The 72,089-nt window shown below is 38.5% G+C and overlaps 1 pseudogene; it reads left to right on the top strand.

The window, feature by feature from the left end:
- The first annotated feature begins 44,559 nt into the window (after positions 1-44,559).
- LOC100349609 (nucleophosmin pseudogene) lies at positions 44,560-45,332 on the top strand (annotated as a pseudogene).
- The last annotated feature ends 26,757 nt before the right edge of the window (positions 45,333-72,089 follow it).

Raw genomic sequence — 72,089 nt, 5'->3', positions numbered from 1 at the left:
TTACTCTTCAGACAAAACAAGAATTCAAAATTGTTTTGTAGTTTCATAGACTTTAGAATATGTTCCAAATATTGAAAATAAATACATACTTCAAAAGAACTCCAGTCACTATATTGGACATGTCAGCATAGTGCTTAGTTTTAAATGTACTTTTACATTTCTGGGTAAAGATAGTTATCTTACCAAACAAGCGTATCTTTTCTGTTATCTGAAGTGAAAATTAAATGGCAGCAAAGATAAAAGAAGAAAGCCATAGTAACTAAGAAAACAAAAGGGGTTTTGGTAGACAACATGTTTCAACACAGCTATAAAGATGCAAAGCAGATGGGTTTCTGCTCAGGATGGAGAAAACCAAAGAAATAATCACTCCCACACTTATAACAACAACAGCACATTATATAACCTGGAAAGGCAAAATTTTTCTTGAACCTATCATACATCTGAGGTCTCACAGTAACTAATCCAAAGTATCTTTAAAATCGTGCACATCTAAAGAAAGATGAGACACAAATTCTTGCCTGAAGCAGATGCCACCAAACATGATAGAATCCTATAAGAAAAATTCAGCTAGAATTTTTAATGAGTTGCTAAAAGCAAATTTTGGCTGCCATGCAAATATAGAACCACTATGAGGCATAGGCGTAAGGGAACTTGTACCACCCTCAGCCTTCAACAGATGCTCACTGTTAGTAAAATGGCACAGTCTTTGTGGCATGATCTATGCCCCAGACACCATCCTATGCTCTAGCCTCCAGCTGCCATTGCTGGCAGCCAGGTGACCACAGGGCCCAACTGCAGGTGTCAGCTCCACTCCCACTCTACTGGGATCCAAAGCTCCTACTTCCTAGCACCCACTCCCCGCCAGGGTTTAACAGGAGCTGTTCCAGAACACATGCACTCTCTCTCTTACCCTCTCTTACTCTCTTGCCCTCTCCCACCAGCCTGTCAGGCTTCTTCCACCTGACAATAAAACTTTCCTCTAACTCTGGTGTTTGGTGTCTTAGTGGTGTCCTTATACTCACAAGGAATATATGGTACAGGGAGAGAGTATTGAGAAATCCTTGTTTGGTACTGGCTTAGGAGAGGAGTACTAAAGCCACTAATGGAAAGAAATGAAAATCTCCCATATTTTTACCTATATCCCTCATACAGAACAAGCAGCCTCATATGATTGGGAAATAGTAACACTTTTGTCAAAAAAGAAACTAAGAAAGACCAACACAGGTGAATGGACTGAAAAGTAAAGGAATTCATTACCTGTGGAGGAGGTACAGTAATGAGTAATTGGAACCAGATGATTAGAGAATACATATAGTATGGGACAGGACAGAATCCCTGAGATGATCTCACTGTGAGACTCAGAGATACTCAAAGTACATAAGAAACAAAACTAGATGAAAACAAAAGGGAATGACCTATGACACCCTCCCCATCACATCCAGGCTCTTCAGTCCAGAGCACTTCATGTTGGTAGTGTGACAGTCAGATGGGCTAATAGGCAGTCAGGTTGGTCTGGGTTGGAACGAGGAGAAGGGAGTCCCTCTAAGAAGGTACAAAATGTTTGTTTCCCCAAAGAGCCATATTTAGCAAGAAGAATGTGCTGGAATCACACTGCATGCCTCTTCCCAAAAGCTGCCTTTAGTAAGACAAAAGTGCCTGTCCTACTCCTTTGGAGCTTCCATCATGAGAATAGCAAGAAAGTGTTGATTCCACCCATCTGAATTTACTGATTCCCCCACCCTTTTTTTTGTTTTTGTTTGTTTGTTTGTTTTGTTTTTGTTTTATGAGCAAGCTATACAGGACAGGCAAGCTCAGAATTCTGGCCTTTTGATGTGTTTTGTCTAGACCCTCTGATTCTTGGCTGCTGTTCCGGTTCCAAAGCTTGGTTCTCCAATATAAAACTTACTCAATTTATACCTTGGGTTTATAGTATTGCCTTGAGACGTCAATGAGTGCACCCTAAAAAATACTGGATTACTTATTTGAAAATTGAGTTCTATAGAAATCACTTACTAGGGATAGTATATTTTACCTTTTCTCTTGCAAATACTGATGTAGGAATTTAGGGGTACATGTGTGTGAAAATTTCAAAGCACTTTGCCTAAATGAATTTACATACGTTTTAATTAACTAATTAATTAATTTGAAAGGCCAGATTAAAGAGACAGAGAGAGACAGAGAGAATCCTCCATTGAAATGGCCATAATGGCCAAGGCTGGGCCAGATTAGAGCCAGAAGCCAGGAGATTCTTTCTGGTCTATGTGGGTACAGGGGCCCTGTGGGGAGCAACTCGGACTAGACTAAGTTACTGGAATTAAGACTTATTCTATGCATCTGCTCTCCCACAATATGGCGCTGAGAAGGGAGAAACAGCTTCTACACAGCTGCCTCCAGTTCAACCAATAAACTGTAGGACTTACTCCTGATTGGAGGAGAGCAGCGTACTCGGCGTGTGGGTAGCAGAGTTGGGATTGGTGGAAGAGGACTATAAAGGAGGAGAGAGACAACATGCACCAGGAACATCTATCTGAAGGAACACCTGTGCAGCCCCCGAGAGAGCCGGCCGGCGGTGTGCTGCTCCCCTGCGGAAGTGGGGAAAGTGGCCAGGGGGAACCGCCCTTCCACGGAGGTGGAAGGGTCGGCAGCCAACCCGGGAAGAACCAGCAGCAAACCCGGGGAGGGCTGAGCAGACAAAAGAACAGCGCAGGGTCCTGTGTCATTCCTCCGCGAAGAGGGGGAGCGACAAGGCCCAAGCACTTGGACCATCTTCTGCTGCTTTCCTGGTAGATTAGCAGAGAGCTGGATAGTTATCAAGGCAGTGCGTTAACAACCATGGTCATAAGGCATGACAGGGAGAGAACAGTATAGCAGTGACAGGGGAGAGTGTGAGTATCACAAGATCCAAGAGTGTGGAAGAAGAAACAATCAGTTGAGGAGCAGTCAAGGAAAGCAACATCCTTGGAGGACAGCCAGATTTTAGAGGAAGAAGATAAACAAGGCAATGCTAAATGCATGTTCATGTTGACTGTTCAGGGGCATCTCATCTTACAATGCAGCAATTTCCATAGTTTTGGTGAATTTCTTCAGTTTGGTTACAATATTTCAAAAGGAATTATCCTTAGTTGAGATGCAGAAATGGATAACATGAGGTTTTGAGTTTCATTTTCTAACTTTTGGTGGATATGGCCAATACCATTGCTCATTTAAAATTATGAAGCATTTGAAATACAGAAAATTAGTAGGTAGCAATGATTTTATTACATTGATAGAAATATAATAAAGCATAAATTAGCTAGTATCCAAAAATATTTGTAATATATAATGGTTATTATTATAGAGCATAATGGAAAATGCATAGTAGGAAATCCTGGCCTCATAATATATAGATTTTTTAAACATCATATTTTTGAACTTATCCTTTTTTACAAATAAGAATGAAGAAATTTTGACTTTAGTGTTTATACTTCTCTTTGTAGCTAGCTTTTAAAAATATTTTCAGCTTTGTGTAAAATAACAGTGATACAATAAAATCCATAGACTTAAAGCATGTGCTATGATGTTTCATTACATACACACTCCCATGAGAATATACTTCTCTATTGCTTATCAGCCTTTTTGGGTAAGATCAAGTGGGGAAGTTTCCTGCTGCAACCTTGTGACCCTCTCTCCTGTTACTCCCTGCTATAATCCTCCCATGTCATTCCAGTAGACAGTGAGATGATTTCTCTCATAAGAGATCAGTTTGCAGGGGCTGGCACTGTGGAGAAGGAGGTTAAAGTCCTGGCCTGCAGTGCCAACTTCCCATATGGGCACTGGTTCAAGTCCTAGCTGCTCCACTTTTGATCCAGCTCTCTGTTAATCCAACTGAGAAAACAGTAGAGGATGACCCAGGGCCTTGGGCCTCTGAACCCATGTGGGAGACAAGGAGGAGGCTTATGATTTCTGATTGGCTCTGCTCTGGTTTGTGGCCATTTAGAGAAGGAACCAATGGATTCAAGACCTCTTCTCTCTCTCTCTCTCTCTCTCTCTCTCTCTCTCTCTCTCCCCATCTCTACCTCTCTCTGTAACTCTGTCCTTCAATTGAATAAAACAAATTTTAGAAAAATGACATCAGTTTGCAGTTTCTGGAAATTTACATAGATTGAATCATGTAATATGTGTGCTTATTTTGCCTGTTGTTCAGAATAATTTTGGAAGTAATCCATGTTATTGTCTATACTAATAGCTTACTCATTATATTATCTGAATAGTAATATTCTATTATATGGTTATATAAAAATTTTGTTTATTCATAATCTTGTTGGCATACATTCCAGTTATTTCTAGTTTTCCACCATTATGACTGAAGCTGGTATGTATATTTGTGTAAAAGTAACTGTATCACATGTGCTTTCTTGGGCCTTGAATGAATATCTCGAGAGTAATGAATGTATCATTTAACAGTGTATTTCACTTTTTTAAATTTTCCAAACTATTTTCCAAAATGGTTTTTCACATTTACATTCTGACCAGCAGTCAAGGAAAATCCCATCCTCTTGATATAGTCAGTAGTTTCCACTTTAGAATTTATTAGAATTTTCAGTTCTAATTGGTACATGGTGTTATCACAATGAAACTTTGCAATTCCATAATAACTAATTAATAATCATCTTTTAGTGTGCTTATTTGTTAATCCTATATAATCTTTAATGAAGTCTTTAATAAAATATTTTCTCCATTTTTTCTGGGTTGTCTGATTACTTATTATTGAGGATTCTTTCTATTTGAATATTTTATTGTATTTATTACTTTTTCAAAACTAATAATTTTCACAATGCTTTCTTTAACTTTAAGGTGGCTGAGACAGTAAGTCCTAACAGTCCTCACTAACTCTACACACAATGATAGCTATATTTGTGGATTGCTGTAATCATTTTACAATGTATATGCATATCAAAGCATCACATCATATGCCTTGAATACATAACATTTGGCAAATGAATATTTTTTCTTCTTTGAGAACAAGTTTTACTGTTAACTTTCATATAAAAACTCTTTGAGGACATAGATCATGCATGGGAAGATCGTGTAGAGTGACTCCTGTTGTTAATTTGATAATTAACACTCTTATATTTGACATCAGTGGTCACCCAAGGCTCTGAAAATGAGTTGCCTAGGCTATGGGAGCCTTTTGGCTCCACAAACTCTGTCAGTATTTAGACAAGGCCATAAGCAAAGTGAAAATTCTCTCCTGCCTTCAGAGAAAAGTACCTCCTTTGTTCATGACCACTTCTTTCTACTGGGGTCTCACCCACCGAGGTCCTTCATGTAGGATACTTACTGCCATAGTGTCTTGGCTTTCCATGCCTGAAATGCTCCCATAGGATTTTCAGCTAGACCAGAATTCAAAAAGGGCTGTTTCTGAGGTCAGGATACTATTTAAGGTGAATGTCATTCTATGAGTCTGCTGTGTGGACTGCTTGCCATGTTGTAACATTCACTCTTTTTTAATTCTATTATTATTACCAGACACTTAATCCCATTTATATGATCACTTTAAAAATAATCATATCTGTATGATCACTTTAACACTTAAACATATCCATATGATCACTTTAACACTTAAGATTGTATTTTTACCACCCAGCTCTAGGAAAGGGGTCCAATGGCAAGTTTTTTTTTTTTTTAAACTGTACCCTTAGAAGTACATCCATAGGAATGTATGCAGAACTACACACCTTTACAGTTAGAAACTTCATAGACTTCAAAATTACAACTTTAGGAACATGGTGATTCCTCCCACTGAGCCCACCATCCCACCACTTCTCCTCCTCCCTCTCATATTCCAATTCTTATTTTTTTTACTAAGAAATATTTTCAATAGATTTTATACACATATGTTTATTTCTATGTAAGGAGTTGAACAAATAATATAAAGAAAATTAAAACACTGTTCCTCAATAGTCAAGGAAAGGGCTCTTCAAGTTATTGCTTCTCAAAGTGTCAATTTCATTTCTACAGCATTTTGGGTGGTCAATTAGTTGTCACAGGTCATGGAGAACATATGGTATTTGTCCCTTCAGAACTAACTCATTTCATTAAGTATGATGTTTTCCAGATTCATCCATTATGTTGCAAATGACAGGATCTCATTTTTACTGCCGTATAGTATTCCATGGTGTACATATCCCATGTTATCTTTAACCACTCTTAAGTTGAAAGGCATTTTGGTTGATTCCATATCTTAGCTATTGAGAACTGGGCTGAAATAAACATGAGGGTGTAGACAAATATTTCATATGCTGATTTCATTTACCTTGAGTAAATACCCAGGAGTGGGATGGCTGAGTCAATATGGAAGGTTTATACTCAGATTTGTGAGCTATCTCCATACTGTCTTCCATATGGCTTTACCAGTTTACATTCCCACCAACAGTGGATTTGGGTACCTTTCCCCCACATGCTGATCAGCATTTGTTGTTTGTTAATCTCTGTATGAAATCCATTCTAGCTGGGGTGAAGTGAAACCTCATTGTGGTTTTGATTTGCATTTCCCTGATAGCTAGTGATCCTGCGCATTTTTTCATGCGTCTGATGGCCATTTGGATTTCCCCTTTTGAAAAATGTCTCTTAAATCCTTGGCTCATATCTTAACAGATTGACTGTTGTTATGGAGTTTCTTGATCTCTTTATTTATTCTGGTTATTAATCCTTTATCAGTTGCATGGTTTCCAAATAATTTCTCCCATTGTGTCAGTTAGTTGCTTCAGTTTCCTCAGTGTTCCTTTTGCAGTACAGAAGCTGCTCAATTTGATGTAATCCCATTTGCCTATTTTGGCTTTTACTGCTTGTGCTTGTGGGGTCTTTTCCAAGAAATCTTTGTCTGTGACAATATCTTGCAGGGTTTCCCTGATGTTCTCTCATAATTTGATTGTATTGGGTTGCAGATTTAGGTCTTTAAACTTTTGAGTGGATTTTTGTGTAAGGTGTAATGTATGCGTCTTGTTCATACTTGGGCATGTGGAAATTCAGTTTTACCAGCACCAATTATTGAGGAGACTGTCCTTGCTTCAGGGATTGATTTAAGCTCCCTTGTCAAATATAAGTTGGTTGTAGATGTTTGGATTTATTTCTGGCATTTCTATTCTGTTCCATTGGTCTATCCATCTGTTTTTGTACCAGTACTAGGTTGTTTTTATTGTAACTGCCCTGTAGTATATCTTGAGATCTGGTATTGTGATCCCTCAGATTTGTTTTTGTTGTATATGATTACTTTAGCTATTCAGATTCTCCTGTGTTTCCATATGAATTTCAGCATCAGTTTTTCTATATCTGAGAAGAATGTCCTTGGCATTTTGATTGCTATCACATTGAATCTGAAATTGCTTTCAGAAGCATGGACATTTTGGTGATACTGATTCTCCCAATCCTTGAACATGGAAGCTTTTTTTTTCATTTTTTTGTATCTTCTATTTCATTATTTAATGTTTTGTAGTTCTCATTGTAGGGATTTTTGACATCATTGGATAAACTTATTCAAAGGTATTGCATTTTTATAGCTCGTGAATGGGATTGATCTTAGAAGTTCTTTGTCAGCCGTGGCACTGTCTGTGTATACAAGGACTGTTGATTTTGTATATTGATTTTATAGCCTGCTACTTTATCAAACTCTTCTAAGACTTCCAATATTCTCTTGGTGGAGTCTTTTGGAATATATATATATATATATATTCATGCCATCTGCAAATAGGGATAGTTTGGCCTCTTCTTTCTCCATTTGTATCCCTTTGATTTATTTTTCTTGCCTAATAGCTCTGTCTTAAACTTCCAGGACTTTATTGAAAAGCAATGGTGAAAGTGGGCATCCTTGCCTGCATAGAAATCTCAGTGAGAATGCTTCCATCTTTTCCCCATTCAATAGGATGCTGACCAGGGATTCATCAAAAATTACTTTGATTGTGTTGAGGAATGTCCCTTCTCTACCCAATTTGCTTAGAATTTTCATTATTAAAGGGTGTTTTATTCTATCAAATGCTTTCCCTGCATCTATTAAGATAATCATAACATTTTGTTCTTCAGTTTGTTAATGTGATATATCACATTGATTTGTGAGTTTGAACCATCTCTGCATACCAGGGAAAAATCCCACTTGGTCTGTTTGAATGATTTTTCTGATGTTTTGTTGGATTCTATTGGCTACAATTTTGTTGAGGATTTTTATGTTTATGCTTGTCAGTGAAAGTGGTCTGTAGTTCTCTTTCTCTGTTGCATCTCTTTTAGAGTTAGGAATTAAGGTGATGCTGGCTTCATAAAAAGAATTTGGCGAAATCCAGTCATTTGCAACAAAATGGAGGAATCTGGAACACATCATGCTGAGTGAAGTAAGCCAGTCCCAAAGGGACAAATACCATATGTTCTCCCTGATCGGTGACAACTGACTCAACACCAAAAAGGAAACCTCCTGAAGTGAAATGGACACTATGAGAAATGGTGACTTGATCAGCATAGCCCTGACTGCTAATGGACAACTTAATACATTATCCCTCATAGTATTTTTTTTTGTCTGTTCTACTTAATATGACTGGTTTAATTCTGTAATTATCACACAGTTAATCTTAAGTGTTGAAAATTAACTGAAATGTGATCCCTGTTAAACATAAGAGTGGGAATAAGAGAGGGAAGAGATGTATAATTTGGGGCATGCTCGGGCTGACTTGCCCCAATTGGTAGAGTTGGAAACATACCAGGGGATTCCAATTCAATCCCATCAAGGTGGCATGTGCCAATGCCATCTCACTACTGCAAGTGATCAATTTCAGTTCACAATTGATCATAATGAAAGGACTAAGAGTCAAAGGGAGCACATAAACAAGTCTAGTATCTGCTAACACCAACCGATAGAATAAATAAAGGGGAGAGTGATCCAACATGGGAAGTGAGATACTCAGCAGACTCATAGAATGGCGGATGTCCTAAATAGCACTCTGGCCTCAGAATCAGCCCTAAAGGCACTCGGATCTGGCTGAAAAGCCCATGAGAGTATTTCAGGCATGGAAAGCCAAGACACTCTGGCAAAAAGATCTCTGTGAGTGAGATCCCAGTGGAAAGAACAGGTCTTCAAAGAGGGAGGTGCCTTTCTCTGAAGGGAGGAGAGAACCTCCACTTTGACTATGACCATGTCTAAACAAGATAAGAGTCGGAGAACTCAAGGGGCTTCCATAGCCTTGGAAACTCATAACTGGTGCATAGGGAGATTACTGATGCCATAAACAGGAGTGTCAATTGGTAAAGTCAACAACAGGAGTCACTGTGCACTTACTCCTCATGTAGGATCTCTGTCCTTAACGTGCTGTACACTGAGGCTTAATGCTATAACGAGTACTCAAACAGTATATTTCACTTTGTGTTTCTATGGGGGTGCAAACGACTGAAATCTTTACTTAATGTACACTAAACTGATCTTCTGTAAAAAAAAAAAAAAAAAAAAAAAGAAATTATCAATTCCCAACTTGACTCTCACTGGGATTAAACATGACAATAGGTCTGATCTGATTTCATCATCATTTAAAAAAAATCATCTATTATTTTTCACTTTATGTTTCTGTGTGGGAGCAAACTGTTGAAATACTTACTTAAGGTATACTAAGCTGATCTTCTGTATATTAAGATAATCGAAAATGAATCTTGATGTGAATGGAAGGGGAGAGGGAGTGGGAAAGGGGAGGGTTGTGGGTGGGAGGGACGGCATGGGGGGGAAGCCATTGTAACACATGAGTCGTACTTTGGAAATTTATATTCATTAAATAAAAGATTAAAAAAAAAGAATTTGGAAGGATTCCCTCTCTTTCAATTGTTTTGAATAATTTGAGGAGAATTTGAATTAGATATTCTATAATATCTGGTAGAATGCTTCAATGCTGGTAGAATCCAGCTGATCTTTTCTATTGTGTTTTTGGTTTTAATTTTGTTGATTTCTTCTCTAGTTTAAATCATTCCTTTTCTCCTACTAGTTTTGGGTTTGGTTTGTTGTTTTTCTAGATCACTAAGGTGCATTGAAATTTCATTTATTTGGTCCCTTTCCAATTTATTGATGTAGGTGCTGATTGCTATAAACTTAGCTCTTAAAACTGCTTTTTGTATCCCATAAGTTTTGATATGTTGTATTGTTGTCTTCATTTGTTTCCAGATAAGTTTTTGATTTCTTCTATGAACTACTGTTCATTCAGGAACATGTTGTTCAATCTCCATGTTTTCGCATGTTTTCCTAGATTCCTGATTTGCTGATTCCCAATTTCATTGCATTGTGGTCCAATAAGATGCATGGTATGATTTCATTTTTTTTTTAAATTTACTGAGACTGTTTTATGGCCTGGCACATGGTCGATCCTAGAGAAAGTTCCATGCACTGGTGAGAAAAATGTGTATTCTTTGGCTGTAGGGTTGAAGGCTCTGTATATATCTGCACAGTCTATTTGGACTATAGTGTCGATTAACTCTGTTGTTTCCTTGCTGATTTTCTTTCTGGTTGATCTACCATTGTTGACAATGAGGTATTGAAGTCCCCCATTACTATTGTATTTGGGTCTATCTCTCAATTTCAATCTATTAACTTTTTCTTAGATATCTATGTGCCCTGTAATTAGGGGTATATACCTTTATAATAGTCACATCTTCCTCTTGAATTGATCCTTTAATCATTATATAGTGTCCTTGTTTGTCTCTTTAAAGAATTTTTTTGTCAAAGTTTATTTTGTCTGATATTAGGATGGCTACAGCAGCTCATTTTTGTTTTCTGTTAGCATGGGTTATCTTTTTCCATCCTTTTTCTTTCAGCCTGTGTGCATGTTTGTTGATGACATATATTTCTTTAGGCAGCAGATAGATGGATTTTCTTTTTTAATCCATTCAGCCAGTCTGTGTCTTTTTACTAGGTAGTTGAGACCACTTACATTCAGGGTGACTATTGTTAAGTACCGACTTAACACTGTCATGTTTCTATCAATAGTTTTAAATACGAATTTTGGGTTTCCTTTGTCCTTTTGCTGGGTCCTTTGCTGTGTTCATCTTCTTTCATAGTGATGTTTCTATCCCTGTATTTCTATGTGTAGCACATCCTTGAGCATCTTTTGTAGGGCTGGGTGGGTAGTTATAAATTTTTTCAATTTCCATTTGTTGTGGAAGATCTTTATTTTGCCATTTATAAATGAGAGCTTTGCAGGTACAGTGTTCTGGGTCTACAGTATTTTTCTCTTAGGACTTGGAATGTATCTCCCCATTCTCTCATTGCTGTAGGGTTTCTGCTGAGAAGTTGGAGTGAGAGTGAGTCTAATTGGTTTTCCTCTGAATGTTATTTGGTGTTTCTCTCATACACATTTTAAGACCATTTCTTTATGTTTTGCTGTGTGGAATTTTACTATGATGGGTCCTAGTGAACGTAATTTCTGGTCATGTCTTTCAGGAGTTCTGTGTTATTTCTGTACTTGAATGTCTATTTTTTTCTCTAGATTGGGGAAAATTTCTGTTATTGTTTCCTTATGCCTTCTAATCCTTTCTCTCTTTCCATGCCTTCCTGGATTCCTATAATCTGTAAGTTTGGTTTCTTAATAGTGTCTTGTAAATCTGCAATGATGTTTTTCAGTTTTCCTATTTTTTCTTATTTTTTTGACAGGAAGAGTGGACAGTGAGAGAGAGAGAAAGGTCTTCCTTTTTCTGATGGTTCACCTTCTCAATGGCCGCTGCAGCCAGTGCACTGTGGCTGGTGCACCACACTGATCCGAAGCCAGGAGCCAGGTGTTTCTCCTGGTCTCCCATGCAGGTGAAGGACCCAAGAACCTGGGCCATCCTCCACTGCACTCCTGGGCCACAGCAGAGAGCTGGACTGGAAGAGGAGAAACCGGGGCAGAATCCAGTACCCCGACTGGGACTAGAACCCAGGGTGCCGGTGCTGCAGGCAGAGGATTAGCCTATTGAGCCGTGGCACCAGTGATTTCTTCTTCTTTTTTCTGTTCTCACTGTTATATTTCCAGAAATTGTCTTCCAGTTTTGATATTCTTTCTTCTGTCTCACTTATTCTGTAGTTAAAGGTTTTCATTGAATTTTTTTAATTTAGTTTATTGCATTCTTCATTTCTAGTATTTCATTCTGACTTCCCTTTAATATCTCAGTTTCTTGGGAGCATTTTTCTTTTAGCTCATGAATTTGCTTCTGATTGCTTCTAAGTAATCTGACAATTAGTTTTCTAAATTCCGTTTCTGGCATATGCTCAATCTCTTCATCTTTATCTTCTATTATTGAGAAGTTGTATTGCTCTTTTGGGAGGCTCAAAGTGTCTTCCCTATTCTTATTTAGGATTTTTCCTTTGTGTTTTAGTATTTGTATGTGTATTTGTATGTGTATGTGTGTGTGTGTGTGTGTGTATATATATATATATATATAGTCTGAGAAAATTATCTTGTGAGTCTTCTATGTTATGATCTGTTGTGCTTGTGTGTTTCAAGTGGAAGCACAGAGCACCATCTACTAGAGCCCTGCTCATTTGCCAATCATAGTGGAAGCAGGTACGAGTTCTGATTTACTCAGCCTTGCCTATTGGGATCTGGCTAACTTCTCAATGGTTGATGGAATGGGTTTGAATTTTTTATATTCAGGACTTTTCCATATTGTTCAGTTTGCATGGTGGAGATGAAATTCTTCTGAAAGGTTGTAGACCTCATTCCTAGGTGCATGGTGTGGTGGGGTGGCCCCACAATTGATGAATGTCTGCTCAGGAGACTAATACTTATGTTTGGATATATAAACAGTCACGATGGCTTCCCCAAGCTGGCTCAGCTCGCTATAGGTCCAGGTGGGGAGGCTGGGGGAGAGAGATGGTCTGCAATGTGCCCAACCTCTCTGTTGGATTTCCTGTACCGTCTCTCACCCCCACCCCCGCATGGAATTTAAAAAGCAGCGTGCCAATCTCCCACTCCCACTGCTATTCAGAGCTCCATGGGCCCACAATTTTCCAACTAACCTGGACCACTGGGAGCTGGGGCCAACCATCCTGGACAGCACCTCTGCCGCATCATCACTACTTCCCTTTCTTATTTGCTCTTTCAGTGTGGACCTGCCCAGTTTGTGTTGCCCTTCTGGGCTTCCTGTTATGAATTTCCCAGAGCTCTATCTCTGGCATGTATCTTCTCTCCTTTTTCTACTATCTATTTTTACCCTGGGTAACTTGGATTGTCCTGTTGTGATACTACCATCTTGAAGCCCGCCCCCATGTTTTTTAAAATAAAAATAAAGTCCAATGCAATTCTAAAATTTAAATGGAAATACAAAAAAAAAACACTTAGAATGACTAAAACAAATTTGAAAAGGAAATAAAATATGGAGAATTTTTATGACCAGATTTCAAGGTCAATTAACATTTTTTAGACTTTCCTGATTGATTTTATTTTTTTACCCAGAAATCTTTTATTTAAACTATAGAAACTTCATGCATTTCATAAACATAACTTTAGGAACAGAGTGATTCTTCCCACCTGCATTCCTGTCCTTCTTCTTCCCCCTCTCCTATTCCCGTTTTTATAATCCAAATAAGGTGATACTGATATAAAAGTAGAAAAATAAAGCTATGGAAACTATTACCGTATTCAAAAATTTACTCACACTTGTTGTTGACTTATTTCAATAAAGGAACCAAAGCAATTACATGGTGCTGGAATTCTAAGATTTTATAAGCCAGAAAAAAACACACGAAACTTATGTTTACATCAAACAACATACAATAATAGCTTGAAGTGGATCACAGACCTAAATGTACAAGTTAGAACTACAAAATTTCTAGAAGGAAATATAGGAATATACTTCAGTGACCTTGGCTTTGGCAAATATTTCTGACACTCAATACAAAAAGCATGACTACAAAATTTTAGTAAAATAAAAAAATAAAGTACACAAAATATTTAAACGTTACTCTTCAAAATATATTGACACAAAAGTAAAATGAAAATCAGCCTCTGGAAGAAAATTTTTACAAAGTATATATTCAGATGTCAGAGTAAATATTTCATAAATCCACTCTTTCATACAAGCAATAAAAGCAGCAGCAAAAATATCAAAATTAATTTTTTCTAGAAAACTGGAAGATAACCAAAGGCTTAGAACAATCTGATGCATGTTACTCAATCAAAACTAAGACCTTATTAGGAAACTCAGAGTTTTCTGGTGGTTCAACCTGACATACTCTCATTCTGGTCTTCTCATCTCTACAGGAATCATGAAAACTAGCACCTCATAATCATCGCCTTTGTGAAAAACAGTAACATTGCAGTGAGCAACACAAAGAATCGGATTGCAATACATTTAAAACATCGCATCCCTAAAATATTATCACTATTTGACTTTTATCCCAGCACCTTGAAAAAGGCTAATTTATAGAACATTTACAAATTACTTGACTCTGAGGTCACTACTTAGGAAAAGTTTTACCTGAGAGGTGTTTGTAAATAACAGCAAGATACAATTGTGCTTCTTGAGTCTACAGTACTAACTGAAGGGAAACAGATCCAGGTGAAAAAATTACATGGGGAATTTGAGGACCAAATAAAAAATATATCAATTTGGTTTATATAAGGATATTTTAGAAGGTTTATGGAAAATAGATGTAAAAGTGCTTATTTGGCACATTTTTTAAATCTATAAATGCATGGGGTCTTCTAAAAGCTCATTAAAAGTGCATATTATGAAAAACTACACTGTTCTTCTTTTAATACTTATTTGGGGATAGATCACGCCTATTTCCCTGTCCTTAGTATGTCACTTTCCATTGCAACTTTCTAAGCCAGAAGAAAGTGGTTAAGTCAGCCTGGGTTTGTGGCATCTGTATCAGTTTCCTAGTGTTACTGTAGCAGATTACCACAAAATTTAAAACAAAACAAATTTTCTATTTTTCAGTTCTGAAGAACAGGTGCCTGACAGATTTGCTGGACAAAAATCAAGGTTTTACCAGACTCACATTCCTCCTGTAGGATGTAGGAAATAATCCATGCATGACTTTTTCAGTTTCCAGAAGCCACCTGAAATCCTGGGCTCAGAGCCATTTCTTCTTCAAAGCCAGCAGCACAGCATCCTCAAATTTCTGACTCTGACCTGTTTCCTTCTTTAATATTTAGAGAAATCTTATGATTACATTGGTTGCATCTGGGAGACCCAAGAGCTCTCCTATTCCAAAGTCAGTTCATCACCAATATTAAGTTTATCTAAAGCCTTATTTTCCTTTGCTATGCAATGTAACTTTAGGAAATAAGTTCACATGAGATCACCTACCCACAAAAGGATGGTCTCAGAAACATGAAAGAAGCAGACAGTGAGGCATTTGTTGATTTCCAGTCTTGAGAGCCAGTGGAAAGAGGTGTTACTCTGAGAAGTTTAGTTCCTTTTACACATAGCACAAAATGTTCTGTTCCACCAGTTTGAGCAACTTCAGAATGCACAATCTAAATACCACACAGTGCAAAGGTAGGGGGAGGCAACAGGAGTTGGGTGTTGTTGGGCAGATAGGATGGCAGGGGAGGTTACACTGTGGTTAAATAGTGGAAACTGTTAGGTAATTAGACATCAGTCTATGTGTGAGTGAGGGTCTGAAACAAAAGTGACTTCGAAAAGGAAGGAATAGCCTTGGAAGCATACTTTAGAAGCATCCCAGTATTTTACACTACAAAGTCCTGCTCATACCCTATTAGCTCTGCAGATGGCCTCAGCCTTCCACCAAATGGATTCCCTTCTACCAGGCACCAGCTAGGCTGGCTACTCAGCCCTATAACATCGGCAACAAAACCTTTGCACCCTTTCCTCAAGGAAGGCACCCCAGGGAATCGCTTCTGTCTGGCACCAGGTAGGGCTACTTGGTCTGATAACACTGGGTAGTAAAACCTTGGGAGGAACTTTACCTAATCCAAACTCAGCAAACTCTTTGTCCTGGAGAAGATGGAGGAGGGAAAGGAGAAATGGCAGCAAGAACTGGACCCCATTCCCCTAGAGACCCCAGCCTAAATGTAAGCTATGTGTTCTCTCTCTGAGCCTGCCCAGGGCTGCCCATCTGATCTGATGGATACACTACCCCTTTAAAGCTTGCCACCCTGCCTACCACTCCCATCTGTCTCACATCTGAATTGTTTCTTCTGCAAAGTCAAGAATCTATTCTACTCATCCTCTAAGTGAGCTAATCAGGTTGTTGTTGTTGTTGTTGAGGTTTTAAGTTAGTCCAATTTGCAGTTGTGGACTAGGTCCTGGCATCATGGCTGTACTTAGGCTAAGCTAAGTTCTTATGGAAATATATTGTTGGTTCACTTCTAACAGTAAAATAAATTTTAGAGATTAACTAGTTAACATCATGTAGGGGGGCATCAGTCAAACTACCAGAGTCTCAAAACATCATTAGTTCAGTCTTCAGATGTGCAGTTAGTATTTTAGGGTGAAGGTTTTTGTCTCATGGCCTTTAGTTGCTTATGACATTGAGTGTTGTGCAGCACCACCACCATGAGGCATATAACTAGGAGGTAATTCCTTCATTTCCTCCTTCTTGAGAAATAGCATAACCATCCCATATACTTCACATTTCTCTCTGTCTGGGTTCCGGCAATCTATTTGCTAATGTTCACACATACATGCACACATAAAGAAAACACTAAACCTATTTTCTCCTCTCCTGTGATAAAGTGTTGATGGACATTTTTCTTCAATGTTCATTACCTACCCAATGCTTGTATTCTGAATCTTTGTGTCTGGTTTATGATAGACTTGCTCATCTAACCTCCTAGCTTGCAGAATCCCACCTCCCCCTGCTGTCATCTTTACCATCAGAAAACTCATAGAGATATAAACATATTTTCCTGGAAGTAGATAGAGTAACATGTTGAATGAATTTAAAAAGAATTATGCTGAATGAAGAAGAGAATCATTGAAGATTATATACCATATGATTACATTTATTAACACTTTTGAGATGACAAAATTATACAGATGACAATGTAGCTCTGGGGGCCTGATGGAAGTGGTGTCAATAAGAAAGGACAACATGACGTATCCTAGTGATGATGGCACTCTTCTGTGTGTTGACTGTAGTAGTCAGCACTCAAATCTACACATATGCTAAAAGTGAATAAAAGTTATATACACACACAGAAATGAGTACATGTAAAACCAATGGGTATGTTAATTTCCTGAGGGTAATAGAGAATATTTCTCAAGATTTTTCTATATTGAGGGAAACTGAGTAAAGGATTCACTAAGTTCTCTCTATTATTACTTGCAATTGCAAGTGACTCTGCAATTATCCAAAAACTAAAAATTTTGCTTTACAAAATCAAATGCACTTCAATTTACCAACAATGTTCATGAGGAAATCAAAATTAAACATATTATTATTTCTAGTCACTCCAAAGAAAATAAAATACTTAGGTATAAATGAAAGTGGAGCAGGTATGAAAATATTAAGTTTTCCAATATCTTCATAAATTTTACAAAGCAAAAGTGTAGTCCATTGAAACTCTTACTGTATTTAAATTCTGCTTTCATAGAAAACTTTCAATCATTTTGTCATTTTTAGAATTGATAAAGATAATGTCAGTATCCTTAATCTAAGTCATCATGAGTTTGTCAGAAAAAGAGGCCTGAGAATATACAAGTGGCAAATAAGCACATGAAAATGATGTTCAACATCACTGGCCGTTAAGCTAATTCAAATTAATACCACTGTTAGATGCCCTTTTATACCTACTGGAAAGGGTAAAATTACTACATGACAAAACCAAATGCTGGTGAAGATACTAAGACGTCAAATCATTAATGTATTGTTGGTGAGAATGAAAAATGATATAGCCATGATAGGAGGTTTAGAATTTTCTTTTAAAACTAAGTAGTGCAATTACCATACTAATCACATATTACAAGCCGGGTAACCATTCCAGAGAGATTTATTCATATGTTCACATAAAATTCTGTGAAATGATATTAGCAGTTTTATTTGTAACAGCTCAAAAAAGCCCAGATGTCCTTCAACAGGCAGACTAGTTAAGCAACCTTTCAAATATCTACACCATAGAATACTACACTTAGGAATAAAAATGGACTACTGACACATGTAACAATCTCAGTGAATCCTGTGAGACTTGAAAATTGAGAAGAAGCCATTTCCAAAAGGTCACATATTAAAAGAAGTCCAGTTACATATAGTATTTTCCAAATATCAAAAATATAGACTTAAGAATATTGGTTGTGGCTAATTTAAGAGAAACATTGAGATCCTTGTGTTGATGGATCGATTCTGGATACTTACTACAATGGTTTCACAAGAATCTATAAATATGTTGCAATTGAATGTAGCAAAACATACACAGACATAAAACAACATATGTCAAACTGGTGAAATCTTAATAAATTAGATTGCATCAGTGCCAATTTGCTTGCTGTGATGTTGTACTATACTCTTAGAAGATGTTACCATTAGGGGAAACTGAGTAAAGGATACATGAAGATCAACTGCATATGAACTTGCAATTATATCAACATAAAATGTTCAATTAAAATTAGTCATGTTTCTACACACTAAAATGAACATGTGGAACACAAAATTAAACACACGATACTATTTAGCATTACTTCAAATAAAAAGAAATATAAGATATAAATAAAATAAGTACTAGGAAATGAGGTCCAACATTAGAATCAAATAACAATTTGAAATGAGGTAAATCTTTAAGAGTATAAAAACTGAATAAATTCACAAACTAATATAGCAAAGAAATAATATATAATTTAAATGATCTCTAAAATTAGTAAACCACTATCTTAAAAATTAATTGAAAATTCAAATATCTTTCTAAAATTTACCAAGTCAAAAGAGTGTTTCTGACATAACAATTTACAAGGAAGTAATAGATTAGACATGCAGAAATATAAGTGGGTTGTAATAAGAGGGCTAATTGAAACCTTTAATAACATATACATATATTAAAATCAAATACTCACAAATAGGAATATACATTTTATTAACACTAATGCAAAGAAAAGTGTATGCATCAACTGCATTAGAATAACTGCGTGTGAAGAGAAGGGGGATGAAATGTTAGAGTGAAAATAAAAGGGAATGAATGAGTAAATAAACAGTGGATTGGTCTGAACAATTAATTCAAGGACTACGATTAACCTAACCCTCTACACTTAATGACAAAACCACTCCACCATATCCATCCTCTCTCAAAGAAACAAATTTTTTTTCCAGGAAAGAATACTTACTCACCGACCTTATTCAGAAATTTTAAAGTATGGAGGTAATATTTAAATGGCTGATTTTTAGTGTTTTATTTTGTAATAAGAATCTCAGTAGACAACGTTCCCTTATATTGCCTGCATTGGAAGTAGATCACTCCTGCTTCCCTGTCCTTGTTAAGCCACTGCTCCACACCAAGTTTCTTAACAATAAAGTGCCACAAATTAGTTTCAGGATTGTAGCCTACAACCACCACTGTTTTAGTGCATGTTGGTGTTAGCAGTGACTTTCTGTAGGTGAATTGTTGGTTCTTGTGATGGCCTTCAGTTACTAACAGCCCTGTGTTGTGGTATTACATTCACCTTGAGGAAGTGGGAAACCAAAAGATGATTTGTTATCTGTCAGGGAAGAGTGCCATTCCTAACTTCCACATGCTACAAATGTCCCCATCGTTCTCTTTGTACATACACACAGAGTCCAAAAAACACCAAGACCTTTGCCTATTCGTTAGTGAAATGAAATTTATAAAAGGAATTTTTCTTTGTTGCTCAGTCCTACTCCAGTCCTCAGACTGTCTGGTTGACTATCAACCTGTTGGTCTGTCACGAACCCCTGTAAGACACCTGGTCTCTCCGTTCTAAACCACCTGTGGTATCACTTCCGTCCCACTCCACCCTCAGAGGCAAAGATACACACAGATGTCTCCCTCTAAAGTTGGTTTATTTTATTGTGTCCACAATCTACTCTGCATGTTAGAGCTCATGGCTGTATGCAGACAAACTCCCCACAGACATTCATGGACTAAGTCATTGGCTGCTGCCATTATCAGGGAGTTTTTGATCTGTGGGAGCTCATCGTAGATCATTTGCTTACTTGCTGGAAGCTTCAGATTTCTTCTTATTTCTATAGTAAAATACTAATATTGTTGATTTTTTGGTTCTGTTGGCGGCTTGAGGATTTTGTTGAATAGCTAACTTCACCTTCGAGAGTATCTTCTGAATCTGGCATGGGACACAGGGAACACGGAGAGAACAGAAGATCATTAGTTTAGGGGAAGATAATAGAAACAGGATGGCAACTCCAAGATGAAGCAATAGGGAGGGAGCTTACTGCTCTAATCTAGGGGAACATAGTTAGAAATAAAAGAGGAGAGACTGCAGTCTCAGGGAAGAATTGGGGAGGAAACTGGAGAGGAAACTACTCACAAATTAGAAGGACACTATGGATCAATGTGGAGGATATAGATGCATGGCCAGCGCCGTGGCTCACTTGGCTGATGCTCTGCCTGCAGCGCCGGCACCCCAGATTCTAGTCCCGGTTGGGGTGCCGGATTCTATCCCGGTTGCTCCTCTTCCAGTCCAGCTCTCTGCTGTAGCCCGGGAGGGCAACAGAGGATGGCCCAAGTGCTTGGGTCCCTGCACCCGCATGGGAGACCAGGAGGAAGCACCAGGCTCCTGGCTTTGGATTGGCACAGGGCTGGCCATGGCGGCCATTAGGGGAGTGAACCAACAGAAGGAAGACCTTTCTGTCTCTCTCTCACTGTCTATAACTCTCTCTGTCTCTCTCTCTCTAACTCTGCCTGGCAAAAAATAAATAAATAAATAAATAAGGATGTGGATGCCCACAACTCAGACTCCAGCAGCTGAGATCCTCAGCACCAGCTTTGGAGAGGGAGGTCAGACCAGACAGCAGCAGCCCAAGCCACTGGGAATAAAGCTGCAGGAAGAGCCTGGAGATCGTTTGATACAGAGCCCAGTGGGGGATAGTGTACCTGCCAACCTTTATTTGAAAAGAAGGGAGGGGGCCTGCTTCTCTCTCCCCACCACCCAGCCCTGGCATCTTGGTAATAGATGAGAGAAGGCGGAGCCACACTGAACGCACATGACAGCTGTGGCAGTTTGTGTCCACATGCCCAGCTACCAACTGAGAGGAGACGCCCAAGTCTTGTTGGGAGAGTTGACGACGGGGATGGGCAGTTGTCACTGTGGGAGCCTTGTGTGCTGGGATGGACTACGAAAACACTGGTGTTGTGTGGGAGGGCACAGGGTGTGGCTGGGTCTCTGAGCAGTCACTGAATACCTGGTGAGAGTCATTGTTGTGGGACCCATGCTCGCACTGAGGACTGCACACATCCTTTGTGTGGTTCTTGCGGTGGCATGGATGAATATTGCACCCACTGAAGCACTGGTCAAGGCATTGGACTCCATGGAGGAGAGGCGGTGAGTATGAGATTATACCAACAGAGCTGATCACACCCTCCCCTCTGATTAAAAAAAAAAAAGAGAGATTTACCATGCCTGTGGGGGAGGCCTAGGGAATCTTCCTGAGCCTGCCTCGAATTTGAAAACCTGTCTTTAAGTTTCAAATCCCTGGTGGCAAACACCCCAGCCCCAGGGCGCTTTTGCCCAAGGATCCTTAAGGTGGTATAATAGGAGTGGCTAACACCCTTTTGCATCACAACACCCCACCCCTTGCCTGCATCTGCTCATCTACTCTGTACCATCCCCTCTGTACCTCAGCTATATATACACCTCCTTTTTACAATAAAGTGAGAACCTGCTTTGACAGGGCTCCACACCATGCCTGATTGTCCCCCGGGTTTGGGGAAGGCTGAGTGGCGGTGGCGCACTTCCCCTCCTCAGTCAAGGCACGCTGCGGACAGCCTGCCTAATTCTCCCGCAGTGGCGAGGAACAGTCACCTCACCACGCCCAAACTGAGTGTTACCCTGGACAATCCCCTCAGCCTGGAGCACTGAACACAGCTCCCTGGTCACACCCAGTACACGCCTCTGGATAGTCACTGAAAGAGCAGACACTGCACTAAGCCACATAGGCATAGTCCAAAGATAAAAGACATCACAGGAAAAAAAAGTATCTCCATGAATGCCTAAAACTAACCGCAAAAATTCAAGAAATAAGAATAAGGAAGAAAACATGCTGCCCCCAAAGGAACACAACACTTCAAACTTCAATACTAGAATGTGAGATTAAGAGATTGAGGAAATGTCAGAAACAGAATTCAAAAAATTGATCATAGGATTACTTAGAAGTAATCAGAAGAAAACTGATGAATTAAAGAAAACCATACATGACATGAATAACAATTTTAGCCATGAAATTAAGATTTTAATAAAAATCAAAATGAAATATTAGAAATGAAGAATTCAATAGATCAAATGAAAAACCAGTGGAAAGCCTTCAAAATAGACTTGGTGAGGCAGAAGAAAAAATATCTGAATTAGAAAGCAAATCTCTATAAATTTTACAGTCCGACTAAAAAAAAGGAGAGGAAATTAAAAAAGTAAAAAAAAAAGTTGGAGATTTATGGGATACTATCAAACAATTTAACAAACAGATCTTAAGAGTTCCTGAAAATGTATAAAGATAATTGGTCAGAAGGGCCTTTTAGTGAAATAATTACAGAAAATTTCTCTAACTTAGAGAAAGAGACACCAATTACAAGAAATACATAGAATTCCTAATAGACATGACAAGGAAAGATATTTTTAAAGAATTATTTTATTTATTTGAAAGACATACTTACAGAGAGAAGTAGAGCCAGAGAGAGAGAGAGAGACAAAGGTCTTCCATTCCACTGGTTCACCCCACAAATGACCGCAATGATCAGCCAAAGCTGATCTGATCTAAATCCAGGTTTCCCACACAGGTGCAGGGGCCCAAGGACATGGGCCATCTTCCACTGCTTTCCCAGGCTATAGCAGAGAACTGGATCAGAAGAGGCGAAGCCGGGACTAGAACCAGTGACCATATGGGATGTCGGCGCTGCAGGCTGGAGCTTTAACCCGCTGTGCCACAGTGCCAGCCCCCAGAAAAGATCTTCACCACAACACATTTTAGTCAAAATCTCCAGAGTAAAATATAAAAGATTAAAATATGCACGAAAAAAGTGCCAGATTACTTTCAGAAGATCTCCAACTAAGCTCACAGCTGAGTTCTCATCAGATACCATACAGGCTAGAAGGGAATGGCGAGTTTTAAAGTTTTAAAGAAAAAAACTGCCCAACCCAGAAAACTGTTCCCAGCAAAGCTCTTGTTTATGAATGAAGGTGAAATAATGATCATACATAACAAACAGAACAAAGACTTTGGCACCACACGTGCAAACCTACAAAAGATGTATAAGAATGTGCTACACATAGGAACACAGAAACACACTGTCACTACTAAAGAAGGTGAAGGTGGGAAATCTCCCAGCAAAAGTGCAAAAGAAATCCAAAGAAAACAATAGGAATATTTATGGATCAATGACATAGCCAAGTTGTTACTTATCAATAGGTACCTTGAATGTAAATGTCCTCAAACCTGCAGTTAAAACATACAGGCTGACTGATTCGATTAAAAAACAAGACTCATCTATTCTCTGTCTACAAGAAACACATCTCAACAACAAATATATACTCTGACTGAAAGTGAAATTTAGAAAGACAATCCAAGCTAATGGAAAGCAAAAAAAAGGGCAAGTGTTGCCATTCAAATAGCAGACAAAACAGACTTTAACACAAAAACAGTTAAAAGGGAAAAGAAAAGGACAATATGTAATGATTAAGGGTCAATTCAACAGGAAGAGGTGATTATACTAAATGTATAAACACCCAAATACAGGGTGCCTGGCTATTTAAAAGAAAAGCTAATGGATCTAAAGGGAGACATACACTCCAATATAATAGCAAAAGGGGACTTCAACACCTCACTTTCATCAATGGACAGATCAACTAGACAGAAAATCAACAAAGAAGCAACAAAGTACATTGACACTGTAGGACAAATGGTCCTAACTGATATGCACAGAAATTTTCACCCCACAGTTGCAGAATGCACATTCTTCTCACAAATGCGTGGAACCTTCTCTAGGACAGGTCACATTCAAGGCCATAAAGCAAGTCTCAGCAAATTCAAAAAAATTGAAATCATGAAAGATCTCCACGAGTGAGATCCCAGTGGAAAGAATGGGTCATCAAAGAAGGAGGTACCTTTACTCTGAAGGGAGGAGAGAACTTCCACTTTGACCATGGCCTTCTCTAAATATGATCAGAGTCAGTGAACTCAGGGGGCTTCCATAGCCTTGGCAGCTCATGACAAGAGCCTAGGGTGATTACTGAGGCCATAAACAAGAGTGTCAATTTGTTCAGTCAACAACAGGAGTCACTGTGCACTTACTCCTCATGTAGGATCTTTGTCCTTAGTGTGCTGTACATTGAGATTTAATGCTATAACTAGTACTCAAACAGTATTTTTCACTTTATGTTTCTGTGTGGCAGCAAACTGTTGAAATCTTTACTTAATGTATGCTAAACTGATCTTCTGTATATAAAGAGAATCAAAAATGAATCTTGATATGAATGGAAGGTGAGAGGGAGTGGATAAGGGGAGGGTTGTGGGTTGGAGGGATGTTATGGGGGGGAAGCCATTGTAATCCATATTCTGTACTTTGGAAATTTATATTCATTAAATAAAAGTAAAAAAAAAAATTGAAATCATACCATGCATCTTATCTGACCACAATGGAATGAAGCTGGAAATCAACAACTCAAGCATCTCTAGAGCATATGCAAACACATGGAGACTGAACAACATGTTCCTAAATGAATACTGGGTCGTAGAAGAAGTCAAAAGAGAAATCAAAAAATTCTCAAAAATGAATGAAGATGACAAAACCTCATATCAAAACTCATGGGATACAGCAAAAATAGTGTTAAGAGAAAGTTTAGAATAATTGGTGCCTACCTAAATTAGAAATTGGAGAGGCACCAAAAAAGTGAGCTACTAATGCATCTCAAGGACTTAGAAAAACAACAGTAATCCAAACCCAAAATTAGTAGGAGAAGAGAAATAATTAAAATTAGAAAATAAATAAATAAAATTGATATAGAAAAGGATATACAATGTCAATGCAACAAAGAGCTATTTGAAAATCAACAAAATTGACATACCATTGGCCCAACTAAGGAGAAAACAGAGGGAGAATATCCAAATAAATTAAATCAGAGATAAAAAGGGAATGTAAGAATAGATACCACAGAAATAAAAAGAATCACACAAAATTACTAAAAAAAGATGCATTTCAACATATAGAGAAACCTAGACAAAATTTATAGAATCTTAGATCTGCCAAAACTGAGTCATGAAGAAATTGAATCAGCAATAAAGACCATCCCAGCAAAGGAAAGTCCCAGATCTGACAATTTCACTGCTGCACTCTACCATACATTCAAAGAAGAACTAATTCCAATTCTTTTCAAGCTATTCAAAACAATTGAAATGGAGGGAATCCTCCCAAACTCCTTCTATGAAGGCTCTATCACCTTAATTTCTAAGAAAGAAAAAGGTACCACAGAGAAAAGGAATTATATTCCAATAGCCTTGATGAAGTTAGATACAAAGATCATCAACAAAATGTTACCAGTTCCAACAGCACATCAGAAAGATCATTAACCCAGAGTAAATGGCATTTATCCCTGGAATGAAGGGATGTTTCAACATTTGCAAATCAATAAATGTGATCCATCACATTAACAAACTGAAGAATAAAAATAATATGGTGATCTCAATAGATGCAGAGAAAGCATTTGATAAAATAAAATATCCTTTCATGATGAAAATCTTAAGCAAATGGGGTATAGATAGAGCATTGCTCAACACAATCAAGGCAATTTATGACAAACCCTCAACCAGAATCCTATTAAATGGGGAAAAGCAGAAAGCACACCCCCTAAGAGCCAGAACCAGACAAGGAAGCTCACACTCACCATTGTAATTTAACATAGTGCCAGAAGTTTTAGTCAGAGCTATTAGGCAAGAAAAAGAAATCAAAAGGATACAAATTGGGAAGGAGGAAATCAGACTATCCCTATTTGAGATGGTGTGATTCTATATATAGGGGATCCAAAAGACTCTACTGAGACTATTGGAGCTCATAAAAGGGTTTGGTAAATTGGAAGGCTATAAAATCAACACAGATAAATCATTAGTCTTTGTATGCACAGATAATGTCATGGCTGAGATAGAACTTTTAAGATCAGTTCCACTCACAATAGCTCCAAAAGTAATTAAATATATTGTAATAAATAAAAACTTAGGATGTCAAAAGTCTCTATGAAGAAAATTACAAAATGCTAAAGAAAGAAATAGAAGAAGACATTTAAAATGGAAAAACAATTCCATGCTCATGGATTAAAAGAATCAATACAATCAAAATTTCCATGCTAGTAAAAGCAGTTTACAGATTGAATGCTATCAGTATCAAAATACCAATGACAGTGGAAACACAAGAGAACCAGTGTAGCTAAAGTGATTTTCAGCAACAGACAAAAGCCAAAGACATCACAAAATGTGATTTCAAGATATACTACAGAGCAGTTAGAATCAAACAGCCTGGTACTGGCACAAAAACAGACATGTAGACCAATGGAACAGAACAGAAAATCCGGAAATCAATTCAGGCATCTACAACTATTGCATCTTTAACAAAGGAGCTAAAATCAATCCCTGGAGCAACAACTGTCTATAAGAAATGGTGCTGAGGAAACTGTATCTCCATCTGCAGAAGTTTTCAACTATACCCATACCTATCTAACACCTTACACAAAAATCCACTCAAAATGCATCAAAGACCTAAACCTATGACCTGATATCACAATTTACATTGGGGAAACACTGAACAAAGTTGGCATAGCAATGTTTTCTTGAAAAAAAAAAAAAGACCCACAGGCAATCAAAGCCAAAATAGACAAATTGGATTACATCAAATTGAGAAGCTTCTGCACTGCAAAAGACACATTCAGCAAAGCAAAGAGGCAACCAACAGAAAGGGAGAAATTATTCGCAAGCCATGCAATTGCTAAAGTATTAATGTCCAGAATATGTAAAGAGCTCAATAAACTCAACACGAACGAAACAAGCAATCCATTTATGAAATGGACAAAGGACTTGAACAGCCATTTTTCCAAAAGAGGAAACCTAAATGGCCAACAGACACATGAAAAAAAGGTTCAGGATCACTAGCTCTCAGGGAAATGCAAATCAAAACCACATTGAGGTTTCATCCCACTCAAGTTGGAATGGTTCGCATACAGAAAACAACAAAGAACAAACCCCAGGGAGGATGTGGGGAATAAGGTACCCTGGTCCACTGTTGGTGGGAATGTAGTGGTGGGAATGCAGTGGTGGAGTGTTGTTGGGAATGTAGTTGGTGGGAATGTAGTGGTGGGAATGTAGTGTTGCAGCTACTATGGAAAACAGTATGGAGGCACCTCAGAAATGTGAGTGTAGGCCTGTCCTATGATCCAGCCATCCCACCTGTGGGAATTTACCCAAAGCAAAAGAAATTGGCATATGAAAAGTTATCTGTACCCTCATGCTGACTGTAGAACAATGCACAATAGTGAAAATACAGAATCAACCCAGGTGTCCATCAACTGCTGATTGGATAAAGAAATTATGGTATATATACACCATGGAGTACTATTCAGCTGCTAAAAAATGAAATCTTGTCTTTTGCAACAAAATGGATGGAACTGGAAATGATTGTACTTAGTAAAATAAGCCAGATCCAAAAGACAGATAGCATATATTTTCCCTGATCTGAGGTAACTAATGGAATAGCTGAAATGTAATGTATTGGAGTGAAAAATAATTTTGAGATTTGATGTCTTTTTATAGTCCTTGTCTTTCCATTGAGGAACAGTGCTTTTTTTCTTCATACTATTTTTGAAATCTTTTAATTAGTTTAGGGTTAACTGTATGGTCATTAAGTAAACTGAAAATAGAGCTATGTAAAAATTAAGAGTGGGATTGTGAGAGGGAAGAGGAAGAAGGGTTGGAGTGTGGTCTGTTGGGAGAGTAGGAGGAAAATGTCACTATGTTCCTAAATCTGTATATATGAAATACACAAAAGGTATACAACATAAATAACATTTGAATAAAATCCAAGCCAATCAAATCCAACAACACATAAACAAGATAATTTACCCAGACCAAGTAGGATTTATGTCTGGTATGCAAGGATGGTTCACATTTGCAAATCAATAAATGACACGACATTAACAAACTAAAGAAAAAATACCATATGATTATGATAATAGAAGCAGAGAAAGCTTTTTGATTAAATTTGATTAAATATAGCATCTTTTTATGGATGTAAACATTAAGGAATTTACTTATAGAAGAAACATTCCTCAACAAAATCAAGGTAATTTATGACAAACTCACAGCCAGTATCCTACTGAATGTGGAAAATCTAGAAATATTCCCATTAACATCGTAACCAGACAGGCATCCCACTCTCACCTATGCTCTTCAAAATATTCCTGGAAGATTTATCCAGATCCATTCAAAACACACACACACACACACACACACACACACAAAAACACACACAAAATTATAGGGATAGAAATTGGGAAGGAGAAAGTCAAACTATCCCTATTTGTGGATGACATGATCCTGTATTTAGGGGATTCAAAAGACTCCACTCAGTGGTTATTGGAACTCATACCATAGTGTGGTTAAATGGAAGGATACAAAATGAACACTCAAACATCAATAGCTTTTGTATACATACAAAATGCCATGGCTGAGACAGAACTTTCAAGATCAATCCCATCTACAAATTGGGAAGGTGGTACTCAAAATATACCTATTTGCAGATGACACAATTCTATATATAGGGGATCCAAAAGACTCCACTAAGTGACTATTGGAACTCACAGAATATTTTGATAATGTAGCAGGATGTAAAGTCAAAACGCAAGAATCAACAGTATTTGTATACACAAACAAAGCCAGGGCTGAGATTGAACTCCTAAGATCAATTGCATTCACAATAGCTACAAAAAAAAATCAAATACCTTGGAATAAATTCAACCAAGGAAGTAAAATATCTCTACAATGAGATTTATAGAACATTTTTAAAGAAATTGAAAAAGACACAAAAAAATGGAAAATCTTCAATGTTCATGGATTGGAAGAATCAATGTCATCAAATGTCCATATTACTGAAAGCAATGTGATACCGATCAAAATACAAAGGACATTCTTATCAGATACACAAAAAAACAATGCTGAAATTTATATGGAAACACAGAAGACCCCAACTATCTAAGGCAATCTTAAACAATGAAAACAAAGCCAGAGGTATCACAACACCAAATTTCAAGACACATTACATGGCAGCTATAATCAAAACAGCCTGGTACTGGCACAAAAACAGATGGATAGACCAATGAAACAAAACAGAAATGCCAGAAATCAACCCACACATCTCCAAACAAGTTATCTTTGAAAAGGGAGCTAAAATCAATCCCTGGAACAAGGACAAACTCTTCAACAAATGGTGTGTGAAAACTGGATCTGCACATGCAAAAGTATGAAATAAAACCCTAACCTTACATTGTACACAAAAATCCACTCAAAATGGGTCAAATAACTAAATCTGCAACCCAAATTATTAGAGAGAAATGGGGAAACCCTGTGAGGCATAGTCAAAGACTTATTGGAAAAGACCCCAGAGGTACATGCCATGAAAGTCAAAATTGACAAATGGGATTACATCAAATTGAGAATCTTCTACACTGCAAAAGAAACTCTCAGGAAAGTGAAGAATAAACTGACAGAATGGGAGAAATTATTTGCAATCTAGGCAATAACTGATAAAGGATTTATATCATAAATATATAAAGAGCTCAGGAAATTCAACAACGAACAACAACCCAGTTGAAAAATGGGCAGAGGAACTCAACAGAAATTTTTCAAAAGAGGAAACCCAAAGGACCAACAGACACATGAAAAAATGCTCAGGATCACCACCCATCAGAGAAATGCAAATCAAACCCACAATGAGGTTTCAGCTCACCTCCATTAGAATGGCTTTCATATAGAAATCAACAAACAACAAATGCTTGTGAGGATGTGGGGAAAAGGTTCCCTAATCCATTGTTGGTGGGAAAGTAAACTCATATAGCCACTGTTGAAGACAGTATGGATATATCTCATAAATCTGAAGATAGACCTACCATGTGACCTAAGCATCCCACTCCTGGGTATTTATTCATGGGAAAAACAAATCAGCTTAAGAAAGAATTATCTATACCTCCATGTTTATTACAGCTCAGTTCACAATAGCTAAGATATGGAATCAACAAAATGCTTGTAAATTGAACACTCAATTGGGAAAATATGGGATATGTACAACATGGTATGGTACACAGCCCTAAGATAAATGAACTCCCTTCTTCTGCAATGTTACAGATGCAGCTAGAAAACATACTAAGTAAACTAAGGGAGTCCCAATAGGGCAAGTACCATTTGTTCTCCCTCACTGGTGGTAACTAAAGGAGCACCTAAAAGGTAATCTATAGAAGTGAAATTAACACTTTGAAATGCAAAGACTTTGAACAGTTCTTGCCTCACTCACTGAGGAACTGTTTTTTCTCATACTGTTTGTTGAACACTTTACTTAGTATATAAAGTTAATATTATCTGTATAAAGTTAATTGAAAATTGATCTCAGTAAATAGTAAGAAAGGGAATAGGAGAGGGAGGAGGAAGAAGTGTTGGAGTGAGGGTGGGAGGGCTAGTAGGGTGGGAAGAATAACTATTGACCTAAAGTTGTATTTATGAAGCACATGAAATTTGTACACTATAAATAAAAGGTTTCTGGGTGAGAAAAGAAACAAGGGGTACAATTGAGGAAGAGATTTGTGCCAGAAAAGGTCAGGGTAGGTGTGGTAGGATGGGGATCTATGGGGAAACAGAGGAGGAACTTGGGTAGTATCATTTTACCTTTTCCTTTTCTTTATCATCCAATTGGTCGGGCATGCTCTGCTCCTCCCCATCTTCAGCACTTGAGGTTGGCTCTTCAGTGTTCACAACGGAATGGGGATTATCTGATTGAGAAAACTGAGGATCACAGGTTACATTAGGCCTCTCAGAGACACGCAGTGCTCCCTCCCAGGGACCATATTTACACACCTTAGGACAATGAGGAGTCACCTGCTTTACCTTTTTGGGTAATGCAGGCACTGATGCAGTCAATGGGATGCCTGGGCTGGCTCTGACATCATAAAGCCTAGCAACTGACATGTCATTGGGCGGGGTGGTGGGGAGAGCCAAGAGAGGGCAGCTTCATGTGGCCACTTCTTTAACACCCCCTAAACATGCACCCCAGGCTGATCTACACCTCCCCTCATCTTCCTATAGTCAGTTCTCCTGGTTCCCATGGCAGGGTAAGGGGATTCCCTAATGTTCCTCACTATGGCCACACCTATCAGTGGTTCTTTGTATGTCTCCCAGACCTCACCAGTACCAGTTTTTGGATGCGTCACATAAACTTCCTCCAAAGTAAAGTGGCTACTCTGTGAATCATCTCATTTTCCACCTGCAGTTACCTCTTAGACACCCTGAAGACCTTTCACTTCTTGGCTATTGCTAGGTAACTTTGCCCTCCAACTTCTTCTTGCCAACGTCCACTTAGAACTCTTGAGTTTTCTATTACCAGTTAGAAATGAGGGTCTTTAATCTGTCAACCTTCAGTGAATAAACTTTCTCTCCCTGGTATCTGACCCTAGTTTCAAATCAGAGCCTTGTACACATGTCAGTAAATAGAGTACCCTGAAATGGATATTGCCAGCATAATGGCAGCAGGTACTCATATGCTACATGCTGTTCTGGGTATTTACACACAAGACTGTACATCCTAAGACCAATGTACAGAGGGGCTTGGGGAGCCGGGCAGATGGAGATCACCTTTGTACCTATCAGAGAAGCTGCCTAGTGTGAGAAGAAAATAAAATGCATGAAGATTGGAAAGGGACAAGTGGAAGTTGTTCTTTTCAAAGACTACAAGAGAGTCTAGGGAGAACATTTGCTCTGAGAAAAGCTTCTACAACAAATACTGAGTTTACCTGAATTGAAAGACTCATAATCTATACACAAAGTATTCGTTTATACATTAGCAGGGTTTAATTGCAAAGTGAATGCAAAAACAATGACATTCGGACATTTGGAATATTATAAAATATAAACTACTTAGAAAGAAAGGTAACCAAAGATAGGAGTCTTATATTACAAAATGTACAATGTATTGCAGAGGTATAATGGCACAAAGGAACAAATGGAGAGCTGTACTTTGCTTATGAGTTGGAAGATACAATATTGTATGATGTCATTTCTTCCCCTATTCACCTGTAGATTCAACCCAATCTCAATCAAAATCCAGAAAGATTTTTAATAGAGGGACTAGCATTGTGGCATAGCAGGTAAAGCAATTGCCTGCAATATCGATATTCCATATGGATGGCAGTCAGTTTGTGTCCCAGCTGCTCTACTTCTGATCCAAATCCCTGCTATGGGCCTGGAAAAAGTGTTGGAAGATGGCACATGTGTTTGGGTCCCTGACACACTTTTGGATACCTGGAAGAAGATCCTGGCTCCTGGTTTTGGCCTGCCCTAGTGCTGGCCATTGCAGCCATCTAGAGAGTGAACCAGCAGATGGAAAATCTCTCTCTCTCTCTAGAACTCCAACTTTCAAATAAATAGATAAATATTTTTAAAAAGTTTTTAAAACTAATTTCCTGGATGACTATAATATTCCCATCAGAATGCAAAGGAAGTGGAAAAGAAGTAATAACTTATTAATAGTGGTGATCTGATTACCCTCAGGATTGTATCAGTGTCCATGTTCTAGTTTTGACAGTGTGCAGTGACAGTGTCCTGGAGATTTTCCTACTGAAGAGGCTGAATGCAGGAATATTTTCTTGAGCATCCTTTGAAATTTCCAGTAACTCTATAACTACTTCATAATAAAAGTATAAAAACTTAAAAGAATAAGAGTGGATGAAGGCTAGAGTGGGCAGTCATGCTGATTTCTTCAACAAGTCAACACTGGTCTCATTCTCTTTAGGAATTCACAATATAGGACTATGGCCTCAATTCTTGTTTCAGGGTTTGCCCAGCCCATGTGGGACATGTACACCATGATATAGCACACAGTCGTAAAATAAATGAAATCCTATAATTTGCAATGTTATGGGTGAAAATGGAAAACATACTAAGTAAAATTAGTCATTGACAAGTACTATTTGTTCTCCCTCACCTGTGGTCAATAGTAGAGCACCTTAAAGGTAATCTGTAGAAGTGAAATTGATACTTTGAGATGCAATGGCTTTGAACAGTCCTTGTGTCGAATGTTGAGGATCTGTTTTTTATTTCCCATACTATTTGTTGAATCCTTTACTTAGTATACAGTTAATCTTATGTGTATAAAGTTAATTGAAAATAGATATTAGTACAAAATAAGAATGGGGATAGGAGAAGGAGGAGGAAGTGTCGGAGTGTGGGTGGGAGGCGGTAGGTTGGGAAGAATCACTATTTATGCTATTTATGAAGTGCCAAAGTTTGTATTCCTTAAATAAAAGGTTTCTGGGTGAGAAAAGAAACAAAAAGGAAAAGAAACAACTAAGGAAGAGATTTGTGCCAGAAAAGGACAGGGTAGGTGTGGTAGGATGGAGATCTATGGGGAAACAGAGGAGGAACTTGGTAGTATCATTTTACCTTTTCATTTTCTTTATCGGTTGATTGGCCCGGCATGCTCTCCTCCCCCTCTTCCAGGCTTGAGGTTGGCTCTTCAGTGCTCATGATGGAATGGGGCTTATCTGTTTTAGAAAACTGAGCAACACAGGTTACCTCAGGCCTCTCAGAGACACGCAGTGCTCCCTCCCAGGGCCACAGGCCTACTCATATATATACACCCGAGGACAATGAGGAGTCACCTGCTTTACCTTTTTTGGTAATGTAGGCACTGATGCAGCCAATGGGATGCCTGGGCTGGCTCTGACATCATAAAGCCTAGCAACTGACATGTCATTGGGCGGGGTGGTGGGGAGAGCCAAGAGAGGGCAGCTTCATGTGGCCACTTCTTTAACACCCCCTAAACATGCACCCCAGGCTGATCTACACCTCCCCTCATCTTCCTATAGTCAGTTCTCCTGGTTCCCATGGCAGGGTAAGGGGATTCCCTAATGTTCCTCACTATGGCCACACCTATCAGTGGTTCTTTGTATGTCTCCCAGACCTCACCAGTACCAGTTTTTGGATGCATCACATAAACTTCCTCCAAAGTAAAGTGGCTACTCTGTGAATCATCTCATTTTCCACCTGCAGTTACCTCTTAGACACCCTGAAGACCTTTCACTTCTTGGCTATTGCTAGGTAACTTTGCCCTCCAACTTCTTCTTGCCAACGTCCACTTAGAACTCTTGAGTTTTCTATTACCAGTTAGAAATGAGGGTCTTTAATCTGTCAACCTTCAGTGAATAAACTTTCTCTCCCTGGTATCTGACCCTAGTTTCAAATCAGAGCCTTGTACACATGTCAGTAAATAGAGTACCCTGAAATGGATATTGCCAGCATAATGGCAGCAGGTACTCATATGCTACATGCTGTTCTGGGTATTTACACACAAGACTGTACATCCTAAGACCAATGTACAGAGGGCTTGGGGAGCCGGGCAGATGGAGATCACCTTTGTACCTATCAGAGAAGCTGCCTAGTGTGAGAAGAGAATAAAATGCGTGAAGATTGGAAAGGGACAAGTGGAAGTTGCTCTCTTCCAAGACTACAAGAGAGTCTAGGGAGAACATTTGATCTGAGAAAAGCTTCTACAACAAATACTGAGTTTACCTGGATTGAAAGACTCGTAATCTATACACAAAGTATTTGTTTATACACTAGCAGGTGTTAATTGTGAATTGAATTTAAAAACAGTGACATTTAGAATGTTAAAAATATATAATGTGCTTAGAAATGTGACCAAAGACAAAGAAGTCTTATGTAATAAAATGTACAAAATATTGCAGAGGTATATTAATGTCTCAAATAAATTAATGGAGAGCTATATTTTGCTTATGAGTTGGAAGATACAATATTGTATGATGTCATTTCTTCCTCTATTCACCTGTAGATTCAACCCAGTCTCAATCAAAATCCAGAAAGTTTTTTATTAGTGGAACTGGTATTGTGAATAGTATTCAAGCCTTTGCCTGCAATATCGATATTCCATATGGATGGCAGTCAGTTTGTGTCTCAGCTGCTCTACTTCTGATCCTGTTCCCTGGTAATGGCCTTGGAAAAGAGGCAGAAGATGGCACAAATGTTTGGGTCCCTGACACCCTTGTGGGAAGACCTGTAAAAGTTCCTGGATCCTGGTTTTGGCCTGCCCTAGTGCTGGCCATTGCAACCATCTAAAAAATGAACCAGCAGTTGGAAGGTCTCACTCTCTATATCTCTCTCTGGAAGTCTGATTTTCAAATAAACAACTAAATCATTGTTTTTTTTTAAACTTTTATTTAATGAATATAAATTTCCAAAGTACGACTTATGGATTACAATGGCTTCCCCCCATACCGTCGTTCCCACCCAAAACCCTCCCCTTTCCCACTCCCTCTCCCCTTCCATTCACATCAAGATTCATTTTCGATTATCTTAATATACAGAAGATCAGCTTAGTATATACATCAAGTATGGATTTCAACAGTTTGCTCCCACACAGAAACTAAAAGTGAAAAATAATAGATTATTTTTTTTAAAATGATGATGAAATCAGAGCAGACCTATTGTCATGTTTAATCCCAGTGAGAGTAAAGTTGGGAATTGATAATTTCTTTCTTCTTTTTTTTACAGAGGATCAGTTTAGTATGCATTAAGTAAGGATTTCAACAGTTTGCACCCCCATAGAAACACAAAGTGAAATATATTGTTTGAGTACTCGTTATAGCATTAAATCTCAATGTACAGCACATTAGGGACAGAGAGCCTACATGAGGAGTAAGTGCACAGTGACTCCTGTTGTTGACTTTACCAATTGACACTCCTGTCTATGGCATCAGTAATCTCCCTATGCTCCAGTCATGAGTTTCCAAGGCTGTGGAAGCCCTCTGAGTTCTCCGACTCTTATCTTGTTTAAACAAGGTCATAGTCAAACTGGAGGTTCTCTCCTCCCTTCAGAGAAAGGTACCTCCTTCTTTGACAATGCCATGGCTGAGGAAGAACTTCTAAGATCAATCCCATTCACAATAGCTACAAAAACAATCAAATACCTTGGAATAAACTTAACCAAAGACGTTAAAGATCTCTACGATGAAAATTACAAAACCTTAAAGAAAGAAATAGAAGAGGATACCAAGAAATGGAAAAATCTTCCATGCTCATGGATTGGAAGAATCAATATCATCAAAATGTCCATTCTCCCAAAAGCAATTTACAGATTCAATGCAATACCAATCAAGATACAGAAGACCTTCTTCTCAGATCTGGAAAAAATGGTGCTGAAATTCATATGGAGACACAGGAGACCTCGAATAGCTAAAGCAATCTTGTACAACAAAAACAAAGCCGGAGGCATCACAATACCAGATTTCAGGACATACTACAGGGCAGTTGTAATCAAAACAGCATGGCACTGGTACAGAAACAGATGGATAGACCAATGGAACAGAATTGAAACACCAGAAATCAACCCAAACATCTACAGCCAACTTATATTTGATCAGGGATCTAAAACCAATTCCTGGAGCAAGGACAGTCTATTCAATAAATGGTGCTGGGAAAACTGGATTTCCACGTGCAGAATCATGAAGCAACACACCTACTTTACACCTTACACAAAAATCCACTCAACATGGATTAAAGAGCTAAATCTACGACCTGACACCATCAAGTTACTAGAGAACATTGGAGGAACCCTTCAAGATATTGGCACAGGCAAAGAATTTCTGGAAAAGACCCGGGAGGCACAGGCAGTCAAAGCCAAAATCAACTCTTGGGATTGCATCAAATTGAGAAGTTTCTGTACTGCGAAAGAAACAGTCAGGAGAGTGAAGAGACAACCGACAGAATGGGAAAAAATATTTGCAAACTATGCAACAGATAAAGGGTTAATAACCAGAATCTACAAAGAGATCAAGAAACTCTACAAAAACAAAACCAACAACCCACTTAAGAGATGGGCTAAGGACCTCAATAGACATTTTTCAAAAGAGGAAATCCAAATGGCCAACAGGCACATGAAAAAATGTTCAAGGTCATTAGCAATCAGGGAAATGCAAATCAAAACCACAATGAGGTTCCACCTCACCCTGGTTAGAATGGCTCACATTCAGAAATCTACCAACAAGAGATGCTGGCGAGGATGTGGGGAAAAAGGGACACTAACCCACTGTTGGTGGGAATGCAAACTGGTGAAGCCACTATGGAAGTCAGTCTGGAGATTCCTCAGAAACCTGAAGATAACCCTACCGTTCGACCCAGCCATCCCACTCCTTGGAATTTACCCAAAGGAATTTAAATTGGCAAACAAAAAAGAGGTCTGCACCCTAATGTTTATTGCAGCTCAATTCACAATAGCTAAGACCTGGAACCAACCTAAATGCCCATCAACGATAGACTGGATAAAGAAATTATGGGATGTGTACTCTTTAGAATACTATACCGCAGTAAGAAACAATGAAATCCAGTCATTTGCAACAAAATGGAGGAATCTGGAACACATCATGCTGAGTGAAATAAGCCAGTCCCAAAGGGACAAATACCATATGTTCTCCCTGATCGGTGACAACTGACTGAACACCAAGAGGGAAATCTGTTGGAGTGAGGTGGACACTATGGGAAACGGTGGCTTGATCAGCATAGCCCTGACTGTTAATGAACAACTTAATACATTATCCCTCTTAGTAGTTTTTTTATCTGTTCTACTTAATATGACTGGTTTAGTTCTGTAATTGATGCACAGTTATTCTTAAGTGTTGAAAATTAACTGAAATGTGATCCCTGTTGAACGTGGGAGTGGGAATGGGAGAGGAAAGAGATGTATAATTTGGGACATGCTCAGGCTGACTTGCCCCAAGTGGTGGAGTTGGAAGCATACCAGGGGATTCCAATTCAATCCCATCGATGTGGCATGTACCAATGCCATCTCACTGTTCCAGGTGATCAGTTTCAGTTCACAGTTGGTCATGGCAGAGGGACTGGGAGTCAAAGGGAGCACATAAACAAGTCTAGTACCTGCTAACGCTAACCGATGGAGTAAATAAAGGGGAGAGTGATCCAACATGGGAAGTGAGATACTCAGCAGACTCATAGAACGGCAGATGTCCTAAATAGCACTCTGGCCTCAGAATCAGCCCTAAAGGCATTCGGAGCTGGCTGAAAAGCTCATGAGAGTATTTCAGGCATGGAAAGCCAAGACACTCTGGCAAAAGATCACTGCGAGTGAGATCCCAGTGGAAAGAACTAAATCATTGTTTTAAAAGTAATGCTGTAACTAGTACTGAAACAGTATTTTACACTTTGTGTTTCTGTGTGGGTGCAAACTGATGAAAGATTTACTTAATATATACTAAATCGATCTTCTGTATATAAAGATAATTGAAAATGATAATTAAAAGATAATTGAAAGATAATTGATATGAATGGAATGGGAGAGGAAGAGGGATATGGGAGGGGTGAGAGTGGGAGGGAAGTTATAGGGGGGAAGCCATTGTAATCCGTAAACCGTACTTTGGAAATTAATATTTACTAAATAAAAGTTTAAAAAAAAAGAAAAAAAAAAGAAAATTCAATAAAGAAACCACAAAGAAAACTTCACAAGCAAACTCTATCGAGTAGTGCAGATCAAACCCTGATTAGAATATTTGGCAATAAGGGCCTTCCATTATCTTTGATAGTCATATCCCAGCCTGCTTTACTGGACCCCGGTATCCCTGAGAACAAAGCCTTTGGCTTACTTTGGATGGTTGGGCTGAAACAGTGGACAGAAGTCAGCCCTAGAACAGAGACCAACAAGTCAGGCGTCAGCTTTCCAATGAGCACATGTTCTGCATTCATCACTGTGTACCGTGTGGGCCACAGACACACCTAGACCAATGCTTGTGCTGCACTTTTGGAACAAAGTTGTACTGATCCATGCTTTCCCAAATGTACATTCCACATGTGGCATATTGGGGGAATAAGCCCCCGAATAATAGAAAAGAACCCAAACCCCTTAAATCACATAATTGACAAGTCAGTTCTACAGTGTATCCTCAGATAAGTGATTCATCATTCATTCCAATTCCTTGCTTTTGCTGGTGTTGAATTTTCAACCTTCAGTAGCCTTTTTACTTAATCAACTATACCTCCTTACTTGATTATCACACCCTTCTTTTTCATCAGGATCTTCATTCATAGTCTCCCACTAAACTCTCTCCAAACTGTGGGAAAGAATTTAATCAATTTTCTTCCAAATCCCCATAGCATTTTATTTATATATTTCTCACTATGCTAGGAGCTAATACATTTAAAAGAGTAAAGGCAAAGTAGATTCAACTGCATTCCACTTAAAATCCTATATCTACTATTTTAGGTGCATGACTTCAGGCATGCCATTTAACTTCTGTGCCTTATTTATACTCCCATGTTCTTTGCAGCATAGTCCACAATAGCCAAGCTATGCCTTAATTCCTTCAACACAAAATGAGGATAGTGACAGATCTTAGTTTTAAAGTTGTTGTGATGAATAAATAAGTAAAAATCCAGGGAATGGCTCTGTGGCACTGCTGGTTAAACCACCTCCTGAGAGGCTGGTATCCCACATGAGTGCCTATTCTAGTCCTGGCTGATCCACTTCCAATCCATCTCCTTACTAATGTGCCTAGGAAAGCAGCTGAAGATGGCCTGAGTGTTTGGGCCCTTGCCACCCTCATGGGAGATGCAGATTGGAGTCCCAGGCTCCTGCCTTCAGCAGGGCCCAGCCATGGTCATTGTGGCCATTTTGGGGGGTGGGAATCAGTGGATGGAAATCTCTTTCTCTATCTTTGTCTCAACCTCTGTTTCTGTAACTCTGCCATTCAATAAATAAATAAATCTTCAAGAAATAATTGAACATCCAGAGGTTTCCTAGTATATTTTAAGCACTTAATTACCATTTTTCTCATTCATTTTCTGAGTTAGAGTAGTGCATCTCTCCCCTCCCTTCATCCTTCCTTTCCTTGTTCCCTCCCTCTTTCTCTACCATCTATCTCTCTTACTGTCTTTTCTACTAGGTTAATAGAGGACTCGTAGGTATTCAAGAACAAAGGACCCTGTTTTATTTTCCTTGTGTGTCATACTTAGCACTAAGTTCAGTTCTGGCACAATGAAAATATTCAACATTCGTTGACTAAATGGAAAATTAATATTTTCACAATGGATGTTTCTGAGATAAACTTATTAATATCATTAAACACAGATTCTGTTCACAGGAAGAAGCTAAACTAGAGAAATTAAAGGAATGTAATCACCCCTCACTTCCAGTACAGTATTCACTAAGTTTATCATTGCTATCACTATCATTATTACTCTATTCTTATTGCTCTCTCTTTCTTTTGGAACTTTTATTCTACAGAGATAAAAATATTTAATTACCTTTGCAGTTGTGACTGTTATAGCTTCACTGACATGAGATAAAATAGAATTTACAGCAATATGAGCTACTAAAGACAAATGTTATATTACACATGAAAGCCTAGGTGAAGGGGTGGAGCCAAGATGGCGGAATAGTGAGGGCGCGCACTGATAGTCCGGGAAAATTTAGTTTAATAAAAGGGGAGTTACGGTAGCCTCAGAAAAAAGAACCAGGAAAATATTGCAGAGGAAACTCTTCTGGATTGAGTGGCTGTGAATCGGAGGACCTACTGGGAGAACAAGGTCGCCCACCGCGCGGAAGCCGAGCCGCGGGAGCCGCGGGTGCCGTGGGAGCCACAGGGTCTGTGCGCCAGTGCAGGAAGGGGAGTGCATGTCACACAGACACCAGCGGGGAGAGTTGGGACGTCCAGGGCTCCAAGTCCACACATCGGTGCTGGAAGGGGAGGTGAGCTCAATAACCTGAGACATTGGCAGGGAAATGGGGGTCAGAATCTAGAGGGGGGCCGGAAAGTGCAGCAGACTCACTACCGGAAAGAAGGAAAAAAAAAGCTTGGGGGTTTCTCTCTCCTCCAACCTTGCAAAGGTTGCAAGGCTGCAAGGCTTGAAGAATTCCCAAGAGACAAAGAGCAGGCCCCCTCTCTGGATTTACATATCAACAGGGGAGAGCTAAGGAACTGAGTCACTACAATTCAGTAGCCTAGGCAACCCAGTGGGAGTCCAGAGTAGCCTACACAGACTCTTTGGGTAGAAGCCAGAGACTGGAAGCTAAATACCATCAATTCTGCACAGCCGTGCCATGTGGTATTACTTACCCCCTGAATAAATAAAATGAAATAAATAAGTATATAAATAAAAACAGAGAGATTTACCATGCATAACCTGAGGGTGTCACCTTTGCACACCCGTAACCAGGAAGAACCAAGCAGAGCTCTCAGGCCACAGCCATCTCAAGTCTCCAAGGCTCCTCCAACAGCAGGCAGTCCACTTAACACGGACACAGTATAAAATAAAAAAAAAATTAAAAAAAAAAAAACGCACAGTGACGAAAGAAGAATTAACTATGCCAAGCAACAAACACAGAAATCGAGGGAACAAGATCAACGATGACACTATGATGCCTCCAAATAAAGAAAACACCCTAAAACAAGATTATGAAGATGATGAGATAGAAGAAATGCAAGATACGGATTTCAAAAAATTTATGATAAGAACATTTAGAAGTTTTCAAAAGCAGATCCCTGAACTACAGAAATCCTTATTGGACAGACCAATGGAACAGAATTGAAACACCAGAAATCAACCCAAACATCTACAGCCAACTTATATTTGATCAAGGATCTAAAACCAATTCCTGGAATAAGGACAGACTATTCAATAAATGGTGCTGGGAAAACTGGATTTCCACGAGCAGAAGCATGAAGCAAGACCCCTACCTTACACCTTACACAAAAATCCACTCAACATGGATTAAAGAGCTAAATCTACATCCTGACACCATCAAGTTACTAGAGAACATTGGAGGAACCCTTCAAGATATTGGCACAGGCAAAGAATTTCTGGAAAAGACCCGGGAGGCACAGGCAGTCAAAGCCAAAATCAACTCTTGGGATTGCATCAAATTGAGAAGTTTCTGTACTGCGAAAGAAACAGTCAGGAGAGTGAAGAGACAACTGACAGAATGGGAAAAAACATTTCCAAACTATGCAACAGATAAAGGGTTAATAACCAGAATCTACAAAGAGATCAAGAAACTCCACAAAAACAAAACCTACAACCCACTTAAGAGATGGGCCAAGGACCTCAATAGAAATTTTTCAAAAGAGGAAATCCAAATGGCCAACAGACACATGAAAAAATGTTCAAGGTCATTAGCAATCAGGGAAATGCAAATCAAAACCACAATGAGGTTTCACCTCACCCCAGTTAGAATGGCTCACATTCAGAAATCTACCAACAACAGATGCTGGCGAGGATGTGGGGAAAAACGGACACTAACCCACTGTTGGTGGGAATGCAAACTGGTCAAGCCACTATGGAAGTCAGTCTGGAGATTCCTCAGAAACCTGAAGATAACCCTACCGTTCGACCCAGCCATCCCACTCCTTGGAATTTACCCAAAGGAGTTTAAATTGGCAAACAAAAAAGCGGTCTGCACCCTAATGTTTATTGCAGCACAATTTACAATAGCCAAGACCTGGAACTAACCTAAATGCCCATCAAAGGTAGACTGGATAAAGAAATTATGGGATATGTACTCTTTAGAATACTATACCGCAGTAAGAAACAATGAAATCCAGTCATTTGCAACAAAATGGAGGAATCTGGAACACATCATGCTGAGTGAAGTAAGCCAGTCCCAAAGGGACAAATACCATATGTTCTCCCTGATCGGTGACAACAGACTGAACACCAAAAAGGAAACCTCCTAAAGTGAAATGGACACTATGAGAAACGGTGACTTGATCAGCCCTCATCCTGACTGTTAATGAACAACTTAATACATTATCCCTCTTAGTAGTTTTTTTGTCTGTTCTACTTAATATGACTGGTTTAATTCTGTAATTAATACACAGTTATTCTTAAGTGTTGAAAATTAACTGAAATGTGATCCCTGTTAAACATAAGAGTGGGAATAAGAGAGGGAAGAGATGTATAATTTGGGACATGCTCAAGCTGACTTGCCCCAAATGGTAGAGTTAGAAACATACCAGGGGATTCCAACTCAATCCCATCAAGGTGGCATGTACCAATGCCATCTCACTATTCCAAGCGATCAATTTCAGTTCACAATTGATCATAATGAAAGGACTAAGAGTCAAAGGGAGCACATAAACAAGTCTAGTACCTGCTAACACTAACCGATAGAATAAATAAAGGGGAGAGTGATCCAACATGGGAAGTAAGATACTCAGCAGACTCATAGAATGGCAGATGTCCTAAATAGCACTCTGGCCTCAGAATCAGCCCTAAAGTCATGGGGATCTGGCTGAAATGCCCATGAGAGTATTTCAGGCATGGAAAGCCAAGACACTCTGGCAAAAAGATCTCTGTGAGTGAGATCCCAGTGGAAAGAACAGGTCTTCAAAGAAGGAGGTACCTTTCTCTGAAGGGAGGAGAGAACCTCCACTTTGACTATGACCTTGTCTAAACAAGATAAGAGTCGGAGAACTCAGAGGGCTTCCATAGCCTTGGAAACTCATGACTGGAGCATAGGGAGATTACTGATGCCATAGACAGGAGTGTCAATTGGTAAAGTCAACAACAGGAGTCACTGTGCACTTACTCCTCATGTAGGCTCTCTGTCCCTAATGTGCTGTACATTGAGATTTAATGCTATAACGAGTACTCAAACAATATATTTCACTTTGTGTTTCTATGGGGGTGTAAACTGTTGAAATCTTTACTTAATGCATACTAAACTGATCTTCTGTAAAAAAAAAATAAAAAGAAAAAGAAAAAAAGAAATTAGCAAGTCCCAACTTGACTCTCACTGGGATTAAACATGACAATAGGTCTGATCTGATTTCATCATCATTTAAAAAAATCATCTATTATTTTTCACTTTATGTTTCTGTGTGGGAGCAAACTGTTGAAATCCTTACTTAATGTATACTAAGCTGATCTTCTGTATATTAAGATAATCAAAAATGAATCTTGATGTGAATGGAAGGGGAGAGGGAGTGGGAAAGGGGAGGGTTGTGGGTGGGAGGGACGGTATGGGGGGGAAGCCATTGTAATCCATAAGTCATACTTTGGAAATTTATATTCATTAAATAAAAGTTAAAAAAAAAGACAAATGCTATATTTCACAAACAAAATGCTTAATTCATCAGGACTATAGAAGATTTGACTATCATGTTGTTTGTGTTAAGAACATGGCAACAATATATAAAAGGATAATAAGTAAAACTATTCAGAGAGAAGATTCAATGGATATGGACATGAGCCCCTGAGGCCCCAGAACCTTCTTTTTGGTTGTGAACTAAATGCTGACAAAGATTATCACTTTAAAGTGGACAATGATGAAAATGAGCATTAGTTATCTTTAAGAACGGTCAGTTTAGGCGCTGGTGCAAAGGATGAACTGCACATTGTTGAAGCAGAGGCAATGAATTACGAAGGCAGCCCGATTAAAGTCACACTGGCAACATTGAAAATGTCTGTATAGCCAACTGTTTCCCTTGGGGGCTTTGAAATAACATCACCTGTGGTCTTAAGGTGGAAGTGTGGTTCAGGGCCTGTGCATATTAGCAGACAGCACTTAGTAGCTGTGGAGGAAGATGCAGAGTCAGAAGAGGAAGAGGATGTGAGGCTATTAAGTATATCTGGAAAATGATCTGCCCCTGGAGGTGGCAGCAAAGTACCACAGAAAAAAGTAAACCTTGCTGCTGAAGATGATGATGAAGATGATGACGATGATGATGATGATGATGATTTTGATGAGGAGGAAACTGAAGAAAAAACTCCAGTGAAGAAATCTATACGAGATACCCCAGTCAAAAATGCACAGAAATCAAACCAGAGTGGGAAAGACTCAAAACCATCAACACCAAGATCAAAAGGTCAAGAATCCTTCAAATCACAGAATAGAAACTCCAGAAATCTATCCAGACAATTGCAACCAACTTATCTTCAACAAAGGAGCTAAAATCGACACCTGGAGCAACAAATGGTGTTGTTAAAACAGGACCTCCAGATGGAGAAGTATGAAACAACACTCCTAAACTATACCTTACACGAAAATCCACTCAAAATGGATCAAAGACTAAAATCTACAATCCAATACCATCAGATTATTGGAAAGTGTTTGGAAAACCTTCAAAACATTGGCATCAGCAAAGAGTTCTTGGAAAAGACCACAGAGGCACAGGAAATCAGAGCCAAAATAGACAAATGGGATTACATCAAAAAGTGAAGCTTCTATACTGCAGAAGAAACACTCAGACAAATTGAAAATGTAACTGACCAAATGGGAGAAAATATTTGCAAACTATGTAACTGATAAAGGATTAATAACTGGAATATATAAAGAGATCAAGAAACTCGACAACAACAAAACAAACAACACAGTTAAGGAATGTGCAAAGGTTAAGATGGCAGAGTATACATACGTATTTTAGTATTTTTACTCTTTTATGTTAGTGTGATATCAATACAATGAAAACAGATTCAATGTAGTTCATAGATACAATTCAATGAATATAATGATATACCCTTTGTCATTACCTCCATTCCACCTTCTTTCTTTCCATATTTTAGAATTGAGTTGCAGATACTGGAGTGAGATGACAGAGTAGGGAGGCAGCTTACTACTTCAATCTAGGAAAAGATAGTTTTAAAAAAGTGGAACGAGTGCAGTCTCGGGGAATAGTTTGGGAGAAAATAGCAGAGGAAAATCCATGCAGAATAGAGTGACACAGCAGACCTATGTGGAATGTGTGGACATGCACAAATCAGGACCCCAGCAACTGAGAGCCTCCATACCAGCTTTAGAGAGTGAGATGAGACCAAATATAAGCAGCACAAGAACTGGTGATAAAGCTGCAGGAAGAGCATGGAGAAAATCTGGCTTGGAAACCTGTGGGGGATAGTTTACCTGCCAAACTAAAGGAGAAAAATGGAGGGGTGGTACCTTTTTCTCTCCATGATCACCCAGCAATGGCATCCATAACAAGCTAATAGAGAGTGAGGACTATTTTGGATATACATAAGAGCTGTGCCAGCTTGTATCTGCACCCAGCAAACTGCCGAGTGGAGATTTCTGGGTCTGACCAGGAGAACTGACAAGGAGCTCGGTGCTCATGAATGTGGGAGGCTTATGTGCTAGAACTGTGAAATCACTAAGTCTGTGTGGGAGGGTTCAAGGTGTGCCTGGGACTTTGGGAAGCCACTGTGGGAAGCTCCACATGCTCAGGGCTCCCTGATTTTCTGATGAAGGGCTTTGCTGTGGAATCTGCGCTAACACCAAATATTGCACAGATCCTTTGTGTGGTTCTTGTGACAGTGCAGACAAATATTATAAAGACTAGTGTTAGTGCCCAGGCATTAGTCTCCTTTGAGGAGAGGAGATGAGCTGAATCTATGCCAACAGAGCAGAACAAATTATCCTTCTAATTTAAAAACAATAGATAGATTTACCATGCCCAACCAGGTTGTCACCTTGGACAATCCTTTTACCCTGGAGCATTGAACAGAGCTCCTTGGCAAAACCCACCAGACACATCAGGTATTCACAGAAAAAGTGGACATTCCACTAATACACAGAGGCATAGTCCAAAGATAAAAGCCACCAGTGTAAAAACAAGATGAAACCAATGAGTACCTCTACAAATGGCAAATAATAAATGCACCAATTAAAGAAACAAGAAGAGAGAACACAACAAGATGTCCCCAAAAGAATACAACACTTCAATACTAGGTTGTTAAGATGAAGAGATTGAAGAAATGCTGGAAATTTAATTGAAAAAATTGATTGTAGGACTACTTAAAAGTCAGAAGCAAATGCATGAAGTAATAAGGTCCATACATGGCATGAAAGAAAATTTTTCCCAGAATTGAAATCAAAATGAAATGTTGGCAATGAATAATTCAATAGAACAACAACAACAAAAATCCGTGGAAAGCCTTAACAAAGGAATATATGAAGCAGAAGAAAGAATATCCGACTTAGAAGACAATTAGCAGGATATTATATAGTCAGACCAAACACAAAAGAAAAAGTTAGAAAACTAAAACACAGTGTTTGAAATCTATAGGATAATATCCAATGACCCAACATACAGGTTCTATGAATTCTTGAATGTGTGGGAAGAAAGTATTGATTAGAAGGCCTTTTTAGTGAAATAATAACGGAAAACTTCCATCATTTGGAGAAAGAAAGGGACATACATGTAAAGGAAGTACAGAGAACTCCTAATAGACATGACCAGAAAAGATCTTTACCATGACACATTGAAATTATACTCTCTGTAATAAAACATAAAGATTTTAAAATGTGCTCGAGAGAAACACCAGATTACTTGCAGAGCATTTCCAATTAGACTTACAGCAGACTTCTCATCAAAAACCTTACAGGCTAGTAGAGGATGGTGAAATATATTCCAAGTCTTAAGAAAAAAAAAAAAAACGGTCTGGGGCTGGCACTGTGGTTTAGTGAGTAGGGCCACCACTAGCAATGCCTGTATCCCATATGGGAGCCATTTCATGTCCCCGCTGCTCCACTTCTGATCCAGCTCTCTGCTATGGCCTGGGAAGGCAGTGGATGATGGCCCAAGTCCTTGGGCATGTGCTACTGTGTGGGAGACCCAGAGGAAGTCCCTGTCTCCTGGCTTTGTATTGGTGCAGCTCCAGCCACTGCAGCCAATTGGAGAGTGAACCAGTGGATGGAAGAATTCTCTCTTTCTGCCTCTCTTTCTCTCTCTGTGTAATTCTGACTTTCAAATAAATAAATAAATCTTTACAAAAAGAGAGAAAAAACTGTCAACCCAGAATACTGTACACTGCAAAGCTCTCATTGACAAATGTAGGTGAAATAAAGACTTTACATGAGAAATAGAAACTGAAAGAACTTGCCACCACCCAACCAGCATTGCAAAAGATGTTTAAAGATGTGCTGCACATAGAAACACAAAAACATGGTCAAAACTATAAAAGAAGGTCAGGCAGAAATATTCCTAGTAAAAATACAAAGGAAAACCCAAGTAAAAATTGGAATATTCAAGGGAAAATGACAGAGAAAATTCATTAATTATCAATAGTAACCTTGAATGCTAATGGCCTCAACTCTCCAATTAAAAGACAAAGACTTGCCCTAAATGGTGGAGTTAGAAATGTGCCAGGGGATTCCAATACAATCCCATCAAGGTAGAATGTACCAATGCCATCTGACTAGTCCAAGTGATCAATTTCAGTTCACAATTGATCATACTGATAGGTCTAAGAGTCAAAGCGATCACATAAATAAGACAAGTGTCTGCTAATACTAACTGATAGAATAAAAAAGGGAGAGAATGATCCAAGATGGGAAGTGGGATACACAGCAGACTCATAGAATGGCAGATGTCCTAAACAGCACTCTGGCCTCAGCATCAGCCCTTAAGGCATTCGGATCGGGCTGAAGAGAACATGAGAGTATTTTAGGCATGGAAAGCCAAGACACTCTGGCAAAAAAAAAAAAAAAAAAAAAAAGAGGACCTAAGTGAAAGATCTCTGTGAGTGAGATCCCAGTGGAAAGAATGGGGCCATCAAAGAAGGAGGCAAATTTCTCTGAAGGGAGGAGAGAACTTCCACTTTGACAATGGCCTTGTCTAAATAAGATGGAAGTTTGCGAAATTAAAAGGCTTCCACGCCTTGCGGCACCAGCACACCGGGTTCTAGTCCCGGTCAGGGCACCGGATTCTCTCCCGGTTGCCCCTCTTCCAGGCCAGCTCTCTGCTGTGGCCAGGGAGTGCAGTGGAGGATGGCCCAAGTCCTTGGGCCCTGCACCCCATGGGAGACCAGGGTAAGTACCTGGCTCCTGCCATCGGATCAGCGCGGTGCACCGGCCGCAGCGCACCGGCCACGGCAGCCATTGGAGGGTGAACCAACGGCAAAGGAATACCTTTCTCTCTGTCTCTCTCTCTCACTGTCCACTCTGCCTGTCAAAAATTTTAAAAAAAGGCTTCCATAGCCTTGGCAACTCATGACTAAAGCCTAGGGAGATTACTAATGCCATAAACAAGAGTGTCAAATTGTTGTCAACAACAGGAGTCACTGTGCACTTACTCCTCATGTAGGATCTCTTTCCTTAATGTGTTGTTCAATGTGAATTAATTCTATAACTAGTGCTCAAACAGTGTTTTACAGTATACATTCTGTGTGGGTGCAAACTGATGAAATCTTTACTTAATATACACTAAATTGATCTTCTGTATATAAAGAGAATTAAAAATGAAACTTGATGTGAATGGAATGGGATAGGGAGTGGGAGATGGGAGTGTTGCAGGTGGGAGGGAAGTTATGGGGGGGAGGGGTAAACCACTATAATCCAAAAACTGTACTTTGGAAATTTATATTTACTAAATAAAAGTTAAAAAAAAAGAGAAAGACTGAATGGATTAAAAAAGGAAATCCATCTATTTGCTGCCTACAAAGTAACACATCTCACCAACAAAGATGCACACAGACTAAAAAATGAAAGGATGGAAAAAGATATTTCATGTTAACAGAAACCAAAACAGAACTAGTGTAGCCATTCTAATATCAGTCAAAATAGAGTAACATAAAAATTGTCAAAAGAGACAAAAAATGGCACCATGTAATGATTAAGGGACCAATTCAACAGGAAGATGAGATTGTATAAACACATATGCACCTAATTACAGGGTACCTGGCTATTTAAAAGTAATTTTAAGGGTTCTAAAGGCAGACAGGTAATCAAATATAATAGAAATAGAAGCATTCAGTCCCCCAATTTCAGCAATGGACAGATCAATCAGACAGAAAATCAGCAAGGACACAACAGAGTTAATCGACATTAAAGACCAAATTGAATTAACAGATACCTACAGAACTTCCCATCCTACAAACATAGAATACAGATTTTGCTCACCCATGCACAGAACTTTCTCTAGGATTAACCACATGCTAAGCCATAAAGCAAGTCTCAGCAAATTCAAACTGATGGAAATCATACCATACATCTTCTCAGACCACAATAGAACTAAGCTGAAAATCAGCAACTGCACAATCTCTAGAACATATGCAAACACATGGAGACAGAACAACACACTTCTGAATGAACAGTGGGTTGTAGAATAAATCAAAAGAGAGGTCAAAAAATTGCTAGAAACAAATAAAGGTGGCGCACAATGTATCAATTCATGGGATAAAGCAAGAGTAGTGTTAAGAGGAAGTTTATAGCAATCAGTGACTACATCAAGATATTGGAAAGGCAGCAAATAAATGAGCTATCAGTGCATCTCAGGAATCTAGAAAAACAACAGCAAACTAAACCCAAAACTAGTAGGATACATAAATAATTAAAATTAGAGAAGAAATAAAAAAATTTAAAGCAAAATAACAATACAGAAGATCACCCTAATGACCTGGTTTTTTGAAAGAATAAACAAAATTGGCACACTACTGGCCCAAATAACCAAAACCAGGAGAGAGAAAACTCAAATTAATAAAATTAGAGTTTAAAGGATATGTAACAACAGACACCACAGAAGTAAAAAAAAAAAAAATTATCAGAATTTACTAGAAAGGCCTGTGTGCCAACAAACCTGGAAACCTAAACAGACCCATAACCAAGATAGAAATTGATTCAGTAATAAAGATCCTCCCAACAAATAAAAGTCCAGGATCAGATGGCTTCACTGGTGAATTGTACCAGACATTTAAAGAAGAACTAACTCCTATTCTTATTGTTATTCAAAACAATTGAAAGGGAAGGAATCCTCCCAAATTATTTCTGTGAAGCCAACATAGAAAGAGAATTATAGACCAATTTCCCTGATAAACATAGATGCAAAAGTCCTCAACAAAATTCTAACCAATCGAAATCCAACTACATGTCAGAAAGAAAATTCAGCAAGATCAAGAGGGGTTTATTGTACTGTGCAAGGATGGTTCAACATTTGTTCATCAGTCAATGTGATACATCACATTAACAAACTGAAGAACAAAAAGCATTTGATTATATCAATAGATGCAGAGAAAGCATTGATAAATACAACACCCTTTCATGATGAAAACTCTAAGCAAATTGGGTATAGAAGGAACATTCCTCAACACAGTAAAGGCAATTTATGACAAACCTTCAGCCACCCTCCAACTGAATGGGGAAGTGTTGGAAGCATTCCCACTGAAACTTGGACCCAGATAAGGATGTCCACTTTCATCATTTCTACTCAATATACTTCTGGAACTTTTAGACAGAGCCATAAGGCAATAAAATAAATCAAAGGAATACAAATTGGGAAGGAGGAAATCAAGCTATCCCTATTTTCAAATGACATGACTCTATATATAGAGGATCCAAACTACTCCGCACTAAGAGACTATTGGAACTCATAGAAGAGTTTGGTAAATTATTAGGTTATAAAATCAATATATAAAAATCAACAGCCTTCATATACACAGAAAATTACATGGCTGAAAAAGAACTTCTAAGATCAATCATATTGACAATATCTAAAGAAAAATTAAATACCTTGGAATAAATTTAACCAAGGATGTTAAAGATCTCTACTATGAGAATTTAAAAATTTAAATAAAGAAATGAAAGATGGTGAAAAAATGAAAAAAAAATTCCGTGTTCATGGATTGGAAGAATCAACATCATCAAAATGTCCATACTTCTGAAATCAATTTACAGATTCAATGCAATACCAATCAAACTATGAGGGACATTCAGATATAGAAAAATGATGCCAAAATCATATGGAAACACAGGAGACCATGAATAGCTAAAGTATTCTTATACAACAAAAACAAAGCTGGAGGCAGATTTCAAGACAAACTGCAGGACAGTCTGGTACTGGTACAAAAACAGGTGGATAGACTAATGGAACAGAATAGAAATACCAGAAAACAATCCAAGCATCTACAACCAACTAATATTTGATAATGGAGTAAAACCTAATCCCTGGATAAAGGGCAGTCTCTTCAACAAATGGTGCTGAGAAAAATGGATTTCCACAGGCAAAAATATGAAGCAAGACCCCATCTTTACACAAAAATTGACTCAAAGTGGATTAAATACCTAGATTTATGAACCAATACCATCAAATTATTATAAAACTTTAGGAAAACCCTATAAGACATTGGCACAGGCAAATAGTTCTTGGAAAACACCCATGAGGAACAAGCAATCAAATCCAAAATATACAAATGGGATTACATCAAATTAAGAAGCTTCTGTACTGCCAAAGAAACTCTTAGGAAAGTAAATATACAACCAACATAATGGGAGAAATTATTTGCAAAATATACAACTGACAAAAGATTGATAATCAAAATATATAAATAGATCAAGGAACTCAGCAACAAAACAAACAAGTTGGTTAAGAAATGGGCCAATGGGGCCACTGATGTGGTGTAGCAGGTAAATCTGCCACCTGTAGTGTTGGCATCCCATATGGGTGCCAGATTGAGTCGTGGCTCCTCCACTTCCTATCCAGCTCTCTGTGATGGTCTGGGAAAGCAGCAAAAGATGGTCAAAGTCCTTGGGCCCTTGCTTCCACATGGGAAGACCTAGAGGTAGCTCCTGGATCCCGTCTTCAGATCAGCGCAGCTCTGGCCCTTGTAGCCAGTTGGGGAGTGAACCACCAGATGGAAGACCTCTCTCTCTCTGCCTCTCCTTCTCTCTCTGTGTAACTCTGACTTTCAAATAAATAAATAATCTTTTAAAAAAGAAATGTTACAAGGACTTATACACACATTTTTCAAAAGAGGAAATCCAAATGATCAACAGACATATGAAAAAAAAATGCTCATGATCGCTAGCTTCAGGAAAATGCAAATCAAACCACAATGAGGATACACCTCCCCCCAGTTAGAATGGCTCTCATACAGAAATCAACAAACAACAAATGCTGTCAAGGATGTGGGGAGAAAGGTACCCCAATCCACTGTTGGTGGCAATGTAAACTGGTAAAGCCATTATGGAAGACAGTATGGAGATAGCTCAAAAATTGGAATATAGACCTACCAGATGACACAGCCATCTCACTCCTGGGAATTCACCCAAGGGAAATGAAATCAGCATGTGAAAGAGTTATCTGTCCCCTCATGTTTATTGCAGATCAATTCACAATAGTTAAGGCAGGGAATAAAAACAAATGCCTGTCAACTGAAGACTGGCTGAAGAAATTATGGGATATGTACACCATGGAATACTACATAGCAGTAAAGAAAATGAAATCCGGTCATTTGAAACAAAATGGATAAATCTGGAAAGCATCATACTTAGTGAAATAAGTCAATTCCAAAGGGACAAATACCATATATTCTCCCTGACCTGTGACAACTATTGAGCACCTAAAAGGTAATCTGTAGAAGTGAAATCACACTTTGAGAAGCAGCCTTTGTCTTGGTTGTTGAGAAACAGTTTTTTTTTTTTTTCATGTTATTTGTTGAACTCTTTTCTTAACATAGAGTTAAACATATGTGAAGAAAGTCAATTGAAAATAGATCTTGGGGCTGGCGCTGTGGTGTAGCAGGTTAATGCTCTGGACTGAAGTGCCAGCATCTCATATGGGTGCCGATTCAAGACCCAGCTGCTCCACTTCTGATCCAGCTCTCTGCTATGGCCTGGGAAAGCAGTAGAATATGGCCCAAGTCCTTGAGCCCCTGCACTCGCATGGAGACCTGGAAGAATCCTTGGTTCCTGGCTTTGGATTAACGCAGTTCTGGCAGTTGTGGCCAATTGGAGAGTAAACCAGTGGATGGAAGACCTCTCTCTCTCTCTCTCTCTGCCTCTCCTCTCTCTGTGTAACTCTGACTTTCAAATAAGTAAATAAATCTTAAAAAAATAAAGAAACTAGATCTTAGTAAAATTAAGGGTGAGAACAAGAGAGGAGGAAGGGTGTGGGATTATTGGTGGGAGGGTAGGCCCAGTGAGAAGATCACCTTGTTCCTAAAATTGTAATTGTGAAGTGTATGAAGTTTGTAAATGTAAAGCTGTATAGTTCTGCATACATTCCTATGAACTTTAAGGGCACAGTTTAAATACTTGCTGTTGTACCTCAAATCCCCTTAAGCTTGGTGGGACTAATACCATCTTAAGTGTTAAAGTGATCATATGGCTATATGATATATGATTATGTAATGAAGTGATCATATAGATAGGTAAGTTTAAAGTGAACATATAAATATGATTAAGTGCCTGGTAGTAATAATAATAGAGAGAATTAAAAAAAGTGAATGCTTCAATATTGGAAGCAGTCCATATAGCAGACTCATAGAATGACAACCACTTTAAGGAGCACCCTGACCTCAGAATTAGCCCTTAAGGCATTCTGGTCTGGCTCAAAAGCCTATGAGAGCATTTCAGGCATGCAAAGCCAAGACACTGAAGCAAAAACTGTACTATATAAGGACCTCAGTTGATGAGACCCCAGTGGGAAAAAGTAGTCATCAAAGAAGGAGGTACTTTTCCCTTCAGGGAGCAGATAACTTCCACTTTCCTTATGGCCTTGTCTAAATACTGACAGAGTTTGTGAATTCAACAGGCTTCTATAGCCTAGGCAACTCGTGTCAACAGACTTGGGTGCTTGGATGGTCACTTACATCATACATAAGAATGTTAATTGTTAAATGAACAGCAGGATTCACTGTGCACTAACTCCCCATGGAGGACCTCTGGCCTCAAAGAGTTGTATTATAACTACGTCTAAGTGCTCGCAAAAGATGTATCATTCTTGGGTGCCTCTTTAAAGTTAATTAAGTTTCTTAAAAAGGAAATGAGATGCAATGACAGAACAGCATTTGTCTCGACTGTTGAGGAAGTTTTTTTTTTTTTCTTTCGTGAAAATTGTTGACTCCTTAATTAGTATAGAATTAGTCTTTTGTGTATAACGTTAACTCAAAATGGATCTTAGTGGATAATGGGACTAGGAATGGGAGAGGGAGGAGGAGGAGGGGTGGAAGTGTGGGTGGGAGGGCAGGTATTGGGAGATGAATCACTTTATTCTTAAAGTTGTATTTATGAAATGCATGAGGTTTGTATTTCTTAAATAAAAGATTTCTTCAGGGAAAAAAAGGAATTGGCAAAGAACTTAAACAGGCATTTTTTCAAAAGAGGAAATTTAAATGACCAACATATGCATGAAAAAGTGCTCAGGGCTGGCATTGTGGTGTAGCAGGTAAAGACTCTGCCTAGAGTGCCAGCACCCCATATGGGCACGGGTTCAAGTCCCAGCTGCTCCACTTCCAATCCACCTCTCTGCTATGGCCTTGGAAAGCAGTAGAAGACAGCCCAAGTCCTTGGGCTCCTGCACCCACGTGGGAGACCTGGAGGAAGATCCTGGATCCTGGCATTGGATTGGCAGAACTCCGGCTGTTGTGGCCATCTGGGGGTTGAACCAGTGAATGGAAGACCTCTCTCTCTCTCTCTCCCCCTCTCTGCAACTCTGCCTTTGAAATAAATAAGTCTAAAAAAAAAGAAAAAATGCTCAAGATCACTAGCCATTAGGGTAATTCAAGTCCAAACCACAGTGATTTTTCACCTCACTCAAGTTTGAATGGCTCTCATATAGAAATAAACAATACATGCTGGCTAGGATGTAAGAAAAAGGTACCCTAATCCATTTTTGGTATAAATGTAAACTACTGCAGCCATTTTGGAATACAGTATAGATACCTCAGAAATCTGAAAATAATTTTACAATATGATCCAGTAATCCCACTCTTGAGAATTTACCCAAACAAAATAAAATCAGCAGATGAGAGTTACCTGTACCCCCATGTTCATTATATCTCAATTCACAATAGCTAAGATATGGAATCAACCAGGATGTCCATCAATTTGATAACTGTATAAAGAAATTATGTCATGTATGTACTGTGGAGTGCTACTCAGATGTATAATGAAATAGTTGAGATATCCATATCCCACATTATAGTGTCTGGGTTAGACTACAAGTTCCAACTCCTGACTCCAGCTTACCACTGATGTGGACCCCGGAAATTAGCTCTGGTGATTCAAATAATGGAGTTCCTGTCACTAATGTTGGATACTTGGATTTTATTACTAGCTCTTCCTTTCAACCTGGCCCAATTTCAGGCATTGTGGGTATTTGGGGAGTAAACCATTCGATGAAAACGCTCTTTTTCTTCTCTCTCTCTCTTTCTCTAATAAATAGATTTTTAAACTTCAACAAAAATGGACAAAAGTTTTTAATTCCTTAAATGTGTAACTGCACATGCACAAAGAATGTCTGAAGTGGCACTCATCCTTATTAGTTATTGGGAAAATTTAAATTATAACCACAGTATATAATCAATAGCCACATTCCAAATTGATGAAATTATAAATCTGATCAATAACATGTAGTGGTAAATATGACACTAAATGCAGATATTTCACTCTACTAGTGGGTGTGTACATTTAATACTACTTTAGAAAACAGTTGCATTTTATCAAGTAAAAATTACGATACACACAATATATAGTTCAGCAATTTCATTCTTGATTAAATGCTGTAGAAAAGTGTGAGTATATATCTACCAGGAGACATTAAAAAGAATACCTAGTGTAGGATTGTTCCAAATGGCCAAAGCTGGAAACAATCCATGTGCACATTACAGGTGAGACTAGGAATAATATGCAATATTTCTTCTTGTTAGTATAAGAACTCTACTTTTGGAATAGGGTTCCATTTTTTATGAAATGATTAGTTATTCTCAAGGTTTTTTTATACGTATGAATATTTTCAGAATGTAGAGAAAGCTCCAGAGAATAGAAATGCACTTTACTCAAGGAGTAATTCAGATCTTTTAATAAATTTATTCTGTTTTGAATAGTATAACAAATTTATTTTCCCACTTAAAGTTTCTATTAATATATTTTAGTGGACTAGCATGTTGAAATACTCACATACTGGAAGAATCATGAACTTGTTATTAAATTAATAATCATTTTTTTTTGCCAGAGTGTCTTGGCTTTCCATGCCTGAAATACTCTCAAAGGCTTCTCAGCCAGATCCACATGCCTGAAGGGCTTATTCTGAGGCCAGAGTGCTGTTTAGGACATCTGCCATTCTATGAGTCTGCTGTGTATCTCACTTCCCATGTTGGAATGTTCTCTCCCTTTTTTATTCTATCAGCTAGTCTTTGCAGACACTAGTCTTGTTTATGTGATCCCTTTGGCTCTTAGTCCTATCATTATGATCAATTGTGAACAGAAATGGATCACTGGGACTAGTGAGATGGAATTGGTACATGCCACCTTGATGGGATTGAATTGGAATCCCCTGGTATGTTTCTAACTCTACCATTTGGGGTAAGTCAGCTTGAGCATGTCCCAAATTGCACATCTCTTCCCTCTCTTATTCCCACTCTTATATTTAACAGCAATCACTTTTCAGTTAAGTTTCAACACTTAAGAATAACTGTATTGATTATAGTATTCAACCAAAAGTATTAAGTAGAACAAACAAAAAAATTACTAAGAGGTATAAAGTATCAAGTTGTTCATCAACAGTCAGGGCAAGGGCTAATCGAGCCACCGTTTCTCATAGTGTTCATTTCACTTTAACAGGTTTCCTTTTTGGTGCTTGGTTAGGTGTCATCGATCAGAGAGAACATATGATATTTGTCCCTTTGGGACTGGCTTATTTCACAAAAAAAATGACCTAAATGAAACATATACATGAGTGAGATCCCAGTGGAAAGAACAGGTCATCAAAGAAGGAGGTAGCTTTCTCTGAAGGGAGGAGAGAACTTCCACTTTGACTATGACCCTGTCGGAATAAGATCAAAGTCGGTGAACTCAAAAGGCTTCCATAGCCTTGACAACTCATGACAAGAGCCTAGGGTGATTACTGAAGCCATAAACAAGAGTGTCAATTTGTTAAGTCAACAACAGGAGTCACTGTGCACTTACTCCTCATGTAGGATCTCTGTCCTTAATGTGCTGTACATTGTGACTTAATGCTATAACTAGTACTCAAACAGTATTTTTCACTTTGTGTTTCTATGTGGGTGCAAACTGTTGAAATCTTTACTTAATATATGCTAAACTGATCTTCTGTATATAAAGAGAATTGAAAATGAATCTTGATGTGAATGGAAGGGGAGAGGGAGCGGGAGATCGGAGTGTTGCGGGTGGGAGGGATGTTATAGGGGGGAAGCCATTGTAATCCATAAGTTGTACTTTGGAAATTTATATTCATTAAATAAAAGTTAAAAAAATAATAATTGGGCCGGCGCCGCGGCTCACTAGGCTAATCCTCCGCCTAGCGGCGCCGGCACACCGGGTTCTAGTCCCGGTTGGAGCGCCGGATTCTGTCCCGGTTGCCCCTCTTCCAGGCCAGCTCTCTGCTGTGGCCAGGGAGTGCAGTGGAGGATGGCCCAGGTGCTTGGGCCCTGCACCCCATGGGAGACCAGGAAAAGCACCTGGCTCCTGGATCCTGCCATCGGATCAGCGCGGTGCGCTGGCCGCAGCGCGCTGGCCGCGACGGCCATTGGAGGGTGAACCAACGGCAAAGGAATACCTTTCTCTCTGTCTCTCTCTCTCACTGTCCACTCTGCCTGTCAAATAATAATAATAATAATAATAATTATATTGTTTATTTCATCTTTTATTCTTCTCATCTATTAAATGATGTTAATTCAATTCTACTGTATTAGAAAATAATAGAACACCTTAGTAAGACTGAGTGGAAAAAAAAAACAGATAAAATAGAGAAAATCTTTTATCTTCCCTGACAAAAGCAAAATACCCAAAAATGAAGAGTTTGCAGTCATTGTTTCAGGTTACTTAACAATATACTATAGGAACCAAGCTCATTCTAACGTTCTGTTTCACTGTCACTACCATGTAGCTGTAAGATGGCATCATGTCATGCATTTCACACAAAAGGACTGGTAAGCGAAAGGGAGCTAAGGGAGCTAAACTAACTACATCTCTCGCTTTTTTCATCAACAATCAAAAATATTTATCAGAACACCATTCAGCTTTTTATTTCTTTCATTTTTCTTGTTTGGAACTATGTTCCAGGGCCAGCTTTGGCTGTAGGGTGGGTAGGGAACCAAGATTTGACCTTAACCTCTGGAGTGGAAGACTAGAGAGAAAAAGGTTTAAGAAGTGAATGTTGTCTGAACCAATACAGAACTGGTAAACTCACCTACCTCATAGCATTGTTGTAAAGATCTATCATGCTAGGGGCCGGTGCTGTGCTACAGTGGGTAAAAGCCCCAGCCTGAAGTGCTCCTATATGGATGCTGGTTCTAGTCCCAGCTGCTCCTCTTCTGATCCAGCTCTCTGCTATGGCCTGGGAAAGCAGTGGAAGATGGCCCAGGTCCTTTGGCAACCGCACCCACATGGGAGACCTGGAAGAAGCTCCTGGTTCCTGGCTTCGGATAGGCTCAGCTCCAGACATTGTGGCCATTTGGGGAGTGAACCAGCAGATGGAAGACCTCTCACTCTCCGTGTCTCTGCCCCATCTGTAACTTTGTCTTTAAATAAATAAAAATAAATCTGTGCTATCAGATTTGAAAATCTTGGAAACTTGCAAAGGGCTGAACAAATTGGAGTAATTATTGTGCTTGACTTTCAAGATTTAGGATCTTTATAAGGTATTTTATTGACTTCAAATTATAACCTAATGATCAAATATTAACAGAAGGCTTTACATGTAAATATTATACTAGATCATTAAAAGCTATCTATTCTTACATTTTTTGAACATTAAATAGAATCTGCTTTCAGTACATTGTAGGGGTTAACTCAGGATAGAATATTTTAACTTAATGAACCCATGTGAAAAATTCCTTTCTTTTCTAGGAGATGAATCTAGAAAGATCAACATATTATTTATCTCTGACTAAAGTTTCTACTATAGAGAGATGGAAGGTAAAGAGAAGATATTCTCTATAGAAATAGGCAGGTAAAACTGATATTGATTTTTGCGAAATAAATTCAGAGTAACTCTCATAGGCTTTGAGTGTATGTAGGTCACTGGGAAAAAAAGACTGAAACATTTTGCTGGCAGATAGGAGAAATAAAGTTATTTCTTACATATGGTGTAAAATGAATTCAGAATCTTTGTATTATACCAAGATTATTTCGACCAACTAGAAACTACATTTGTGTGTGTGTTTGTGTGTGTGCAAAATGCAAGAATATAATTTTGACAACCCTATGCATTTTGATCAGTTTTCAATAGGGAACACATGGTTAAATTAATTTCAAAATATAAAATAAAATAACATATCCAAAATCCCAACCACCTAAACGTGGTGGTCATTTCATGCCTGATTATGTGACCGAACACAGTAGATTGAGTCACTCAGTAGTTACTTCTCTGTTTTAATTCCAAAAGCATGCAACGTAGCACATGGGCATTCAAAGAACTATCAAATTACTGATCTTCAATATTGACCAAAGCCAGGGGTCAGGAGTTTTATTCAGGTCTTCCACATGAATACCAAGGGCCCAAACACTTAGGTCACCTCTTGCTGCTTTTCCCAGGCCGTTAGCAACCAAGACATGAACCTGCAACTGTATGAGTTGCTAACATTGCAAGTAGTGGCTTTACTCACTATGGTACAATGCCAGCTTCTTGATTATTATTTTTAAAGTCAGCAAACTATATTCAGGACATGAAATTCATTGTTAAACTTTGCACAGAAGAGTACAATAACGAAACTGAGATAATTTCCAAAATAAATAGTAAGGGCCTTTTACACATTGATTATTGAAAATAAACTTTTACATCATGTCACAACAATCACTAAACAGAGCAAAAGACAAAATATGTGGCTTAGGTTCTTTGGAAAAAGTGGCATTTGATAGAAAAATCATTTTGAAGACTCAGCTTACACCACAAGTATGTAATACTTTTATCTAGAAAAAATATTTATGACAATATTTTTAAGATTAAAATAATTTGCAGAGGGGCTGGTGCTGTGGTGAGGTGGGTTAAGACATTATCTGAAGCACAGACATCCCATTTGGGCCCTGGTTCAAGTCCCAGATACTCCACTTCTGATTCAGCTCCATGCTAGTGTGCCTGGGAAAGCAGCAGAAGATGGCCCAAGTGCTTGGGCTCCGGCACCCACATGGCAGACTTGTATGAAACTCTTGGCTCCTGGCTTCAGCCTGGCTCACAACCAGTTGTTGCAGCCATTTGGGGAGTAAACACACAGATGGAAGATCGTTCTCTCTCTCTCTGTCTCTCATTCTCTTTGTAACTCTAACAGATATTATAGCATTCGTTACATAAAAATGCATGCAAACAACTAAAAATTGAGGCGTGCTAGTAAAATGCATCAATAATATAGGTAGAGCACAGAGAAAAAATAATGCTATCCCAAAGCCACCAGTGTGCATTTCTGTGTAGTACAAGGAGACTATAGAATCATATAGAAGGCATATTAATAATGAAAATTTGGTTCAAAATACCAGCTTTATTTCCCTGGGTTTCTTTCTTCCAAATCTTATTTTCATAATATCTCTCTGCCTTGGTAGGTTTTTTGGAGAGTGGGGCATGTTTTGGTAACTTTAGTTGCTCTTGTTGACAAGGTGGGCCGAAATCACCTAGATGACAATCACCCTAAAGGAATTTTCTACTAGTGTTTTAAGTGGATTAGTCTTGGTTCATTTTCACAGTCAACCTATGATATACACATTGTTATTCCCTATTATATATATATATATATATATATATATATATGTTAAATATGGTACAAAATGAACAAAGTATTTTGGTGTTTTTGTTGTAAACCAAATAAATACATTAAAGCTTTTTTAACAATATGTATTAGTGTGTACATATACATAAATGTAAGTGGATTTGTTTGAACACTCTCTAGAGTATGGAAGGACATGTAGGTGCATGCTAGTCATAATGACATTGGGATATAAGATGTTATCAGAAGGGTAATGAGGGACCCCAATCATTTCTCTCCACATAATTTGTACTACATTTGTACCAACAATCACCATACGTTAAAATAATTGTGAATTTTTTTAAAAATTACAAAATATCAGATTCATTACTTTTTAATTTTTCTTGTAGTAAAATCCACATAGCATTACATTCACCATTTTAACTATATTAAAGTATATAGTTCAATGGCATTTAGCACTGATCTCTATGCTTACTTTAGCTGTGTTTAATGTTGGGCCTGTGTTGTGGTGCAGTGGGTTAAAGCCCTGGCCTGAAGCACTGTCATCCCATATGAGCGCTGGTTCTAGTCCCGGATGCTCTTCCAGTCCAGCTCTCTGCTATGGCTTAGGATAGCAGTACAAGATGGCCCAAGTCCTTGGGCCCCTGCACCCACGTGGGGGACCTGGAAGAAGCTCCTGGCTTCAGATTGGCTCAGCTCTGGCCGTTGTAGCCATCTGGGGAAGGAATCATCAGATGGAAGACCTTTCTCTCTGTCTCTACCTCTCTCTGTAACTCTGTATTTCAAATAAATAAAATAAATCTGTAAAAAAATAAATTTGGTAAGTATAAACTCTTTGATGCTGCTTTTCCTTTTATGTGTTGTTTTGGCTCTTATGGTCCCTTTGCATTGCCACAAGAATTTTAGGATCACCTTGTCAATATCTATAGAAACAAAACAGTTGGGATTTTCATAGGGATTACATTGAATCTGTGTATCAGTTTGGGAGGTATGTCTTAATATTCTTGATCCTAGATCTCCTTTAATTATTTCATCAGATAAGACATGGCTTTTTTATTGTTGTTATTAAAGATATTTCTCCATATTTTATTGTTTGTAATGGTATTATGAATTCTGTTGATTTCCTCATTTCACTTTTGGATTGTTAATTGCTAGTATACATACAAACCATTGGTGTTCCTATGTTGATCTAGGGTCCTGAAATGTTGATGAACTTATTTATTAATAGAGTATTTTTTGTGTGCTTTTTAGGATTTTCTACATACTTGATAATATTTCCTGTAGATAAAAAACACTTTCAATTTTTCCTTTACAATCTGAATGCTTTTAAATTTTATTTACTTATGCTACTGCATTGGCTGGAACCACCAGTACCAAAGTCCCACCCATCCCTGAATAACTTTACGAATGATCTCAGCCAACCCCCACAAGGAAAACTCTCCCGGAAAATTCTCTCTCCTCAGCACCAAATTGGTTACCTAACCTGATAATATTAGGCAATAAAATCTTCACAGCCTTCCCCCAAGGATGGCACCCTAGGGGAATCTCTTCTGCCTGGGTACCAGGTAGGCTACTCAGTCCGATAGCAATGAGTAGTGAAACCTTGGAGGAATTTCAGCTAATTCACACTCAGCAAACCTTTGCTCTGGAAGAGAGGGAGGGGCAAGGAGAACAAGACTTTTTCCCTTATTAGCCCCAGTCTGGATACAAACTGAACACCCAGCTCTGAGCTCTTTCCTGAGCTGCCCATCTGGCCTGCCAGGTATAGCTTCTCCATCAAACCATGTATCCCTGCTTTCCCCAGTGTACATTACTGGGCACTTTCTCTCTGATTCTGTCTAGAGAAATGCCTATCCGTTCTGATGGATACCCTGTCCCATTAAGCCTTGCTACATTTCTTACCACTGTCCTCTGTCTCACATCTGAGTATGCAAAGAACTTATGCCATCCATCTCTGCTAACAGTACCATCACATTAAATAAACTTTGTAAGAGTCTTATCCAAAAACTATTGCATAAGCCAGTGTCATAGAGTGTTCTCCTTTTGTTTCCCTTTAGTAGTTTGAGAGTTTGCAGTCATGGATTTTTATCCTTGATCCCTTTTAAGTTGATTTTTATATATGGTATAAGGTAGAGTTCTTATTTCAAACTTTGCATGTGAAAATCCAATTTATACAATATCTTTTATTGAACAGACTGTTCTTTCTCCAGGGAATGATTCTTAGCATATTTGTCAAGGATAAGCTGGTTGTAGTTGTAGGAGTTTATTTCTGGGGTTTCTGTTTTGTATTATCATTCTATCCATCTATTTTTATGCCAGAATAATGCTGTTGTAGTAATAATAGTCTTATAGTATGTCTTGAAACCTGGTATTGTGAAGCCTCTGGATATGTTTTTATTGTTCAAGATTGCTTTGGCTCTTTGGACAATTTTGTATTTCTATATGAATGTTTGAATTGCTTTTTCTAGTTCTGTGAAGAATACTGTTGGTATTTTGATGAGGACTGTGTTGTATCTATACATTTCTTTGTGTATAATGGATATTTTGATAATATTAATTATTCCCATCAGCATAGCCAATACAAGCAAAAATAGACATACGGGATAATATCAAAATAAGAAGCTTCTGCAAATCAAAGGAAACAATTAACAGAGTAAAGATACAACTGATAGAATGGGAAAAATATTTGTAAACTATGCATCCAATAAAGGATTAAAATCCAGAATATATTAAGAAGTCATTGAATTAAGCAGGAAAATAAACAATCCAGTTAGGAAACAAGCAAAGTTCATGAATAGACATTTTTCAAAAGAAGAAATACAAAGGGCCAACAGAACATGAAAAATGCTCAGGATCACTAGTCATCAGGGAAATGAAAAGCAAAACCATAATGAGGTATCACCTCACTCTGGTTAAAATGGCTATCATCCAAAAACCAAAAAATAACAAATGTTGGAGAATTTGTGAAGAAAATGGTACCCTAGCATACTGTGAGTGGGAATGTAAATTAGTACAACCATTAAGAACAAGATGGGGATTCCTCAAAGAACTAAAAATATGACCTAGCTATCCCAATTCTGGGATTATATCCAAAGGAAATGAAATCAGTATATGTAAGAATTACCTGCACTCCCATGTTTATAGCATCCCAATTCAGAATAGCAAAGATATGGAATCAACTTAAATGCTCATCAACTGCTGACTGGATAAAGAAAATATGGGTTGACAACCCAATTACTTGGTTCCTGTGACCCACGTGGGAGACCTGGATGGAGTGCAAGCTCCTGACTTGGGCCTGATCCATCCCTGGGCTGTTGAAGGCATTTGGTGAGTAAACAAGTAGATGGGAAATCTCTCTGTCTGTCTCTATGTCTATATCTGTCTCTTCTTCATTCTGTCATTCTTCTTTTCAAATAAATGGACTTCAAAAATTTCTTTGAATAATGGAATTAAAAGATAAGCTAATTTATGTGCAATTTTTAAATTAAAACATAGTCTTTTCTTAATACATATTTTCCAGGATTTTTTGAAGACCCCTCTCACACATTGATCACTCAAAAGTGAAGACAATTTTAAAGTTTTTCCACTGTCACTAGTGCTTTTAAAATTATTTTATTTATTTTTTATTTAAAAAACAGGAGAGTAATAGAGAGAGAGACAGACAGACAGACAGATATCTTCCAACAACTGGCTCATTCCTCAAAAGCCCATAATAACCAGAGTTAGAACAGGCAGACACCAAGAGTTGGGAATCCAGGTTTTCCACATGGGGGGTAGGTATGTGAGCCATCATCTGCTGCTTTCCTGGGTATGTATTAGTAGGACACTGGGATTGGTAGCAGAGTTGGGACTTGAATCAAGGCACTCTAATATGTGATACAAGCATCTCAAGTGGTGGCTTAAGGGACGCATCAAATGCCCACCCTAACAACGTTCCTTTTAAATGGATAATTACAATTGTTGTATTTTATTCATGAGAACAATAAAAATAATGGTCATTTATGAAGATTAACTTATTTGAAATGCAGAGTTGAGAGAGAGAGAGAAAGAATATTCCATTTGTTGGTTCACTCCCCAAATGGCCGCAATGGCCTGGGTTGGGCCAGGCTGAATTCAGGAGCCTGGAACTCCACTGGAGACTCCCAAGTAAGTGGCGGGGGCATAAGTAATTGGGCCACTTTCCTTGATTTTCCTGAGGAACATTAGCAGGAATCTGGATTGGAAGTGGAGAGCCATAACTTGAACCAATGCTTCAATATGGGATGCTGGCATTGTATGTGACAATTTAACCTGCTGCACCATAACACCAGTGCCAATAATGATCTTTATCATTATTGATTTAATGTTTATTCAATCATTACTCAATATGCTTAGTATGCACTTAAAAATTACTTAAATCACTTTGACAATGGCAATAATGTAAAAATTATCATTCATTTTATATCAAAAGACTGCTGAGAGATTTAAATAAATCAACTTTTATAACAATAAGTATATTATAAAAATATTTATGTAATGTAAAATATTCAGGGCTGGCGCTGTGGCATAGAGGATTAAGTCTGTTGCCTGCAGGGCTGGCATCTCGTATGGGCACCCATTCGAGTCCTGGCTGCTGCACTTCCAATCCAGCTCCCTGCTATGGCCTGGGAAAGCAGTAGAAGATGGCCCAAGGCCTTTGACCCTTGCACCTGTGTGGGAGACCCAGATGAAACTCTTAGCTTCTGGCTTCATATTGGTGCAGCTCTGACCATTGCCGCCAATTGGGGAGTGAACCAGCGGATGGAAGACCCCCCCCCGCCTCTGGATTTCTAATGCATTAGACTTGATAACAAGTAGTTTTGTTTCTAAATAAGTGAGCAATTTCATCATGAATATTTAATGAAAATAAAAGTTAAAAGCCATATGATATCGTTTGTTGCTACCAAATCAATGTTACTTAAATTCTCTATTATTTCCAAAGAGAATTTTCTTACTGAATTTCATATGAATTTATGCCACTGTGGGCTCAAGACAAATACTACAAGTCACTCTTCTGTTATACATAGTCCAGCTTCTCGTGCTATGAGAAGAAATAGAAATCAAAATAGAAAAAAATAATTACTGAAACGAAAGGAGACAACTCCCTCCCTTTTCCTAGTGAATTTCCTTTAGAAAACTTACAACTTTTTCCACAAAAAGGCCTATAAACCTTTTGTAAATATGATATAAGTAGTTTTCAGCTTTTTGACAAAGCATATCCTTTACAAGGACTTTGGGATCATCACTTCGAAATGTAGTCATCAAGGAAGATAACACTCCTATCTCTTATTTTCTGTAAGAGGATAATTTCAGCAGGAGCCTTACTCAAAGTCGCAAAACAAACTTTTGTCAGAGATATTAGCAATGGGGCTGGCACTCTGGCACAATGGTTTAAGCCAGCATCTGCAGCACTGTCATCCCATGTGGGCATCAGTTTGAGTCCCAGCTGTTCCACTTCCAATCCAGCTCCCAACTAATGCACCTGGAAAAGCAGAGGAAGATGGCCCAAGAACTTGGGTCCCTGCACTCATGTGGGAGACCAGATGAAACTCCTGGCTCCTGGCTTCAGCCGGGCCATTGTGGCCATTTGGGTAGTGAACCAGCAGATGGAAAATCTCTGTCTCTCCTTTCTCTGTAACTCTGACTTTCCAATAAATAAATAAATCTTTAAAAAGGAAGAAAAGGAAAAAGAAAGTTAAAAGTGTTTTTAAACAAATAAAAATAAAGATGTAAGCACTGCATTTTTCCTTCAGGTATAGCCAATTATCTAATCCCAAATGTTCACAATAACTACCAAGTGCGTTCAGGATAAAATATATGTAACAGATACTGCCGACTCACTTGAGGACTACTTATTTTTTATTTTAAGAACCCACATACAAAGTATTATATCTTTTTGGCTATATAGATGGATGAGATTGTATCTTTGTAATCTCTTGGTTACTTGTAATGTGTAGCACACTCTGATTTAAAGCTTACTCAATAACATAAGTATTTTCTTTCTCTTCTACCTTTGTTGAAATATTTTCTTTGTTGGAAGGAGATTTCATTTTTAATTCTATTTCCTCACCAATGTATCTTCTTACTTCCCTTCCTGAAGCATTCTCTGGGCTCCTATTCTATGTTAAGAATCGTGTTGTGCCTTGGCAGAGAAACAAAATCTTCTTCCATTTCTCCTCAAATATTGCTGCCATAGTGCACAGGTAACATTGCTATAAGTATGTCTGTGTAAAAGGAGAAGAAAAAGCAGACTGCAGTCAACCGAGGATGTAAGGCTCATTGAACATGGGAAGGCAAACAAGGTGTGACTGCACTCTCTAGATTTTAGGCATCTACAACTAGGGTCTACAAGAACTGCTGTGAAGAGTGGAGAAATAAGTTAGTAGCAATGCAGAGATGCAGGGTGGTAGGGAGGTGTGTTTTCTTTGTTTTGAATTTCATTCTGTAGAGGGAGATTGAGCAGATTGAAATGCTGATCAAAAGAAATAGGAAGCCAGGCCAGCAGACAAGACTGAAGAAACAGGAGGTAGGAACACTTATGAATGTTCCCCTGAAGAGGTTGTAAGAAACCAAATTTGCCTCTGATTGAGGGAAGGGAATCTCTTCAACTGTGATTGGGTTTAGTTGAAGATGAAGCAGAATATCAGAAAATAGTGCACAGCTGGACTGATCACAATTTGGGTCTTAGTGGTACAGACCCTGACATGTCCCACCACCTCCCCTACTGCCACCACTACCACAGACACCTGTAAAGAAAATGCAATAAACCTTTCATTCTCATCTGCATTATAGAGTTATGGAAGTAACTTGCTTTCCTTGCTTAGTCCTAACTAAACTCTTATCCCAAATATCTGACTTTGAACCTGCAGTCTAGCTCCCAACCGTGAAGAACCCCTACTTGCCTTCCTTCTCATACTCCTTTCCTTCCATCCTCCCTCTGCACCATCAGAGGACTTACAAAGAAACATACATATGTAGACCACAAAATTCTACCCACATTAGAGCCATTTTACTGGTTGATTTTATTTTAATCAACACTGCTTGTAGATTTGGCTTCCAAATTATTGGCCATATATCAGAAGCAAAGGCTTTGGATAAACACATCCATCTGAGGACAGGTCTTCACTTTGCAATTCCCGGTTGCATTGAGCATTTGAAGTGGTGGGATCTCTAGGCCCTCATAGGCTTAGTGTAGCTGAATTTGACTTGATTTCCCATTTCACCTTCAGTAATGACTGAATAGTGTTACCTTTTTGTTGTTTTAGAATTGTTTAAAAGGATGATAACTATTAGACACTTTTTTTCTTAAAATCCATTGAAAAACTACTGGCTACTTCCCACTTCATGATTATTGTCTACACCTGGAGGGAAATATGGTGCTATAAGAAGGACATTGGTTTGGGAATAGAAGATGTGCAATGAATGAGAATGAGAGTTGCATGGATGTGGGATAAGGAGGGGGTTTATGTCAGATAAGGAAAGGTACAAGTGTATGGGGAATCCTTGGATAAGAAGAACACGGGTAACGTTATCTGATCTTGCCATGTTTCTGGACCTGAGATTAAAACAGGTCTTCTCTTTGATGCCAGATGTTGTCTAGTTCCGAACTGTGCTAGCCTTCTCTGGTTTGCCGGTCATCTTTTCTGTTTTGTTGATGCCAAACAGTGGTGTATCCTAGGACTCCTAATCTCCCCATATATATCCTTCAAAGGACAAAAAAATACTTAGGCTTTATTTGGTAAGGAAGGAAATCCTCTCCAGCCAGTGGTGACAGTGAAGTGCTTTAGACATTAAAGAAAAAATACTGTTGACACCGCTGTGGTGGGGAGAGCCAAAGCTAGAGAGATCAAGATGCTTTAGTTAGAGAAAGGAAGTGAATGTCAACATATTTATGTCTTGGTGGAGATGTGGACCATCCCACTTCCTGTAAACAGATTTCCATATGTACTCTGAAGTCCATTTACTTCTTGGATAACACCAGGCAACTTTCCCCTCATTTCTTCTGTTTCCTTTCTTTTACATCTAGAATCACTGCCTTTAGGCTATCAAGACTTCCATGAACAGACTCTCCCAACTGGATATTCTCATTTTCTATCAAATCCAGGAGTTATGTCCATCTCAGAGGGTGAAATTCCTAGAGTTAGGTTTGAACAAAGTACATGAAGAGGTTTACACATGATTGATGCTACAAGACATATGTATCTCAGCACTGAATATTGAGGTTGTTTAACTTTGTACTGGAGATTATAATCATCACAATGGAAAAAAAAGGCAGGGACCAGTGTTGTGGTGTAGCAGATAAAGCTGCTATCTGCAAAACTGGTATCCCATATAGATGATGGTTTGTGTCCTGGCTACTCTACTTCCTATCCAGATATCTGATAATAGTATACGACATGAAAGAAAATTTCTCCCATGAAACTGAGATCATAAAGAGAAATCAAAATGAAATCTTGGAAATGAAGAATTCAATAGAACAACAAAAAAATCAGTGGTAAAGTCTTAACTACGGAAGCAGTGAAGCAGAAAGAATTTCTGACTTAGAAGACAAATTGCAGGAAATTATACATTCAGAAAAAATACAAGAAGAAATTAGAAAACTAAAACACACTGCTGGGAATCTTTAGAATACTATCAAATGACCTAACATATGGGTTCTACGAGTTCCTGAAGGCATGGAAAGAGAAAAGATTAGAAGGCCTTTTTGGTGAAATAATAACAGAAAACTTCCCTAATTTGGAGAAAGAAAGGGATGTCCAAGTACAGGAACCACATAAAACTCCCAATAGACATGACCAGAAAAGATCTTCACCACCACACAATGTAATCAAACTCTCCACAGTAAAACATAAACAAAAGATTCTAAAGTGTGCATGAGAGAAATGCCATATAACTTTCAGAGGATCTCCAATTAGACTCACAGTGGAATTCTCATCAGGAACCCTACAGCCTAGGAGAGAATAGCAAGAATATTCCAACTCATAAGAGAAAAAAACAGTCAAAACAGAATACTGTACCCTTCAAAGCTCTTATTGATGAATGAAAGTGAAATAAAGACCATCCATAACAAAGAGAAGTTAAAAGAATATGTCACCACACATTCAGCTTTGCAAAAGATGCTTAAGGGTGTCCTACATGAAGAAACACAGAAACACGTTCATCACTACAAATGAAAGTAAAGGCAGAAAATCTCCCAGTAAAAGTACAAAGGAAATCTCAAGTAAAATATAGGAATATTTATGAAAAAATAGCAGGGCAAAGTCATTAATTTTTTTTATTTTTTTAACTTTTATTTAATGAATATAAATTTCCAAAGTACAGCTTATGGATTACAATGGCTTCCCCCCCATAACGTCCCTCTAACCCGCAACCCTCCCCTTATCCACTCCCTCTCCCCTTCCATTCACATCAAGATTCATTTTCGATTCTCTTTATATACAGAAGATCAGTTTAGCATACATTAAGTAAAGATTTCAACAGTTTGCTCCCACACAGAAACATAAAGTGAAAAATACTGTTTGAGTACTAGTTATAGCATTAAATCTCAATGTACAGCACACTAAAGACACAGATCCTACATGAGGAGTAAGTGCACAGTGACTCCTGTTGCTGACTTAACAAATTGACACTCTTGTTTATGGCATCAGTAATCACCCTAGGCACTTGTCATGAGCTGCCAAGGCTATGGAAGCCCCATGAGTTCACTGACTCTGATCATATTTAGACAAGGCCATGGTCAAAGTGGAAGTTCTCTCCTCCCTTCAGAGTAAAGGTACCTCCTTCTTTGATGACCCATTCTTTCCACTGGGATCTCACTCGTGGAGATCTTTCATTTAGGGTTTTTTTTTTTTTTTTCCCCAGAGTGTCTTGGCTTTCCATGCCTGAAATACTCTCATGGGCATTTCAGCTGGATCCGCATGCCTTAAGGGCTGATTCTGAGGCCAGAGTGCTGTTAGGACATTTGCCATTCTATGGGTCTGCTGTGTATCTCTCTTCCCATGTTGGGTAATTCTCTCCCTTTTTGATTCTATCAGCTAGTATTTGCAGA

This window comes from Oryctolagus cuniculus, chromosome X (genome assembly GCF_964237555.1).
Source record: "Oryctolagus cuniculus chromosome X, mOryCun1.1, whole genome shotgun sequence".
NCBI classification, from domain to species: Eukaryota; Metazoa; Chordata; class Mammalia; order Lagomorpha; family Leporidae; genus Oryctolagus; species Oryctolagus cuniculus.
This window is presented reverse-complemented; position numbering and strand designations above follow the sequence as displayed.